General features: G+C 48.0%; 1 protein-coding gene across 1 annotated transcript; it reads left to right on the top strand.

The window, feature by feature from the left end:
* The first annotated feature begins 21,349 nt into the window (after nucleotides 1-21,349).
* TMPRSS2 (transmembrane serine protease 2) lies at nucleotides 21,350-67,909 on the top strand. The gene is made up of 14 exons (XM_027546695.1): nucleotides 21,350-21,542; nucleotides 31,673-31,743; nucleotides 35,852-36,074; nucleotides 42,473-42,559; nucleotides 43,244-43,357; nucleotides 45,864-45,990; nucleotides 47,090-47,200; nucleotides 55,333-55,376; nucleotides 56,696-56,867; nucleotides 58,426-58,601; nucleotides 59,286-59,381; nucleotides 63,219-63,361; nucleotides 63,555-63,707; nucleotides 65,464-67,909. Exons 2-14 carry the CDS (start codon nucleotides 31,729-31,731, stop codon nucleotides 65,473-65,475), a joined length of 1,473 nt encoding a protein of 490 aa, XP_027402496.1. The 5' UTR covers nucleotides 21,350-21,542; nucleotides 31,673-31,728; the 3' UTR covers nucleotides 65,476-67,909.
* The last annotated feature ends 3,522 nt before the right edge of the window (nucleotides 67,910-71,431 follow it).

The following is a 71,431-nucleotide window of genomic DNA, read 5'->3' as shown; positions in this document are numbered from 1 at the left end:
ACTGTCTGTTGACACATCCCACTGAAAGCGGGCCTTTTGGGAGGTTTCTGGATTGAATGACCAAGTAATTTGCCTGAGCTTCCTGGAATAGCAGCCATGCTAATGAAGGTGTTGGATAAAATCTTGTTAATGTAGACAGGCATGGGCATGGGGCATGGGGGGTTTCAGTGTTCATATTTTAAAGGACAGAGTCACTGAAGCAGCTACAGTTTCTAAAAATCGGTGAGAAAAAAGCATATCTTTGTATTTTCATCTTTACATATATATACACACAAATTGCATATACTGTATAGGTGTGTTTGCACATGTATGGATTTATGCACACATACATATGTGTACACATGACAAGGCTATGTGTGTACACAATGACAGGGCTTTGTGTGTGCTCTGCTGCTGCTAAGTCGCTTCAGTCGTGTCCGACTCTGTGCGACCCCATAGACGGCAGCCCACCAGGCTCCCCCGTCCCTGGGATTCTCCAGGCAAGAACACTGGAGTGGGTTGCCATTTCCTTCTCCAATGCATGAAAGCGAAAAGTGAAAGTGAAGTCACTCAGTCATGTCTGACTCTAGCGACCCCAAGGACTGCAGCCTACCAGGCTCCTCCTTCCATGGGATTTTCTAGGCAAAAGTACTGGAGTGGGGTGCCATTGCCTTTTCCGTGTGTGCTCAGTCACGTCCAACTCATTGTGACCCCATGGACTGTGGCCTGCCAGGCTTTTCTGTCCACAGGATTCTCCAGGCAAGAATACTGGAGTGGGTTCGTTCCTCCAGGGGCTCTTCCCCACCCAGGGATCCAACGCATGTCTCTTACATCTCCTGCATTGACAGTCGGGTTCTTTACCACTGAGCCACCTAGGGCAGCCCTGTGAGTACACACACATGCATAGATATTGAACTTGTGTTCAGCAGGGTCACACATCTCAACTGAACTGAACTAGAGGCATTTGAGTCCAGATGAATCATGTGGCATATTGATCGGTTACAGTTCATTTCTTGAGCAGAGGTAGCCACACCTGGAGCATCCCTGAGCCTGAAGAAGTGGGAGAAGGACCAGGCAGTCCTGAAGCTGCTGGCCACCCCCAGGTTGCTCTTGTTCTGCTTTGTAGCCTGTGGCCCCCAACCCAAGAGAGTAGCTGTCTCTCTCACATTCTCCATAGACTCATGACTGGACATTGTGTTTCTCTGGGGAGAAAGAGATTGAAGGGTTTTATGAACCTTTGAACCAGCCATTACCAGGAGAAAAAAAAAAAAATAGGTGCAGGTTGCTAAGCTGCCTTCCTGACTGAGGGCATCTGGGGCTCTTGGTAGAGGGAGGGAACTGGGGGAGGTAAATTCAGCCAGTGCCAAGGTGTGAGCATGGAAGCTTGGGGATCCCCAGTGTCTCCTCAAAGTCTGAAAGGGCATTTAAGTGTGAGTACCAAAAACAGGACTTGTAGCATCACTGGCCAGGCTTAATCTTTTCCCAAAAAGTTACTTGCCTGGATTTGAGCCAGAAGAGAGAAATCAGGTGTAACATGAAAAAAATCAAGCTTTTTAATCCATGTTTTTATTTTTCGGATGTGGACATTTTTAAAGTCTTAATTGGATTTGTTACAACATAGCTTCTGTTTTGTGTTTTGGTTTTTGGCCTTGAGATATGTGGGATCTCAGCTCCCCAGTCAAGGATCAAACCCAGACCCCCCTGTATTGAAAGGCAAAGTCCTAACCACTGGACCACCAGGGAAGTCACATCAAGCATATTTTAGAATGAGGAATATTTGTGAAAAACAAAACCTCTGATTTTTAGATCTTTAAGAACTTACTACGAATGGAATAACATTTCTAATTTTTCTCTTTTTCAAAGAAGAAAACTACCCAGATCAGTGATATCCCTCTTTGTAGTGTGGGGGTGTCAGCAGGGTGAAGACCCAGCGCTCACATAGAGTTTCAGTGGGGCTGGTTTCATCAGAAAATCTTCCTGCAAATACGTTGCATTTGGTAATGAAAACATTTTGATTTCCCTTGACCTAAGCTGCGTCCTGCAAAGATAATAAAAACTGTATTGCTCATTTAGAAACAAATTTTAATACAATGCTAAAAGTAAGAGGGATGGAATATTATTTGTTAAGCAAATGAAACTTATCAGGAGTCTCCAGGGTGTCTGATCTCACTGAGCACCCCTCCCCCACAAGCATCTTCCCCTTCCTGCCACTTACCTGGTGGGGCAGGGATGGGAGTAGGGGCAGAAACCAGGGGTGCAAATCCATCTCATCTCCCATCTTAAACTATTCAAGGATGCCCCTGCATTGAGGTCCAACTAAGTTCTTTGAACAGGTCTATGAGGTCTCTGAGGTTTGATCCAGCCCACTTTAAAAAAATTATACTATTTATTTGTTTATTTTTGTCTGTGCTGGGTCTTTGTGGCTGCACATGGTTTCTCTGATTGCGATGTGCGGGCTTCTCATTGCGGAGTCTTCTCTTGTTGCCAAGCACAGGCTCTAGGCTCAAGGGCTTCAGTAGTTGGCAGCACATGGGCTTTAGCTGTTCTGGGGCATGTGGGATCTTCCTGGACCAGGGATCGAACTCCTGTCTCCTGTGTTGGCACAGGCAGATTCTTATCCACTGTACCACCAGGGAAGTCTTATCCAGCCCACCTTTAAAGGTTTCTCAAGCAGCAGCACGTTTCTAGTGAAATTTTGCACATGCTGCAAGATGGACCCAGCAGACCTAGTGGATGAAAAGGAGAGTTCAGATCACCCGGATGGCCCCACCATGGGCTCCACACCCCATGGGACCTGGTCCTCCCCTAATGCAGTGGTCCCCGGCCTCCCTGCCTGGGGATGCAGTCTCTGTCGCCCACTGGAGCCACTCACTGTCCCCACCTCCCCCACCTTGCCGAGGCTGTCAGCTTTTGTCCTGGTCCCGGTTGGGAACTCCCAGTTGGCTGTCAGCCTCCAAGGGATAAGCTGGCCAGCAGGGGTGCTGGGCTCACTTTTCTGAAAGCATGCAGCTTGAAAGGAAAGCATCTGTGACCATGACCTCCCCGAAAAAGGTCCGGCCCTTTAATGCCTCAGCACCTTGCATTTATTCAGCGCTGAGGTTTTCAGAAAATCCAAGATGTGGGCTTGAAACTAACTCTGATGGCTAAGCTTTAGGGAAGTTTGTTTAACAATAAACTGTTATTCTGAGAGCAGGGGATCATCTACTAAAACGCTTTAACCTATGCGCGGGCATTTGTATTTCACCTGCGCTTCTGCTCCGGTTTCTTGTCTGAAAGTGTTGGCATTCAACAATGTGATGGAAATATTAGTCTTGACCTGATGAAAAAAATCTTCTAGTCCCTAAGGCAGTGTGAACACAGTCCACTGGGCTCCTGACAGAAGGTCCATAGAGGGGGGCTCTGATGATAACAGGATTTTCGGTGCTCCAAGTTGGAAATGTGGTTTGATGAGAGACAGAGTTTGAAACTCTCCAGACTGGGGTTGCTGGTTCCTCCATCAGGGGGTTAATTCCACAGTCCATTAATGAGAAATGGATGAGTTCACATAGGTAAGCAGTGAATATCCTTAATCTATGGTCCTTAGATGCATGGGCACATCTTGAGCATCTGGAACACATCGCCGTGAGCATGTGGGTTTGAGTCAGGGTGGGGGTTTTGCTGGAGCCACAGCAGGGCATGCGCTAGGAGGCAGTGGTGTGTCCTGAGTATTACGAGCAGGACTACCAGGCGTACGTGAATGCTTAGTTGCTCAGTTGTGTCTGACTCTGTAACCCGCCAGGCTCCTCTGTCCATGAGATTCTCCAGGTAAGAATGCTGGAGTGGGTTGCCATTTCCTCCTCCTTGGGATCTTCCTGACCTAGAGATGGAACCTGCGTCTCTTGTGTCTTCTGTCTGTGTCTTCTGGCAGGAGACTCTTTACCACGAGCATCACACGCAAAGCCAGTTAGCACCAGTAGTAGTAACTGCGTAATAGTGATGCTTTTTCTAAACCTTTTACATGCCATTACTCATTTAAACCCAACTTTCTCTCTATGGCTTTTCCACTGCGGCCCTAAGAGATTAGCTGACTTCTGTCCTGTGTCAGCTTCCCTGGAGACAGGAAGTTTCTTCAGAAGTGTTAAACATTTTGGGGGTGAAGGAAGCAGCTTTGGATGGAGGGAAGGGCTGAGCTGTGATGCCATCCCCCCAGAGGCCTGGGCCACCCCCAGGGAGTGGGGGCTACTGCCCACTGGTCACTGGTGCAGACGCTGTCCTGGGAGAGGAGGGTCCTGGGAGGCGATCTGGCACCCCAGGCTGGAGATGGGCATTTGGTCAGGAGCCACCTAGGACCCCATGGAAGAACTGGTGTGTTCTGAGGCACTGCAGTTAGAGGGTTACAGGGCTGTCTCTTCATGGCTGTGAGAGGAGACAGTCAGTGGTGAATAAACCTCTCAGCTCGGGAGTTCATCTTCTCCAGAGGAGAAAGAGCATCAAGTGAGAGAAAGTCACAGAATCATGGGAAGAGCCAGACTGGCTCAGGCACCAGGTCTGGTCGGCTCAGGGGAGGTCCTGGGAGGTGGTGGGACCCCTCCCCAGCACTCTTCCCTCTGTGCACCAGGACAGTGGACAGTCAGAGCCAAGGACCAGGCCTGAGTCTAGCCTGTCTGACCAGAACTGACTGATGGAAATTGAAGCCCAGCAAGCCGGCCATAGACCTGGAGTCTGCACCTCCAGTGATGCCCCATCCAGCGTGGAAAAACCGTGAAGCCCCCACCTGCACCGGCAAAAGGAAGTGGGTCCAGGGCAGAATTGGGACCACCAGCACCTCCCAGGACAGCAGGGCAGGGACGGCAGTAAGGGACAGCCAGGTGGGCGCCAAATAAAATGCTGCTGCTTCTCCTCCCCTTTCCGAGTGGCTTCCCCGCCTCCCCACCCCCACCCCGCCACTGTCCTGTTTTTGCTCCATTGTTATGAATCTGGTGCCTTTGGGGACAGAGTGGGAACTTAGCCCCCAGAGCCAAGGAGGCTTGCGGCCCTGAGTGAATGCACATCCTCCAGTGCCCCGGCTTAGGTCCCTGGAGAGGGTGATTCCTCATGGAGGCCGGAGGACCAGGGCCCAGGAGGAGGCTGACGGAGGGCTGCTCCTCCTTCACTGCAGCTGCTGTGGGCGTTCCCCTCTTCCCGACCCCTCCCCCTGCCCCACACACCCTTTGCCCCTGCAATTAATTGCCTCCCTCTGGGTTCTGGGGCAAAGGGAGCCCAGAGACCCGGAACAGATGGGAACACAGGACCCTCCCACATCCGGGTACCAGGAGCGCCTTACCCTTATCTGATGCCACTGCCCAAGAGACGGCGGAGGCCAGAAACCCAGTTCTGATCTTAGCCTCACCTATGCGCTGAAGCAAGGTCTGGTGCACCCCCTCAGAGCCTCAGAACCCTCAGTTGTAAAAAATGGGGAAATCAATGCCCCACTCTCACAATGAGGTAGTGTAAACCCCAGCGTGATGACTGGTGCAGAAAATGTTTAATGAAAGGTAGTTGTTTTTACAGGGCCAGAGACTCAGGACTTGCTGAGCCTTGGCGCAAAGCCTTACTACTGGCTTCAGTCACGAGAAACAACTACTGAAAACTTTGTCCTTGTGTGAACAAGTGGGATCTGGGCTCACCCAAAGAACTTGGTGAAAGCATGGAGACCGCACCAAGCAGCCGCTAGAGATGCTGTTTGCTCAGCAGTGGGGTTTGATGAGGGGCCTCATTAACTCTGGAAGGACGGGCCGGAAGTCCTGAGCTCACCGGGCATGGCATCGGCTTCTGCACAGTCCTCCTCCTCATTTTGGTTCAGAATAAATCCTGTGTGTCCTGCATCCTTGTTTTTCAAGGGACTTGATTCTTTCTTACTCCTTCTGACTCTGGGCACCCATGGGACTCTGGTGAGCATCAAAACCACAACACAGAATTATCCTCTCCATCTGAAGCACCATGGGGCCAAGATGGTCTTGTTAGCGCCGGATGGTGAGCAGCTCCATCATTCTCATCAAGGCATTCATGTTCAGGGACTTCCCAATGGTACAGCAGTTAAGCCTCTGTGCTCCCAATGCAGGGGGCTTGGGTTTGACCCCTTGTCAGGGAACTAGATCCCACATGCCGCAACTAAAGAACCAGCATGTCACAACTAAGATCCAGCACAGCTTAATAAATAGAAATAAATATTTTAAAAAGGCATTCATGTTCAGCTATACACATTCTAAAAACAAAACAGTTTAATGACACATACATCATTTGTAAAATTATGAAACACTCCATACGTACAATAACATATGTGTGCCTGCACGCTAAGTCGATTCAGTCATATCTGACTCTTTGCCATTTTATGGACTAGCCAACCAGGCTCCTCTGTCCATGGGATTTTCCAGGCAAGAATACTGGAGTGGGGTGCCTTGCCCTCCTCCAGGGGATCTTCCCCACCCAGGGATTGAACCCACATCTCTTATGTCTCCTGCATTGGCAGGCAGGTTCTTTACCACTGAGCCACCTGGGAAGTCCCAACAATAGCATACTGCTGTTCAGTAGCTCAATCGTGTCAGACTCTTTGAGACCCCTAGACTGCAGCATGCCAGGCTTCTCTGTCCTTCACTGTCTCCCAGAGTTAGCTTAAAATCATGTCCTTTGAGTCGGTGATGCTATTCAACCATCTTGTCCTCTGTTGTCCCCTTCTCCTGCCTGCAATCTTCCCCAGCATAAAGGTCTTTTCCAGTGAGCCAGCTCTTTGCATCAGGTGGCCAAAGTATTGGAGCTTCAACTTCAGCATCAGTCCTTCCAATAAATATTCAGTGTTGATTTCCTTTAGGATGGACTGGTTTGATCTCCTTGCTGTCCAAAAGATTCTAAAGAGTCTTCTCCAGCACCGTAGATCAAAGGCATCCATTCTTTAGCACTTAGCCTTTTTTAAAATATATATATAATACAGAATGCTGTAAAGAACATATAAAGGGAATACCTATGTCGTCACCAACCAGGCTTAGAAACATATTGTCATCAATACATTATGCGTTATGTCCAGTTTCCCTAGCTTGCATCTCTCCTCCTTATTGAACCTCATTCATTCCCACTGGGGAAAAACCCCAGTACAGAGTTTTTCCTTCTTTCTCTTTTACACTTCTTTCTCTTCTTTCTCTTTTACACAGTTCACCATATATGTAAATACCTCTAAAAACATTGTTTAACATTGAATGTTTAGAACTTTACATAAAGGGAGTCCTTTGTATGTTGTTCTCCTGCAGCTCACTTTTTTGCTCCACATGTTGTGAGATTCATTTGTAGTAAAGCACACCCTTATCATTTGCCCAGTTTCATTGCATCATGTGAATTAGACCAACACAAACTTATTTCTTTTCCCATGAGAAGAACTGACAGGACACTCCTATCAATATTTAGGTTGTTTCCAGGTTTTTGCAATAGCAATTGCGCCTCTGTAAACATTTCTGTAGAAACTTCACAGGAATACTTCAGGCCACATACTTGGGAGTGAGATTGCTGGGTGAAGGGTTTTCAACAACTTCAGTGTTACTGTAGAATTCTGAAAAGGTTTCCAGTTACACCCTCTCCCTTTACCCTCCCCTCCCCTCCAGCTGACTCAGTTTGGGCCACACGTGATATTGAGTAACTTTAATTTTTGCTGATCTGGTATCTTTGTTTTTGTGGTGAAATATACATTACATCGGAGAAGGCAATGGCACCCCACTCCAGTACTCTTGCCTGGAAACTCCCATGGACAGAGGAGCCTGGTAGGCTGCAGTCCATGGGGTCTCGAAGAGTCGGAAACGGGACACGACTGAGCGACTTCACTTTCACTTTTCACTTTCACGGATTGGAGAAGGAAATGGCAACCCACTCCAGTGTTCTTGCCTGGAGAATCCCATGGATGGGGGAGCCTGGTGGGCTGCCGTCTGTGGGGTCGCACAGAGTCAGACACAATTGAAGCGACTTAGCAGCAGCAGCAGCATATATTACATAAATATTCACATTTTAACCATTTTTAGGTGTGCAGTTCAATGGCTTTAAGGGCATTCACAGTGTGGTGCAACCAGCTTATAAAAATGCCTGACACCTGGTAGGCACTCACTAATATTACCTGTTATTATAGGTGCTACAACATGGCAGAAACTGCCCTGGACGGCGGTCGCTGCCAGAATGAAACTGTGAGTCCTTTCTTCCTTCTCGCCACAAGCTGGTCATCCTTGGGCCCTCCCCTGGTGGGCTCCAGAGAAGGGGTGTTCCCCATCCCAGCCCCATTCTCCAGAATGCCACTGACTTTCCAGAATGTTCCATCTCCCCAACTGAAACTCAGTCCCCCTGAACACTCACCCTGTTCCCAGCCCCTGTGAGCCGCCATCTACTCTCTGTCTAGGAATCTGACTCCTCTGGGGACCTCATAGAAGCAGAGGCCCACAGCATTTGTGTTTTTGTGTCTAGTTGTTTCATTCCGCAATTATGTCCTCAAGCTTCCCCCACATGGGACCCTCACTCCGTTTTAATTTGTGTTCCACGTTTTACAATGATGTGTCTCTGTGTTTTTAAAAGGGTTGGTGAGCGGATTTGACCTTGCACTTGAGGAAGCTGTCTAAGCAGTTTCTGCGTGGCCCTTGTGTTCTCATTTGGTGCCACACCTTGCATTTCATGGGGCAGTGAGTGCCGTCATATCAGTCTGCTCAGGTTGCCATAACAAAACATCACAGACATTTACTCCTTGCGGTTCTGGAGGCTGGAAGTCCAAATCAGGGTGCTAGCCTGTTTGGTTCCCGGTGAGGACACTCCTCCTGGCTCGTAGACAGCTGCCTTCTCGCTGTGTCTTCACATGGCCTTTCCTCAACGTGTGTACAAAGTGAGAGACATCTTTCCACAAGGAGCATCAATCTTACCAGTCACCAGTCTACCCATGACCTCACTAAACCTTGATTACCTGAAAGTTTTATCTCCGATCCAATCATGTTGGGATGGGGCTTTAGCATCTGCATTTGGGGTACATAATTCAGTCCACAACAGGTGTGAAATGGGGGAGTGCAAGAACAAGCTGGAGCCCACACGGTCGGTCGGATTGTTGGCCCTGACCTTGATGGGAGTGTCCTGCAGAAGCTGGGGTGGGGCTCATCATCACAGAGGTAAGCACTCACGGCCTGGAGTCTCAGAAGCGAGAGGGTCAGGGGAAAGGGCCTGGACATTGCCCTGTGCGACAAAGTGGGCCCGCTGGCCAGCAATGAATGTGGGAGCAAAACCTTAAATTCCTGCTTCACCTCTGCTCCCCAGATCTCCTGAGATCTCATGGCCCAGTGTAACGAGAGGCACATAGGAAAGGAAATTCTAGCAAGGCTGTCCCATACTAACCACTGCATCTTCTAAATACGCAAGCCCTTCATCCTCAGGTTCTCATATGGTCTTTAAATCATCCAAATTGATTTACGTATATGATGGGATGTAAGATTCTAACTCCATCTTTTCCCATGTGGCTAATGGATTATCCCATGAGATGTCTCCCATGGCCTGTATCCCTGTAACTTTTCATTTCTCCAGGTAGATATGGTTCTGTGTCTTGCTCCTTGTTCTTTTCCATTCATGGTTTCCTCCTCTCCTTATACCGATATCATCACACAGCTTTCTAGAATGAAATTAGGAGTCTTGATCTCCTACATCTAGCCTTGTGAATGGGACAATTGGTTTGGGAATAAGCTTGTCATGTCTTTGCTTTTCTATGGGTGTCTTAACTTTTTGGTCTTTTGTTCTTTCGTGCTCTCCCAAGTATATATTAGACCGAGTTCATCAGTGAACTCCAACAGATATGTTAGAATTTTGGTTGCAATTGTATTCAGTCTATTATGTCAACTTGAGGAGATAATTAGTATCCTTGAATGCTGTATCTTCCATACACAAATTATTTGTGTCTCCATCTATTTAGTCTTTAATACCTTCCAATCAGTTCAGTTCAGTTCAGTCGCTTAGTCAAGTCTGACTCTTTGTGACCCCATGAATCACAGCACGCCAGGCCTCCCTGTCCATCACCAACTCCCCGAGTTCACTCAAACTCTTGTGCATTGAGTCAGTGATGCCATCCAGCCATCTCATCCTCTGTCGTCCCCTTCTCCTCCTGCCCGCCAATCCCTCCCAGCATCAGGGTCTTTTCCAATGAGTCAAATCTTCACATGAAGTGGCCAAAGTATTGGAGTTTCACCTTCAGCATTAGTCCTTCCAATGAACACCCAGGACTGGTCTCCTTCAGAATGGACTGGTTGGATCTCCTTGCAGTCCAAGGGACTCTCAAGAGTCTTCTCCAGCACCACAGTTCAAAAGCATCAATTCTTCCGCACTCAGCTTTCTTCACAGTCCAACTCTCACATCCATACATGACCACTGGAAAAACCATAGCCTTGACACCTTCCAATAGGGGTTTATAATTTTCTCCATAAGAATGTTCACATATTTTAGTATATTTATATCAAGGTAACTAATTTGTGTTGACACTTAAGTGGTTTATCCTTGTGATTTTTTTCCTCAATTTTTTATGATGACACATTTCAAAGAGGCAGAAAATAGGAAAGGTTAGTAGAATAAATAGAGGTACACCCTCCTCCTAGATCCATTGATTTTTTAAAATTTCCTGTATGTGGCTTTTTTTTTCTCTTGATACGCTGTTTGAAATTAAGTTGTAAGCATCATGACACTTCACCTCTAAATATTTTCCCATGCCTCTTGAAAAAAATGGGTTTTCCTGGTGGCTCAGACAGTTAAGAATCCACCTGCAATGCAGGAGACCTGGGTTCAATCCCTGTGTTGGGAAGATCCCCTGGAGGAAGGCATGGGGATCCCACTCCAGTATTCTTGCCTGGAGAATCCCCATGGACAGAGGAGCCTGGTGGGCTACAGTTCATGGGGTCACAAAGAGTCAGAGCACTTGAAAGAGTGCTTGAAGAGTCACTAAGCACTTGAAAAAATGGTATGCTCCTAAAAATTCACACTACCAGTGTCAATAAAAGATACATTTAAAAATTACATTTCCATTCTATGTATGTACCACATCTTCTTTATCCAGTCATCTGTCAATAGACATTTAGTTTGCTTCCGTGTCCTGGCTATTGTAAATAGTGCTACAACGAACATGGGTTCGTGTGTCTTTTTGAATTACGGTTTTCTCAGGGTATATGCCCAGTAGCGGAATTGCTCAGTCATATAGTAGTCCTACTTTTAGTTAAGGAACTGCCATATTGTTCTCCATTATTCAGCCATAAAAAGGAATGAAATTGGGTCATTTATAGAGATGTGGATGGACCTAGTCTGTCATACAGAGTAAAGTAAATCAGAAAGAGAAAAAACAATTATTGTATACTAACACATATATGTGGAATCTAGAAAAATTGTACAGATGAAACTATTAGCAGGGCAGAAACAGATCCAGATGTAGAGGACAGACACGTGGGGGAAGGAGAAGGTGGATGAATTGAGAGATTACAGCTGACATATATACGCTACACGTGTAAGATAACTAGATGTAGAGAACAGACATGTGGGGGAAGGAGAAGGTGGATGAATTGAGAGATTACGGCTGACATATAAACGCTACACGTGAAAATAACCAGTGGGAGCTGCTGTGTAGCACAGAGAGCTCAGCTCAGCGCTCTGTGGTGACCTACAGGGGTGGAATGGGGGCGTGGGGAGGTCCAACAGGGAGGGGATATATGTTTACATATATCTACTACCCTGGCTAAAGCATTCAGTATGATGTTGAGCGGAAATGGTGCTAATCATAATTCTTTTACCATTGAGGATATTTTTTGACACTTATAAATATCCTTTTTTAAAAAATCTGAGCCACCAGGGGACTCGGATTCTGTCTGTAATGCAGGAGACCCAGGTTCGATCCCTGAGTTAGGAAGATCCCCTGGAGAAGGGAATGGCAACCTACTCCAATATTCTTGCCTGGAGAATCCCATGGACAGAGGAGCCTGGCAGGCCCCAGTCCATGAGGTCGCAAAGAGTTGGACATGAGTGAGTGACCAACACAGACACACAGACACACACACACACAGATATACTTTATCAGGTAAGAAAGCTTCCTTTTATTTCATCTTTGCAGAGGACTCTTATTATGAATGCATTTTAGTTTTACTGGGTACAATTTTTTTATCATTTAACACTTTAGACAATTTTTCTGTCTAATGTATTATTGTGCTAATTATATGAACAGCTTTTCTAATGTTAAATCAGTATTACATTTCTAGGATAAACCCAATTTAGTCATAGTCTTTTTTATACACTGTTGGATTCTGTTTCTTAATTTTTAAAAAGGATTTTCACATTTATATTCATGAATTAGATTGGTTTATAACTTTTCTTGAACTGTCTTTGCTGGTTTAGGCACTAATGAGTTGGAGACTATTTTCTATATCCCTATTCCTTGGAAAAAAGCATTTGAAAGACTGGAATATTGTATTTCTTAACTGTTTCAAAGAATTAACCTGGAAAAGCCTCTGGCCATTTATCTGGTGTAGGCATCTACAAGTGAGTGTTAGTCACTCAGTTGTGCCCAGCTCTTTGCAATGCCATGAATAGTAGCCCACCAGGCTCCCCTGTCCGTGGATCTATATATGTCCGTTAATAAAGCTTGCTCAAATCTTTATTCTTCAAATCTATATTTTTACTAAATTTTTGTCATTTGGCTGACCTGTCATTACTGAGAGAGATGATGGTGGATTTGAAAAGATCTTTTCCCTCTTCTATAAAGTTTTCTTTGTACATTTTTGGGGGACTGTGTTTTTAGGTACAAGGAAATGGCAACCCACTCCAGTGTTCTTGCCTGGAGAATTCCAGGGATGGGGGAGCCTGGTGGGCTGCCATCTATGGGGTCACACAGAGTCGGACACGAGTGAGCGACTTAGCAGCAGCAGCAGCAGCAGTGAGTTCACAACTGTTACATTTCTCAGGTGACTTGTTTCTTTTACCATGACAAAGTCAATAAAGCCTTTTCTTCAAAAGTCTATTTTACCCACTATTAATTTAGCCAAGCCAGCTTTCTTTTTCATATGTCCATTCTACATAGTTCTCACAAATTACGTGTTTCTATCTTTAAAAATTAGACTATCTGATAATTTATATCTTTCAAAAATCTATTCATATTATCAGGACAGATAGGAGTATTTATATGTACTATGATTACAGATGCATCTGTACATATTTTTAGGTTATATTTTGTGCTTCTATTTGTCTTCTTTCTGGGTCTGGTTTTGCTTCTCTTCCTTCCTTCTCTTTTTTTCCTTTATTTTGTTAAATTTCACTGAGTGTTTTTCCTCCTTAACTTATTGTTTCTTTGTTAGGTTTGGACTAGGTTAACATACACTCTATTTTTATTCTTTTCCAATTTTCCTTTTAACTCAATGAAGTCTCATGTTAATCCATGTCTTTATGCTCCTCCAGAAGATTGCAATGATTATAATGCTGTGATTCTGTTTCTTCTACCTAGAGCAACAGAATTAAAGCACTTTCCAATATCTTTGTTCTACTTTTTGTTGTTATCACTTTGCCTTCATATATTCACCATTATAAGTGGTGCCTTTTTTATGCTGTCAATATTTGTTGAGATTTATTTGCATTTTTACCATTTTATTGCTTCACCATTTCCTTTTGCATGTCAGACTTTCCTTCTGGGATTATTTTTCTTCTTCCTGGATTGCATAACTTTCAATCTCTTTTTGTGATCAACACTGTCTTAATTTGTCTATAAATGTCATTTCCCTCTTTCTTGAAGGATATTTTACAGGATATAAAATTTTAGGTTAACAGTCATTTTTTCTGTCCAAATACTTTGAATATTTTATTCCACCATATTCTGCCTTCCATTTGGGGGCTAGGTCTATTGCTTCAGGATGTTTTTTAGATCTTTTCTTTCTTTTAAGAGTTCCGAAGTTTCACTATATTACAATTTAACTCTGGATTCCTCATTTTTTTTCTGCTCAGAATTTGTTGTGCTTCAGTAATCTAAGGATTCATGACTTTTTTGGGGGGAATTTTTTTGGACAATTTTGGGGAAAAAATTAATCATTATTGCTTTTAACATTTTTTCTCCATTATCGCATTTTGGAGGTCTAATCAGATGTACATTAGATCTTCTGACCCTCCATACCACTTAGCTTCTTATAATTTTAAATTTTTTAAAATAATTTTATCCTTCTATGTGAATTTTGGATAATTTCTTCAGGAATGTATTCCAAGTCACTAATTCCCTCTTCAGCTATTGAAAATTTATATTGTGGTTTGTTTCTAGAAGTGAAGCACAAGCTGGAATCAAGATTGCCGGGAGAAATATCAATAACCTCAGATATGCAGATGACACCACCCTTATGGCAGAAAGTGAAGAGGAACTAAAAAGCCTCTTGATGAAAGCGAAAGTAGAGAGTGAAAAAGTTGGCTTAAAGCTCAACATTCAGAAAATGAAGATCATGGCATCCAGTCCCATCACTTCATGGGAAATAGATGGGGAAACAGTGGAAACAGTGTCAGACTTTATTTTTTGGGCTCCAAAATCACTGCAGATGGTGACTGCAGCCATGAAATTAAATACGCTTACTCCTTGGAAGGAAAGTTACCACCAACCTAGATAGCATATTCAAAAGCAGAGACATTACTTTGCCAACAAAGGTCTGTCTAGTCAAGGCTATGGTTTTTCCAGTGGTCATGTATGGATGTGAGAATTGGACTGTGAAGAAAGCTGAGCACCAAAGAATTGATGCTTTTGAACTGTGGTGTTGGAGAAGACTCTTGAGAGTCCCTTGGATTGCAAGGAGATCCAAGCAGTCCATTCTAAAGGAGATAGGGGATTTCTGGGATTTCTTTGGAAGGAATGATGCTAAAGCTGAAACTCCAGTACTTTGGCCACCTCATGCGAAGAGTTGACTCATTGGAAAAGACTCTGATGCTGGGAGGGATTGGGGGCAGGAGGAGAAGGGGACAACAGAGGATGAGATGGCTGGATGGCATCACTGACCCAATGGATGTGAGTCTGAGTGAACTCCGGGAGTTGGTGATGGACAGGGAGGCCTGGCATGCTGCGATTCATGGGGTCGCAAAGAGTCAGATACGACTGAGTGACTGGACTGAACTGAATACCACATAATTGCACTCATCTCACATGCTAGTAAAGTAATGCTCAAAATTCTCCAAGTCAGGCTTCAGCAATACGTGAACCCTGAACTTCCAGATGTTTAAGCTGGTATTAGAAAAGGCAGAGGAACCAGAGATCAAATTGCCAACATCTGCTGGATCATCGAAAAAGCAAGAGAGTTCCAAAAAAACATCGATTTCTGCTTTATTGACTATGCCAAAACCTTTGACTGTGTAGATCACAATAAACTGTGGAAAATTCTGAAAGAGATGGGAATATCAGACTACCCTGACCTGCCTCTTGAGAAACCTATATCCAGGTCAGGAAGCAACAGTTAGAACTGGACATAGAACGACAGACTCGTTCCAAATAGGAAAAGGAGTGCGTCAAGGCTGTATATTGTCACCCTGCTTATTTAACTTCTATGCAGAGTACATCATGAGAAACACTGGGCTGGAAGAAGCACAAGCTGGAATCAAGATTGCCGGGAGAAATATCAATAACCTCAGATATGCAGATGACACCACCCTTATGGCAGAAAGTGAAGAGGAACTCAAAAGCCTCTTGATGAAAGTGAAAGAAGAGAGTGAAAAAGCTGGCTTAAAGCTCAACATTCAGAAAACGAAGATCATGGCATCCAATCCCATCACTTCAGGGCAAATAGATGGAGAAACAGTGGAAACAGTGTCAGACTTTATTTTTTTGGGCTCCAAAATCACTGCAGATGGTGATTGCAGCCATGAAATTAAGACACTTACTCCTTGCACGGAAAGTTATGACCAACCTAGATAGCATATTGAAAAGCAGAGACATTACTTTGCCAACAAATGTCCATCTAGTCGAGGCTATGGTTTTTCCAGTGGTCATGTATGTATGTGAGAATTGGACTATGAAGAAAGCTGAGTGCCGAAGAATTGATGCTTTTGAACTGTGGTGCTGGAGAAGACTCTTGAGAGTCCCTTGGACTACAAGGAGATCCAACCAGTCCATTCTAAAGGAGATCAGCCCTGGGTGTTCTTTGGAACGACTGATACTAAAGCTGAAACTCCAATACTTTGGCCACCTCATGCGAAGAGTTAACTCATTGGAAAAGACTCTGATGCTGGGAGGGATTGGGGGCAGGAGGAAAAGGGGACAACAGAGGATGAGATGGCTGGATGGCATCATCGACTCAATGGACGTGAGTTTGAGTGAACTCCGGGAGTTGGTGATGGACAGGGAGGCCTGGCTTGCTGCGATTCATGGGGTCGCAAAGAGTCAGACACGACTGAGCGACTGAACTGAACTGAACTGAACTTAGTATTTTACCCCCAATTCTCTTAATTTTAAACAATCCTTGCTTCTTATTCATTTTTAGAGTCTCTGCTTTACTTTTTCATATAGCAGATATACTTATTTTGTCATTTGTGTCTAATAATGCCAGTATCTATGGTCTTATTCTGCTATTGTTATGCTTGTTGATTTTTTGCACGCTGTCTTATTTGAATTATTTTTAATTAAATTAAGCTCATTTTAATTGACTGGGAATTTTTCCTGGGTTGGAGAATTTATCAGTCATTAGAAAATATTAACTCTCCAGAACCAGTAAAAGATATATGTTATGTGTGTATTTGTATGCATATGTGAGTTTATTATTATAGAAATTAGCTCACCAGATTATGGAGGACAAGTCTTGGGACACGCTGTTTGCAACCTGGAAAACCAGTGGCATAGTTTAGTCTGTGCCCAAAGGTCTAAGAATCAGGAACATTGATGCTGGTAGGCAGAAGATGGATACCTCAGGTTGGGCAGAGAGAGCAAACTGGCCCTTCCTCTGTCTTTTTTATTTTAAGCCCTCAAAGAATTGGATGATGCTCACCAGCACTGGTGAGGACAGATCTTTACTTAATCTACAACGTAAATGCTAATCTTTTCCAAAAACACCTTCACCAAGGTGTTATTGCCCCAAGCAATAGTATTTTATCAGCTACCTGGGTATCCTTTAAGTCTAGTCAAGTTGACACATAAAATTATTCATTACAAGTGGCATTCCACTAGAGAGGCTTGCTTCTGCCGTTTGCCTGGGGCATTACCTATCTGGGACCACTTTTGATTAAATTCTTGACTTGATGTTTCTCTGACTGCAAACTTGGTGGGAGTTAGGCTTCAAAACTTGAATTCTTGTAAGAGGGCTTGCTGGTACTTGTAAATTCTCAGTATAGCATTAGTCCCCCTCCATTAAGCAACCCTGAATATTCATTGGAAGGACTGATGCTGAAGCTCAAGTTCCAATACTTTGGCCATGTGATGCGAAGAGCCAACTCATTGGAAAAGACTCTGATGCTGGGAAAGACTGAGAGCAAGAGGAGAAGGGGATGGCAGAGGATGAGATGATTGGATGGCATCACCGACTCAATGGACATGAATTTGAGCAAACTCCAGGAGATAATGAAGGACAGGAAGCCTTGTGTGCTGCAGTCCATGGGGTTGCAAAGAGTCAGACACGACCTAGGGACTAAGCATAGCACATTTTTATCATAGAACAATATTGTTTTGTTTTATTGTATATGGCTACTCCCCTTGGTTGGTAATTCTGATTTCTATTAGTACTCATGGAAGATGTGGTAAAGGAGGCTTAACTTCAGTGGTTGGATGCAGTGGTTCAATGATATCATTAAGAATTAGGGTTTCCTGTCATCTCTATACTGTGTTTTTGTTTTTGTTTTTAAACTGAAGTATAGTTAAAGACCCTGATGCTGGGAAAGATTGAAAGCAGGAGGAGGAAGGGGGATGTCAGTGGATGAGACGGCTGGATGGCATCACCGACTCGATAGACATGAGTTTTTGCAAGCTCTGGGTGTTGGTGATGGACAGGGAAGCCTGGTGTGCTGCAGTCCATGGGGTCACAAAGTTGGACATTACTGAGTGACTGAACTGAACTGATATTAATTTACAATGTTCTGTTAGTTTCAAGTGTACAGCAAAGTGACTCAGTTATATACATATTCTTTTTCAGACTCTTTTCCATTATAAGTTATCACAAGATACTGAGTATAGTTCTCTGTACTATATACATAGCAGGTCCTTGTTGTTTATCTATTTTATGTAATAGTCTGTATATGTTAATCCCAGACTCTTAATTTATCTCCCCTCCTCTATCCCCTTTTAGTAACCATAAGTTTCTTTTCTTGGTCTGTGAATCTATTTCTGTTTTGTAAATAAGTTCATTTGTATCTTTTTTTTTTTAGATTCCACATATAAGTGGTATCATATGATATTTTTCTTCCTCTCTCTGACTTATTTCACCTGATATGGTAATCCCTAGGTCCATCTATATTGCTGCAAATGACATTATATAATTCATTTTTATGCCTGAGTAATACCACAAAATTGCACTCATCTCACACGCTAGTAAAGTAATGCTCAAAATTCTCCAAGCCAGGTTTCAGCAATACGTGAACCCTGAACTTCCAGATGTTCAAGCTGGTTTTAGAAAAGGCAGAGGAACCAGAGATCAAATTGCCAACATCTGCTGGATCATCGAAAAAGCAAGAGAGTTCCAAAAAAACATCTATTTCTGCTTTATTGACTGTGCCAAAGCCTTTGACTGTGTGGATCACAATAAACTGTGGAAAATTCTGAAAGTGATGGGAATATCAGACCACCTGACCTGCCTCTTAAGAAACCTATATCCAGGTCAGGAAGCAACAGTTAGAACTGGACAAGGAACGACAGACTGGTTCCAAATAGGAAAAGGAGTGCGTCAAGGCTGTATATTGTCACCCTGCTTATTTAACTTCTATGCAGAGTACATCATGAGAAACACTGGGCTGGAAGAAGCACAAGCTGGAATCAAGATTGCCGGGAGAAATATCAATAACCTCAGATATGCAGATGACACCACCCTTATGGCAGAAAGTGAAGAGGAACTCAAAAGCCTCTTGATGAAAGTGAAAGAGGAGAGTGAAAAAGTTGGCTTAAAGCTCAACATTCAGAAAATGAAGATCATGGCATCTGGTCCTATCACTTCATGGGAAATGGATGGAGAAACAGTGGAAACAGTGTCAGACTATTTTTTTGGGCTCCAAAATCACTGCAGATGGTGACTGTAGTCATTAAATTAAAAGATGCTTACTCCTTGGAAGGAAAGTTACGACCAACCTAGATAGCATATTAAAAAGCAGAGACATTACTTTGCCAACAAATGTCTGTCTAGTCAAGGCTATGGTTTTTCCAGTGGTCATGTATGTATGTGAGAGTTGGACTATGAAGAAAGCTGAGTGCCAAAGAATTGATGCTTTTGAACTGTGGTGTTGGAGAAGACTCTTGAGAGTCCCTTGGACTACAAGGAGATCCAACCAGTCCATTCTAAAGGAGATCAGTCTTGAGTGTTCTTTGGAAGGACTGGTGCTAAAGCTGAAACTCCAATACTTTGGCCACCTCATTCGAAGAGTTGACTCATTGGAAAAGACTCTGATGCTGGGAGGGATTGGGGGCAGGAAGGGGACAACAGAGGATGAGATGGCTGGATGGCATCACCGACTCGATGGACATGCATTTGAGTAAACTCCAGGAGTTGGTGATGGACAGGGAGGCCTGGTGTGCTGTGATTCATGGGGTCGCAAAGAGTTGGACACGACTGAGCGACTGAACTGAACTGAATATTCCATTATATATGTGTACCACATCTTCTTTATTTCTATGTTGATGGACATTTAGGCTGATTCCATATCTTGGCCATTTTAAGTAGAGCTGGAGTGAACATTGGATGTACATTTATTTTCAGGTTAGAGTTTTCTCCACCACATGCCCAAGAGTGGGAATTCTGGATCACATAGTAGCTCTATCTTTAGCTTTTTAAGGAACCTCCATACTGTTCTCCACAGTGGCTGCACTAATTTACATTCCCACTAGTGGTGTAGGAGCGTTCCTTTTTCTCCACACCCTCTCCAGCATTTATTACTTGTACTTTGTAATGATGGCCATTCTGGCTGGTGTGAGGTGTATGCTATGGTTTTTGGTGGAGAAGCTATCTTTGTTGTGGTACTAGCTCCCTGGTGATGGAAAGATAGGTATCAACAATTCCTGTGACTACTTGCTTCTTCCTCCAAGCACAAGGGAGAGGGTCTCTGAAGGCCCCTGAAGCACAAATTCAGGCAAGGATGGGATTTAGCTGCTAAGCCAGACACTGGCCATGTGCTCACCTCCAAAACTGAGGTGGTTCCCCAAGCTCGTCCTTTGCTCCTGGGAACAAACGTTCCAGAAAGTTGACAAAAGAGGGGGAAATGGATAGTGAGAAAATAAGCACTAAAGGGATGCAGGTGGACGCACAGAGTGCCTGGTGTGCGGTGGACACTGAGGTCTGGTGAACAACGGTGCCGTTCCCAGCAGATGCACTGTTCAAAACAGCAATAGATGAGTCACCACCTAACCTGGCAGTGACCTGACACTCACCTTGAAGCAGTCCTCAAGGGTCTTCTACTTGGATGACCTGCACACGGTGAAGGATGAGAGATGGGATGGGCCAAAGGATGGGAGCCACAGGAGAGGCTGGGAAGAACTTCTAGGCAAGTCCAGTCCCAGGACACCTGCCCAGGAAGGAATGCTGTGCCAAGGCAGCACATGACTTGGAATGAATCGGGCTTTCTTCTGCCTCTACCTGATTCTAAAGCAATCCAGATTCATTTGTATTGCAAACGACATTGGGAAGAGCCTCTTAAAAGGAGGCAGAAAGCTAAGCTTTATTTCACCCTTTACCCTCACCCTCTGCCTTAGTTGGGGGCAGGAAGACCTCAAGCCACTCCTGGGGACGTTCTGAGGGAAGGGGAGGGACCTGGGACCTGAGAGCAGAAAAAGGCCCCCCAATAGGACTGGGGTCCTTGGACTCTAGCGCCCAGGCCAGCGGCCTCTGGAACCAGATTCCTGGGTCCTCGCCTAGGACACAGAGATCAGGTGGATCCCCTGCGCCAGGGATCGGCCGTTCACAGGAGACTCGGTCAGCGCTCCCCAGAATCCCCTTGCCGAATGCAAACTTGAGCGTTCGGGCACAAGGCGCCGGCGACCGGCTCGGTCCCGGGGAATGCGGGAGGGAGACGCACTCCTCCCCAGCCCTAGACTGCCCGCCGAGGATGGAAGCGTCCCCCGAGCTCCCTCTGGGTCCCTCCGGGAGCGCGTGCCGGGCTTTCCCTGGAGGAAACTCCTCCTCTCGCCGCCTTCACCCCGACCAGCCCCGCCCGGGACAGCCGTTCCGGTCCGTCCCCTCCCTCTGTCCGAGGTGACCCGGGACCGGCGCTTGGGGGTGTTGCCCTGGGCGCTCGGACACCGCCTCCCAGGATTAAAGCGAGAGCCAGGGAGGATCGAGGACTCCGAGCCGGGCCGAGGAAGCAGCGAACTCCAGAGGAGGCGGAGGAGAAGGAGGAGGAAGAAGGGGCGAGGGGAGGGGAGCTGCCCCGGAGGGCAGCAGGTAAGTGGCTCGCGCGACGGGTTCTCTGTGCTGGAGATCCCGGGAGCAAGGGAGGACCTGGGCGCCCGGGCTGGGTGAGAGTAGCGGGAGGTGAAGCCAGGTGTGAGCAGCTCCGGCCCGGTAGTTCCGTCCTCCCGCCGTCTGGACGCACTGGGCTGAGCCGAGCAAAGCGACCTGCGTGAGGTCAGGAGTGTTCCGAGCGCCTGGGACGCCTTGGCACGGGAGTCAGAGCCCCCCAGGCTGCTCTTTTGGCATCACTGGGTTGGTGCAGGCTACTCTGCCGGTCCTTAGCCAATTGGTAGCCGGAAAGGTGCCTCGGAGTGGGTCCCCTTGGCTGAAATCGGCTCATGCTCCCCTGGCCGCTTTAGCTCCGAGTTGGGAACAAGGGGTGCGCCTTTTCCCTTCGAGGACGAGGACGGAGGGAGGGTTGTCCATCCGCTTCTTTGTTTCGGGAAAATCTCTGCAGCCTCGTAGTGTTACCTGAACTGCTTCTTGGTTCCCTCCCAAAGTGGGGAGAAACTGGAAACTCTCGGAGATGCAGGGAGCGATAACGCCGGCGCGGCGGGGGCGGGCCTGGAGGGCCTCCGGGCGAGGTGCGAACCGCTCGGTGGCCCCAGGAAGGCAATTCCCACAACACGGGCCCCAGTGCGGCGACCCGGAGGCCACGATCAGGGCTGGGCCGCCTGGACAGCCGGCAACGCCCCCCGCCCCTGCTCCGGTCTCCTGCGCTTCCAGTGCGGGAAGGAGCGGTCCTGGTCTCTAGGCGCACACTCCATGCCAGGGACAAGGCCGGACACCTGGGCACTTCGGTCCACTGCATGCCATCTGGCAGGACCCCGAGCCATGGCACCGCGGCTGAACGCACCAGCTTGGCAGTGGGCACCGATAAGAATTGCCTTATGGCCCCAAATTCCGCACTTCCAGGCCCCAGAGGGGAAGCACGGGTTGCGGGCGGCTGCCTGCCCTGGCGTGCTCCCCGGCTTTTGGGAAGGGCCCACCCCGCTGGTGATCCCAAATCCGGAATTCAGTTTCGGACGCTGAGGTGGCTGCAGGCCGGTCAGGTGGAATCCCAGTGGATCGTTTGGGAGGGAAAAGAGAGTGACTCGAGACCTGCCTGTCGGGCAGGGGTCACCCGGGGCTCGCCTCTAGCCTGCGAATCCCACCCGATTCCCGCCGGATTCAGACCCGCGTGGTAGTACCGGGCACACAGCAGGCGTCCTGGGCTCCGGGCTGTAGAGAGCCAACCAAGTGATGGAAAATTACAAAGGCTGCTAAGGAGAACTTCAAGGTGTTTAGAAAACCTGAAGTGAGGGGAGGGTTGTTGACTTAGCCTGGGAGGTCTCGGAAGGTTCTCCAGGAAGTGGGGACTGAGCCAATCTCCCCTGGAGGAGGGTGGGGGCTGGGAGTGGGAGCCGGGCTTGCATGACACAGCTTCCTGGGGGCGCAGGCGCTGCTGCTGCTGAGTGAGGTGCAGGGGCTGAGGAACCCAGGGAGGCGGTGGAGGTTTGCTCCCCCCTTCCACAGCTTTTCCAGAGGTGGGCCTGCCTGCATCCCCCACCACGGCCAACCTTACTGGACCCTTGAGGTCAATGTGAGAGGCCAGGGCAGCACCAGCAAGCCCACACCACAGGAGTCAGGGAGCTGCGGGGCGGGATCCTCCTGGAGATTGACTATGGACACCTCCCTCTCTGCTTTTAAAACCGTGAGCTGGCTAGCAGCAGGAGTCCTTTGTTCTTGACTGGGAGGTTTGTTTGTTTGATCCCCAGCAATGCCTTTCTTATTGACACCTCCAAGGTCAGTCTTTTTCCTACAAGGTTGTGTAGTTGCCTGGAGCCTACAGGGCTCAGGATTGCTTGCTGATTGGCCTCTGCTCACCCTGGGCTGCTCCACCCTGGACTCCTGCGTTAATTGTAGGAGAACATTGGGTTGCACCCCTGTTATCATAGGAACAGCCCATGTGGATGTGGCCTTTACTTCCAACTGGGCATCCTTCCAGGCTCTTTATGATGCATGTAACTCAGTTGAGAGCAACTAAGGCAGTCGGGAAATAACTTGCCCCAGGTGATCCCATGACCTGTAGGGAGATCAGGGGATGCAGGCAGGCCAGATGGCTCCAGGGAAGCTTTGTGAGGCCTGGAATCCTCGTGGGAAAGGGGGTGGCTCTAGGGCCAGGCTGATTTCCTCAACATCCAAGAGCAGAGCCTCTTCCCTTCCCCCTCCCCCCCAACACCTGCCCCGCTGGCTCCGAGCTGCCCACTTCCAGGGTGACCTGGGCAGGACAGCTTGCCCCTTTATGGGGCAGTGCATAGGGTTGACCGTCTCTGGTGATGTGGCCGAGGGTACAAACGTCTTGTAGGCGGTGAAGCCTAGACACGCGAAGGACACTATAATGGTTGTTGCGGAGACTCGACCCAGCCTGGGACACGGGGTCTACCAGGATGTGTAAACCAGGGCTCCAGGCTGGTGCCTCTCACTCTTTTCCACCTAGGCCTGTGGCAGGAGTCCTGGGGGCCTCTGTGACCACTGGGGATCATTGCCCTGGTTTCAGTTGCTGCATCAGATTCTGATGGAATAGGAAATCTATTTTTCGAAGCCCTCCAGAATTATGCAGTCCTTAGGCATGGAAGTAGAAAAAAGAAAGGCGACTGGGTCAAAGTAGTGTCTGGTCAGCTTTGCTTAATTACGGAGGGGAAGCCGGCTCTGTTGGTTTGGGGGTGGGGGCACTCAGGGCTCGTCCACCTTCTGCTGCTCTCTCAGCTCTGGGTCTGCTGGGTGGTCTTGCTTCCCACAATTGCTCAGTCTTTGCTGCCCTTCCTGGCACCCCCAAGATGAGCTAAGGGGCCTCTGGGGAGGGAAGAGGTGTCACACACCTGGGTGCTGAGATGTGCATTGGGCCAGGCTTGGTGAGTCCCTTCCTAGCTTGAGGTTGGGGATCCCTATGTATAGGCCATTTTGGGGGATCTGGCTTGAAAGCCGCTCAGGACTGTGGGCCTGGATGTGCGGGAGGGAACTCCCAGTGCCCCTGCCCCCACCGTGCCGATGGCCAGCCTGGTCCCAAATGCAGTAGCAGAGGGCTCAGCTGATCACACAGACAGGTCTGAGGAACAACCCAGAGGCAGAACTCGAGATCAGGAGGAAGGGGAAGTGACCTCTGACTTGGTCTGCCCCAGCCACTGGACAGAGGTCCAGAGAAGAGGAACCAGGGGCATGAAAAATGTCATGGGCAGTCTTAGAGACGTCCAGGAAGAATGGCAGACCCTGATTTTCTGGTGGACATGTGGGCAGCTCCTTGAACTGTGAACAGTGTGAATCTTGAAGAGGGCAGGTGACTCAAAGCAGAGCTTTATGCTTGTTAGAGGTCAGTCAAGGAGAAGGAGGGAAGGACTTGCCATGAGTGGAAACTCCAGGCATTTATGTTGTGTGTAGGGGTGGGGTGCAGGAGGGACGAGGGTGCAGAAATGTTATAAGGAAGCAGGAAATGTTTGAAAGGCATGGAGAAGGAAATGGCAGAGGAGCCTGGTGGGCTACAGTTCATGGGGTTGCAAGGAGTTGGAGATGACTTAGCAAGTGCTGTGCTTAGTCGTTCAGTTGTGTCTGACTCTGTGCAACCCCGTGGACTACAGCCTGCCAGGCTTCTCTCTCTATCCATGGGGATTCTCCAGGCAAGAATACTGGAGTGGGTTGCCATGCACTCCTCCAGGGGATCTTCCCAACCCAGGGATTAAACCCAGGTCTCCCACACTGCAGTCAGATTTCTTACCATCTGAGCCACAATGGAAGCCCTGAAATTCACATTAATTCTTGCAGCTAGCTGCATGTAAATAGCAACAAAAGCTTAAGTTTGGATGCTACTGCAAAGGCAGAGTGGACAGAATCATTGGGAGTTCCGTTGGCCTTCTAGTGGATGTCAATTAGAGAAATATTTTCTAGGGAGCTCTGATCTGGAAGATGAGATGAAGCCTAGGCTTTTATGATGGCTTGTTTGGATGTCACCTCACATCAGCATCGCTTTAAGCTCCCTGATTTCGGAAGGGCCCTCCTGGCAGGGCAAGCACCTGGCCTCATCTGGGACTCGATCTGAACAGCAGGCATGTGGAGCCTGTGTTTTCTAGGGATAGATTTGTGTTTCTGACCACAAAAAATAAAAGATCATCATGTCTGGCCTCTCAGCAAAAGCCCAGTTTGGTTCTAGAATGTGCTGTAGACATAGCCTTCCAGCGTTGGATCAGACTTTTTTTTTTTTTTTTTTTGGTTTGAGGAACTGTTTCTCACAAGGGAACCCAGTGGATACTGACATTTCCTCATTGTTGGAACTTGGTTTCCCTGGATTGAGTTAAATCTGCCCTGCCCTCCTGATATTTCTGACCTTTTTGATCCTGAGTTCTTCCTTTGGATCTTCACACAAAAAAATTGAGTCCTTTTCCCATACATCAGTCCCTTAGCTATTGTCATTATGTTATTCTGGAGGGCTCATCCTGTGATGGGCGTGGTGTTAGGCCACAAACACATTTAATCTGGACAGAACCCCATTTATCTGCTATCCTTGGGTCAGGAAGATCCTCTGGAGAAGGAAATGGCAACCCACTCCAGTATTCTTGCCTGGGAAATCCCATGGACAGAGGAGCCTGGTGGGCTAGAGTTCATGGGGTCGCCAAGAGTTGGACATGACTGAAGTGACTCAGCACGCATAACCTGCATGCATGCCCATTTCACAGATCGACTCAGGCAAGTTCTTCGAACCTTAGACAGTGGCTTTTGTACTTTATCGCGGGACTGGCCACCTCTCCAGCCTGCCTGCTGGCATTTGGTCAGTTCTGTGCACCTGGACCTGTGAGGTCACTCACATCCTCAATTTGGCATCTGCTTTGTCCAGCTGCAGGCTTTCTGGCTCTCTCTGTCTTAAATTTCATCTTACTCATTTGGCCTTTGGTGGGATGCAAAAAAAAAAAAAAAAAAAAAATTGGAACACTTTCTGTGTATGGTACAAAACTAGACTGAAGAAAAAAGGACCAGATTCAATTCCTGCCCTAAAAAGTTTGCAATCTCGTTTGGACAATGAGGCATTCATAGAAAAAGAAACTTGGATGATGCAGGCAGTGCCTCTCCTGAGCGGCTCTCTCCCTCCCTCTGTCTTTCTCATTCCTGCATCAGTCACTGTGTCTGCCATTTCTCTGATAGTCTTATATCTGTTTACATTGAACTGTTAATTCAATCCACCACTGTCTCTGTTAACTCCCCTCTCCCAGTGCATTTTGTGAACCTCTCCACATGTAAGGTGATTGTATGCAGTGGCTGAGACACAAGGAGCTCCATTGGTCATGGATCCTCAGATAGGGAGTATCTGTTGGTGGTGTTTGCTTAGAAGTTTGAAGAAGGCACACCGAATCTGAGGTCAGGAAGGTGGGGTTTCTTCCACCCGTCACGCCTCATCATACAACTGGTGTCTGGAAGGCATTAGAAGGGGCCCAGTGCAGGCGCCCTGCATGAATGATGTGTGAGGGAAAGTCAGTGGAGCCTTCATAATAGGGAAAACCCCTGACTCCTGCTTGGGCATCGGTATCTACCTCTCTGACCTCATTTCCATTGGTTTGGTAGTTTTCAAAATAAATCTCCAGCAAATGTGTTCTGAGGTCCAGAGTAAAGATACTGTAAGGAGGGACCCTCCTTGTCTAGAAATAGCTTCATCACGTCATGGGAGACTCGTGGTATTGCACAAAACTGTCCTGTTGAGTGGTGGCCGGGCAGGTGACTCGAGGGTTGAGTCAGTCCCCTGAAAGGAGAGCCCAGGGTGGCCCAGGACAGTCATGCTCTGTTATGTGACTCAGTGGGCGACATTGAAGTGGAGGCGTGCCAGGAGCAGCAGGACAGAGCTTCGCCTCACGTGAGTCTTGGTCACTTTGGGGAAAAGCATTTCCCTGAGGCTGGCTTTCTGGAATCAAGAGCACTCATGGGTGTCCTCTGATGACCGGAGAGAACATTCGAGAGGCGGTATTGTCTCTGCCATCTGGATTGTCTTGTTCCTTTCAGAAACCAGCTAAAGAGAGTTGCTACCTCGTATGGGAGTGGAATTGCCTGTTTGGGAAATTAATCACACAGAACGTGATCCCCTGGTCTTTTTGGACAGCAGTGCGTCTCCATCAGATCCAGGTCCCAGGGGAGACCTTTCTTCCTTCCTTTGTCTCTGGCCACCGAGAGTTAGGCTTCCCTGGTAGTTCAGATGGTAAAGAATCTGCCTGCAGTGCAGGAGATTTGGGTTCAATCCCTGGGTCAGGAAGATCCCCTGGAGGAGGAAATAGCAACCTACTCCAGTATCCCCCCTGCAGAATTCCATAGAAGAGGAGCCTGGAAGGCTGCAGTCTATGCGGTTTCGAAGAGTTGGACATGACTGAGTTACTAACACACACACACACTGACAGTTAGGAGCACTCCGACTCATCTTCCCTTCCAGAGTCCGTGGCAGCCCATGTGGGCACATTTGGTGTCCTGGGTCCTCAGGATCTGCCGGCTGTGGGATCTCTGGGTGAGAGAGGATTGTGCTGCAGTTATTTCTGGGTGCTGGGCTTTTAGGGGACAACTCACGGCTGCCCGGTGCCCCTGAGCTCCTGGCTTCCTGGTCTCACTGTTTGGGATCTTGAATGACTAGGGAGCGTGGATTTCGGGCACTGATTCATCACTCCTTTCAGAGGGCTCTTAAACTGGGAGAGCCGCCAGTGAGATCAGATTTTCATTTCCTGAAACTCCAACCAAACCTATAACTGGTGAGATAGCTCAGAGGCCCGGGAGTGCCTACCACTGAGGGCAGAGAAACCAGCGGCGAGAACCTTGGCCGGGGCAGGACTCACCTGAAACTAATCCAAGGAAGGTGCCAGCTTTTACTGCTTAGACGAGAGGATTCTGTGCTGCTCTCAAGTCTCAGGAACGTCTCTCGTTACAGAGCAGAAGTGGGAAAGGTTATTAATATGTGATCATCACACCCACGTAAAGATGTAAACATTATGTATATTCTACATGCTGATCTCTTCCTCCTGTGTATGGGTCAGGTTTTTTCCCTCATACCTGGAACCATGTTGACTCTTTTTTTTTTTTTAATCTTAAAAAAAAATCTCAAAGCTGTCAGCATGAACTGGTTCTTTTATTTTATCTTTACATGAAAAGTAAATGAATGATCTGGTACATCTTTCTTGTGACTTGTTCAACAAGTTTTCCTGAGATTAAACACCCTTACTTATATTTTTATTTATCCAAGTTAATGTTTGAGGTTTTTTTAATGTGTAATGAGTCAAATAATAATTTTGCTTGGGACTCAGAGAGGCAGTTCCAGCAGGAGCTCCAGTACATTTTTCAGAGCTGGTGGATTTCTTGTTGGTATCTTGGGCATTCTTTCCAGATGCAGATCTGTGAATCTATAAATACTGCCAATAAGGCCCATCCTGCCTCTATGGGCTGTTCAACATTTATCAGCTTTATGATCAATTTTAAGAGCTTCCCATGTGGTGCTAGTGGTAAAGAATCCTCCTGTCAATGCAGGAGACTCAAGAAATATAGGTCCGACCCCTGGGTCAGGAAGATTGCCTGGAGTAGAAATGGCAACCCTCTCCAGTAGTCTTGCATGGAAAATGTCATGGACAGGGGACCCTGGTGGGCTACAGAGTCAGCTCTGTATGTACAGCCTTTTGATGTACTCCTTTCCCAATTTTGAACCAGTTTGTTGTTCCGTATCTGGTTCTAACTGTTGCTTTTTGACCTGTATACAGGTTTCACAGGAGGCAGGTAGAGTGGTCTGGTATCCCCATCTGTTTAAGAATTTTCCACAATTTGCCTCCTTAAGTAGGTTTATTCCTTAGGTATTTTATTCTTTTTGTTGCAATGGTAAATGGGATTGTTTCCTTAATTTCTCTTTCTGATCTTTCATTGTTAGTGTGTCGGACTGCAAGAGATTTCTGTGTATTAATTTTGTATCCTGCGACTTTGCTGAATTCATTGAGTAGTTCTAGTAGTTTTCTGGCGGCATCTTTAGGGTTTTCTATGTATAGTAAGAATCATGCCATTTTCAAACAGTGACAGTTTCACTTCTTCTTTGCCCATTTGGATTCCTTTTATTTCTTTTTCAACCCTGTATTGGGTGCCACTGTTATCCCCTCCCCCTCCTTTTTTTTTAAAACAGGTTTGTAAACACTATGTTACATTGCGAAAAAACCTCTTATACTAAGTAAATACCAAACTACATTCTTCTGAAGGCTTCTAGTCTGTCTTAGATAACTTCTGTATTATGTACAGTGAAACCACTTTTAAAAAGCAGTGATTTAGGCAAACCAACCCTAATGATTCGTTAAACCATTTCCCTGTTTTACAGACAAGGAAACTGAGGCCTGGAAGCATTATTAGACTTGCCCCCAGGTCATGGCTAGTGTGAGTGAGTTTGGTTTGGATCCAGAGTCTGGTCCCAGGAGTCATGGGCTCAACCACCCTGCCGTGCTGCCCTCATCGGCTGCGCACCAGGCACTTTATGGATGAAAGATGCTCTGACCAGATCTGCCAGCTTTGAAGCCCAGAGCTTTCTCACCCGGGACAGGTCCTGTGGATGGGTGGTTGTGAAGGCTGTTTCTTGGAGTTACTGTTTGATCAATTCAAGGCTTCCAGGAGTGGTGGACAAAAGCCATTATTTGCTTATGATGGGAAGAGTGACATCAGATGGGCTTTTACTATAAAGCTTTTTATGTTGATGGTCTTCCTAGACACCACTGTTCAGAAACGTCTGCAAAGTGACCAAGGGCTTTATTTTTCGTGACCAATTTCCTTATATATTGATAAGTATATTGTATAGGACTTCCCAAGTGGCTCAGTGCTAAAGAATCCGCCTGCCAACGTAGGAGACACAGAAGATGCTGGGTTCAATCTCTGGGCCGGGAAGACCCCCTGGAAGAGGAAATGGCAACCTACTCCAGTATTCTTGCTTGAAAAAGTCTCTTGGACTGATATCCTTAGAAACCACTCAAATGATTAGTCCTGAATTTCCTTCTTTTCTGGATTTGGGAATAGTAAGTGGAGTATCAAGTGGGTTTAAATGTGTTTTATAGAATTATTACACATTTGTGTTGGTTAAGGTTGCAGCGACTCCATGTGGCTTATTTGTATGTGTGTGTGTGTGTTTTCTGCTTTTTAAAATTTATTTATTTTTAATTGAAGGATAATTGCTTTACAATATTGTGTTGGTTTCTGCCAAGCATCAACATGAATCAGCCATACGTATACATATGTCTCCTCCCTCTTGAACTTCCCTCTCACTTCATATGGCTTGTTTTTTTTAAAAAAAACTACTTTATTTATTTATTTGGCTGCACTGAGTCTTGCTCGCAGCACACAGGATCTTTAGTTGCGGAATGTGGGATCTAGTACTCCTACCAGGGATCCAACCTGGGCCTCCTGCATTGGGAGTGCAGAGTCTTAGCCACCGCACCACCAGGAAAGCCCCTGATGGCTTATTTGAAAAGTCAGGTGTGGCCTCCATCTGGGTCTAAGCTCTAGACCACTTCGGGGAGGGGGGAGTGGACTGCTGCTCCCTTCTCCCTGAGGATGCTCTGTAGGGAAGAGCCACAATATCTCATCACATCTGCCACTGCTGGGGCATGTGAGGTATCTGCCTGCACTCTCAAGTTAAATCCTTATGCACACAAGCCAGTGTGGTGGCTGCATTCGCTTCTGCCCGACATCCAGAGAGGTCACTCGCCCAAGGGCACCACGAGACATGGCACTGTCAGGAGGTGACCCAGGGCTTTGCCCTGCATCGCTTCCGCCGAACCTGATGGCAGAAAATTCCCCATGCCTGTTTCATTTTCAATGGATTCTCATTTTGGTGGAGGCAATGTTGGGGAAGTCTGGGCCTCTCAGTGGGAGCAGGGTGAGTGAGGCAGGCCCTGAATGTAAGTTACAAGCGAGCAGGTCCCCAGCTCCTTCAGGATGGGCAGCTGTGGGTGCAGGTGATGAGGTGAAGGTGAAGGTGAGCAGGCAGAACCGCCGTGGTTGTGGTGAGAGCTGACTATCACCCAGGACCTCTTCTGGTTCTTTCCCGTCTCATCTCCCGTAAACTCACCGGCACAGAAGCAAAACAGTCCTGTTGTTCTTTCCTCTAGGTCAACTTGAACGTTCCAAATACCTCCCTTTACCCGATGCTGCTGATAACATCAGGATGGCTTTAAACTCAGTAAGTGGTTAATCATTACCTCCCTGGCCTTGCCCTGTCCTGGGTTCCTTCTGCTCTTTCCAGCAGCAGTGTGTGCTGGTCAGCACTGTCAGAGCTGCTTGCTGGATGCCTGAGCCCCCTGGGATGCTGTGAAGGCATCCAGGGTTCAAGGGTGAGCAGGAGTGGGGTGCAGGGAGCCGCGTGGCAGTTGTGCAGTTGCTGGGGGTGTGTGGGTGATGAGGTTCTTCCTGCTTTGATCAGGATGGAGCAGGGGGCAGGGGTGAGATGTGGGGACAGAGGCAGGATGGTGGTGAGAGGGAGTGTATGTGTGTGTGGGTATGTGTTAGTCGCCCAAGCATGTCCGATTCTTTGGACTGTGTGTGGCCCACCAGGTTCCTCTGTCCATTGGTTTCTCCAGGCAAGAATACTGGAGTGGGGTGCCATTTCCTTTTCTAGGGGATCTTTCTCACCCAGGTATTGAACACGGATCTCCCACATTGCAGGAAGATTCTTTCCCAGTTAAAAGAGAGTGCCTGTGACACCAGTGGCCAGCAGAACACAGTGTAGCCTCGCTTACTGGTAGCCTGGGAGAGGCCGTGGCTGAAGCAAAGGGCTGGCCACCCGCTCCTGAAACACCCCCCGCCCCCTCCCCACACTTTGGATACAAATGTACCTTACATTTGAGCCTCTTAATGAAAGTGAAAGAAGAGAGTGAAAAAGCTGGCTTAAAACTCAACATTCGAAAAACAAAGATCATGGCATCCGGTCCCATCACTTCATGGCAAATAGATGGGGAAACAATGGAAATAGTGACAGACTTTGTTTTCTTGGGCTCCAAAATCACTGCAAATGGTGAATGCAGCCATGAAATTAAAAGATGCTCGCTCCTTGGAAGAAAAGTTATGACCAACCTGCTGCTGCTGCTGCTAAGTCGCTTCAGTCCTGTCCGACTCTGTGCAACCCCATAGACGGCAGCCCACCAGGCTCCCCCGTCCATGGGATTCTCCAGGCAAGAACACTGGAGATAGCATATTAAAAAGCAGAGACATTACTTTGCCTTCGCATGTATAGATGTGAGACTTGGACTATAAAGAAAGCTGAACACTGAAGAATTGATGTTTTTGGACTGTGGTGTTGGAGAAGACTCTTGAGAGTCCCTTGGACTGCAAGGAGATCCAACCATGCAATCCTAAAGGAAATCAGTCCTGAATGTTCATTGGAAGGACTGTTGCTGAAGCTGAAACTCTAATACTTTGGCCACCTGATGCAAAAAACTGACTCATTGGAAGAGACCCTGAAGCTGGGAAAGATTGAAGGCGGGAGGAGAAGGGGACAACCCTTCTCACAACAGAGAGTGAGATGGTTGGATGGCATCCCTGACTCGATCCCTGACATGAGTTTGAGCAAGCTCCAGGAGTTGGTGATGAACAGGGAAGCCTGGTGTGCTGTAGTCCATGGGGTCACAAAGAGCTGGACATGACTGAGACTGAACTGACTGACTGGCTCTTCCTTCCCCATCGCATCTCACTTATCATCTTACATTTAGATTACTAAAAGTTGTGGTTGACAACAGAGATCTCTCTGTTTGGAAAGCAGACCTTCACTTGCCCCGTTCCTGTATTTGATAGTTTCCATTGGATCCTTTTAAAATTCCAAACCCATGTTACAGGAACTCACAGGGTTAGACTGCCGTGCCCACTGCCACCTTTCCTGGGAAGGTCACCATGTTCTCAGATGCTTCAGATGGAGACCAGATGCCTGTTCTGCTTTTTGGCCTCTGGCTTCCTCATTTAGATAAGAGATTACCTTCTGTTCTCCCTTTCTGTTACTGCTCTGGTCTTGGGTGCAATCTTCGGACTCTGGAAGGGGCACGCTGGTGAGTTATTAAACTCAAGATTGGCTCACTGTTTTCTAACCACGCTGCCCTGGAGGCCTCATTTAAAATTCTCAGCATTAAGTCGCCTATGCTCAGAATACTAGTCTTCTCTGAGCTCTCAGTCAACAAGGAACAAGGGGAGGAATTACAGAGTGGGGAGGAGTGTTGCAAGTGGACGCTTAGATAAGAGGGCAGGTGTGGCTCCCAGGGTGACCTAGCCAGTGGGTGGTCTGTGGGGGCAGGAGTGGGTCTGAAGCACAGCAAGTTCACAAACTCCTGGGGTCCCCAGTGGCCTTGCGGGGTCAGGATTTGGAAAGGACAGATTTTAAGTAGGCATAAGGGGAGAAGAGAAGTGAAAAAAAGAAAAGAAAAACAAGTAAAACCAAAATTAAAAGGCAAATGACAAGCTAGAAAATACATTTTAAAGAAAAGATTTATCACTTTCTACATAGAGTGTTCACAAAAATTAATTGGTAGAACACTAAGATTTCAATGGGCTTCCCTGGTGGCCCAGGGGTAGAGAATCCACCTGCAATGCAGGAGCCACAGGTTCAATCCCTGGGTTGGGAGGATCCCCTGGATGAGGGCACACAAACCCACTCCAGCATTCTTGCCTGGAGAATCCCATGGACAGAGGATAGGGTACAGTCACACAGAGTTGGACATGACTGATGCAGCTTAGCACACACACAATGTTCCAACGGATACTTTGGCAAAAAGCATAAACCAATACTTCTTGTTAAAGAAAATATTATTTTTTTTTATAATCATAACTCTGTGATTGTAAACACTGGAAGACCCTGGACCTTTATCAATGTTGCCAACCTCAGCATTGCTGAAATCTTGGAAAGAACTTATGGCATAGTAGATACACCTTCCCCCCAGATCGTTACCATTTCATGAAAAAATGTTCCTGTTTGTTATCAGAAACTTTAATTTTAAGCAAGTAGATAAGAAAACAAGGCTAGGTACAAAGAGAATAGTTTTAAAAAGAAAGTCAGATAGGAACCAGCCAAAGGATGGAGCTGAGACTGCGATGCAGAGACTGGGCATCCCTTCTATGTCTGTGTGAGTGTGTACACTGCACCCCAGAAATACCACTCAGAGGTGGAGCTGCCAGAGTCCACGTGCTGTCCACACAGACACTCGTGCCATGGAAAGATGCCTGGGGCAGCAGAGCTGCTAGCTGCCTCCAGCTGTAAATCCTTCCGATAGATTTCGTAACCTCTGTCACTCACGTTCCTGTCTGAGTATACCCATCACACCTGTACCGTCTTAGGAGGTTGCTGCTGCTGCTGCTAAGTCACTTCAGTCGTGTCCGACTCTGTGCAACCCCATAGATGGCAGCCCACCAGGCTCCCCCGTCCCTGGGATTCTCCAGGCAAGAACACTGGAGTGGGTTGCCATTGCCTTCTCTGTCTTAGGAGGTTATGGTCAGGCTTTAAGGAGGCTTGAATACAGATACCCAAGTTGGTAAGTTTTCTAATGTTAGCTTTTATTATTCTCATTGTAATTCATTGGTATTGCTAGTTCATAACTTGGTACCCCAGCCTCGGGGCTGGGATACCGGCTCATTCCCAGACTTCTACACATGTTTTTTCTTTAGTTTGTTATGCAATCTCAATGTCAGCCATTTATTTTTCCTTTATTTCAAAAAATGAATAGCAAACAAACAAAACCAAACGCTATTGCCAATTAATTGGACATCCTGGTGAGTTTTCATTCTAGGTGAGGGTTTGACATGATTCAAGATGCCCTGGTATCTTTGGTAAAGAATCTGCCTGCAAAGCGGGAGACTCTGATTCAATCCCTGGGTCAGGAAGATCCCCTGGAGAAGGGATTGGCTACCCACTCCAGTATTCTTACCTGGAAAACTCCATGAATATCAATCCATGGGCTACAGTCCATGGGGTTTCGAAGAGTCAGACATGACTGAGTCACTAGGAGTTTCACTTTCACGTAGGAATCTGCAGTGCTGAACCCATGAATTGACTGAGTGCCGAGTTGGACACGACTGAGTGACTTCACTTTCACTCTTCACTTTCATGCATTGGGGAAGGAAATGGCAACCGACTCCAGTATTCTTGCCTGGAGAATCCCAGGGACGGGGGAACCTGTTGGGCTGCCGTCTATGGGGTTGCACAGAGTCGGACACGACTGAAGCGACTTAGCAGCAGCACCAGCATGGAATGTTCATTTAAGCTTTGGAATAATTACAGCTTTGTATCATTCATCTTCTTTTTAATCGTTTAGGGATCATCACCAGGTGTCGGGCCTTACTATGAGAACCATGGATACCAGCCGGAAAGCTTGTACCCTCAGCAGCCGCCCACGGCTCCCCCTGCTTTCGAGGTGTACCCCGCTCAGTACTACCCGCCCGTGGTGCCCCAGTACACCCCAAGGGTTCAGACGCACGCCTCGACACCTGTCATCTACAGGCAGCCCAAACCTCCATCCAGGACAGCGTGCACCTCAAGTAGGGCCCTTTTTGCTTGTATTTTCTCTAGTGGAGCCGAGTTTGGGGTCTGCCTTCTCCAGGGTGCCCTCTGCCCCCACCAGCTCGGTGCCGGCTCTCCTCTGTCTGCAGGGCTGGTGCGCATGCCTCTCCCTTCTCCGTCTCTGGGTCAAAGTCGTGGACCCTGGTTCTCACCTCCTGGAGGCCTTTGCTAGCCTGTTAGCTAGGTGGCGCTAGTGTTAAAGAATCTGCCTGCCAGTGCAGGATATGGCAGAGTGGTGAATTCGATCCCTGGGTCGGGAAGATCCCCTGGTGGAGGAAATGGCTACCCACTCCGGTATTCTTGCCTGGAGAATCCCGTGGACAGAGGAGCCTGGCGGGCTACAGCCCATGGGGTCACAAAGAGTCGAACATGACTGAGCACACAGCACACATTCACAGCTGCTAAGACCTTCATCTCCCACTAACGTGTACCAGCTTGGCCTGTACCACCCAGGGTGGTCTTGCCAGCCCAGCCTCTCTGAACTGCTTCTTGTCTGCATGGTTTACCACTGTATCATCTTGAGCAGATGGCAAGCCCCCGGTACAGGAAGAAACAACCTTTCTCTACGTACCCATTTCCTGGATGCTACAAGTCACGGTCAAGGTGCTGGATGAGTATTGTGTATTCAGTGAAGAAAGTGGCTGGTGGGGTTGTCACCCAGAAGCATCTGCAACATTTTCTCATGGCTTGAAGGGTCTTGTAGGCAGACCTGAGCAGGTCATGGAGAGGATGAGGGACCGCAGGTGGTGTGTCTTCTGCCCACCACCTTAACTCCATGTCTTTCACATCCTCTCATTTGTCTGCTTTCTTTTTTAGTAGTTCAAACTTTTAATTAATTAGTTAATCATTTTGGCCCCATTATGCTGCCTGCAGGATCTTAGTTCTGCGACCAGCGATTGAACCCGTGCCCCTGGCATTGGCAGCACGGAGTCTTAACCTCTGGACCACCAGGGAAGTCCTTGTCTGCTCTCCTTACATTTCATCTTCTTTCCCTCCAGATCCCTTCCCTTTGTGCCCCCTCCCCTAACTTGTAACACAGGCAAGTTGATGTCGTAAGCATTGCCCAGGCAGGACGAGTACAGCCAGTTACTTATATGAGCACAGAGCTAGTACAGGGGCTGGCCCAAGGAACATTTTCATTGATAACATTTTTATTTTATTTTGTGAGATACACATACCCTCACACACAACTCACACAGTTAAAGATCTATGACAGGGTGAATTTCTATGTGCCAACAACACACCATAAACAGTGGCATCAGGTAATATCTGTACCCTTTGAAGATTCCTCTCCTCAGACCTCCCTGCTGCTGCTGCTGCTGCTAAGTCACTTCGGTCGTGTCCAACTCTGTGCGACACCATAGACGGCAGCCCACCAGGCTCCCCCGTCCCTGGGATTCTCCAGGCAAGAACAATGGAGTGGGTTGCTATTTCCTTCTCCAATGCATGAAAGTGAAAAGTGAAAGTGAAGTCGCTCAGTCGTATCCGACTCTAGCGACCCCATGGACTGCAGCCCACCAGGCTCCTCCGTCCATGGGATTTTCTAGGCGAAAGTACTGGAGTGGGGCGCCATTGCCTTCTCCGCAGACCTCCCTAGACCTCCCTAGACCTCCCTAGCTCTTCACAACTGCCGTCCTTCTTGTATTTCTCTCTCTGCCCTTTCCTTTGTCTCCCTCATGCTTCACAGATGGCTCTTCCATCCTTCCTTCTCCCCACCGCTACTCTCTTCCATTCCTGTGTTTTCTACCCCTTTGTGATCCCTTCTCCTTAATTACTCCTACTCCTTTCCTGTGTGGTTTTCTTTCTCTCCATCAGTTCGTCTTGGTTCAATAAATTACTTGTCTCTGCACTGATGTCTTTCTGGTGGTGGCTGTTAGATTGAGACTGGTGGCTCCTAACGGAGTGATTTTGACCCTCAGGGGCATTTGGCGATGTCTGGAGACAGTTTCAGCTGCTATAACTGGGGTGGGGTTGCTACCAGCATCTGCTTGGGAGGCGCCAGTGATGATGCTGAACATCCTCCAGTGCACAGAATGACCACCACCGAGGATGGCCCAGCCAAGATGTCCATGGCACCCAGGCTGAGGACCGCTGGTCTTAGCCCCTCATGGTCTTAGCTCATCCTTCCCTAACTCTTGGCAACCACTGATTTGTCTCCGTAATTTTGTCTCTTTTAGAGTGTAGAGTTGGAGTCATGCAGCAGTACATAGCCTGTCAGAGTCTGACAGTATTTTGCAAGTGACTTAAAAAGCACAAAGTCAAGAGATCCTCAGTGAGAGTACAAGGGACTTTTTATCTTCCTGGCTCTGTTTGTTTTATCTTCCTGGCTCTCCAGATCTTTCACATTGAACCTTAATACATGTGTTAGCATTTGGGTTTTGGAGGCTTGAAGGTCAACAATCTTGTGAGGCAAATAGTTGACACTGGTCACAGAAGGGCTACATCAACAATTGATAACAATGAAGGTAAGAGGAGAGTGAAAAAGCCGGCTTGAAGCTCAACATTAAAAAAACTAAGACGTGGCATCTGGTCCCATTACTTCATGGTGGATAAAAGGGAAAAAAAGTGGAAGGAGTGACAAGATTTTATTTTCTTGTGTTCCAAAATCACCTTGGATGGTGACTGCAGCCATGAATTAGAAGATGCTTGCTCCTTGGAAGGAAAGCTATGACAAGCCTAGACAGTGTATTAAAAAGCAGAGACATCACTTTGCTGACAGAGGTCCAAACTGTCAGAAGCTTCCCTGATGGCTCAGATGCTAAAAAATCTGCCTGTAATGTGGGAAACCCAGGTTCAATCTCTGGGTTGGGAAGATCCCTTGGAGAAGGAAATGGCAACCCACTCCAGTACTCTTGCCTGGAGAATCCCCTGGACAGTGGAGCCTGGAGGGTTACAGTCCATGGGGTCACAAAGAGCTGGATACGGCTGAGCAACTAACACACACACATGGTTTTTCCAGTACTTATGTACAGATATGAGAGCTGGGCCATAAAGAAGGCTGAGCCCCAAAGAATTGATTCTTTCAAATTGTGCCGGAGAAGACTCTTGAGAGTCCCTTGTACTGCAAGGAGATCAAACCAGTCAATCCGAAAGGAATTCAACCCTGAATATTCACTGGGAGGACTGATGCTGAAGCTGAAGCTCCCATACTTTGGCCACCTGATGCAAAGTGCTGACTCATTGGAAAAGCCCCTGATGCTGGGAAAGATTGAAGGCGGGAGAAGAGGGTGGCAGAGGATGAGATGGTTAGATAGCATCACCAACTCAATGAACATGAGTCTGAGCAAACTCCAGAAGATAGTGAGGGACTGAGAAAGCTGGCATGCTGCAGTCCATGGAATTGCAAAGAATCGGACATGACTTAGGGACTGAACAACAATAACAACAGCAAATGATTAGTCAGTTGTACCTACACCCAAAGAGGTACAATTGCAAACCAGCACCCAGTCCAGCCTGATGGACCAGACACTGATCCTGAAATAGTTGTCCAGCAGCAGTGAGATCTGGGACCCCCTAGCAAAAGCCGGGCGGGTTGCCACCCTGTCCAGGAGAGGTTCAGGATGCCTAGTTCAGGACACCCTCCCAACGAAAGGTTCAGGACACCTGGTTTAACATCCTTCTACTCACCAGGCATGGTATCTTATCTTGGATTCTATGACACACAGGGAAGTCACCCAAAGGAAGAAATCACCCTTTACTGATGGATCAAATTGACCATTTGGAATTTCCCCTGAGCCTCCTTGGCGACCCCACCTTGCCTGCTGCCAGAAGCATTCACCATGAACCAAGCCCTGATAACACATGGCTGGTGTCACATGGCACTCTTCAGACCAGCAGGTGACCTCACCTAGGAGCCTGTAGGTCTGAGACTCACCTCCTCTCCCCTAGCTGAGTCAGAATCTCTGGGTGACAGGCTCGCCAGGTGATTCCTAAGCCAGTTTGAGCATAAACTGTGGAATTTACAGAATGTGGTAACAAAATGAGGGGTGAGGGTTCATGCCCAGATCCAGTGGTTCAGTTGACTCCAGAAACTGGACTTCTTGGTCTGGTGGACTTCTGGAAGGAAAAATGGGCACAGGTGGGGTGCAGGGCCTCCCCATGAGCTCCACCTCTGGCGCCCAGTGTCCTCCTGTAGGAGCTAAGGAGTAGTAGGATGTATAAGAGCCTTCGCCCTGGCTCTCCTCTCCTCTGCCTGTCCGCCCATCTCCCAAGGGAAGCACCTGCTTGGGGTGCTCTCTGAACAGGAACTGCTGGGGCTGGCGGTGGTGGACATCTTACTCTGAAGCTCAGCACAACTTGTGGCTTATGCTCTGACCAACAGCCACGTGTCAGTTTGTTTCAAAATGGCACCCCACTCCAGTACTCTTGCCTGGAAACTCCCATGGATGGAGGAGGCTGGTGGGCTACAGTCCATGGGGTCGCTAAGAGTCGGACACGACTGAGCGACTTCACTTTCACTTTTCACTTTCCTGCATTGGAGAAGGAAATGGCAACCCACTCCAGTGTTCTTGCCTGGAGAATCCCAGGGACGGGGGAGCCTGGTGGGCTGTAGTCTATGGGGTCGCACAGAGTCGGACACAACTGAAGTGACTTAGCAGCAGCAGCAGCAGCAGAGAACACTGGTGACCTTGTCCTACAGCTTGTCTTCTTAGCTGAAATGTGAGCCCAAAGCTCTTATCCTCAGACCTGAGGGGCGACCCTAGTGCTGTAGATACTCCCACAGTGGTAGATCATCCTTCCTTTTCACTGTCCAGCGCAGCAGCCACTGGCCATGTGGGACTATCGAGCAGTTGAATTTACAGAATGATTTAATATTATTTAAAGGGTCAGGGAAGCCTGGTGGGCTGCCGTCTATGGGGTCGCACAGAGTCAGACACAACTGAAGCGACTTAGCAGCAGCAGCAGTAACATGAGAATTAATTAAAGTGAAAATAGCCACATGAGGCCAGTGACTGTGAGTCAGTGAGTCAGTGTGACTCTGGCCCATCCATTCCCTAAACTGCCTTGAGGAAGAGGCTTTTTTCTCTCTGCTTCAAGTACCACTGACACGGAGATGAGAGAATGGCTGTGCTTTGTGGCTTGCAGAACCTTAGCTCCCCAACCAGGGGTCAAACCTGGGCCCCCTGCATTGGAAGCTTGGAGTCTTAACCATTGGACAGCCAGGGACGTCCCTGGAGATGACAGTTTGGGGAGTGTTATTATTATTTTGCTTATGCTTGTAATTACTGGAGCAAGGAATATTTCCTTTATTCAACCAACTTTTTACATTCATCATTTTTTGGACTATCTTAAGACCAAAAGACTATCTTACTTTTTTAAGAGCTTAACTTCAATGTATGTTTGCTTTATATCACGGCTGCCTGCTTTGGTTCTCCAAAAAGTTAACTTTAGTTCAACTCTATGGAAGAAATAAGGCCTCACAGGATATGTTCCTAAAGAGAAAAGTCACTTTTAAAAAATGGAAATATAATTGCTTTACAATGTTGTGTTGGTTTCCGCTGTACGACAATGAGAATCAGCCACAAGTAGACATATGTCCCCTCCCTCGTGGCCCTCCCTCTCACCGAGCCCCCATCCCACCCCTCTAGGTCATCGCAGGGCGCCGAGCTGAGCTCCCTGTGCTCGGCAGCAGCTCCCCACCAGCTGTTTTCACTCATGCTGGTGCGTATATGTCCACGCTGCGCTCTCTGTTCGTCCCACCCTCCCTTCCCCCACTGTCTCCACAGGTCTGTTCTCTATGTCTGCATCTCTATTCCTGCCTTGCAGATAGTTTCATCAGCACCATTTTTCTAGATTACATATATATGTTTTAAAATATGATATTTGTTTTCCTCTTTCTGACTTACTTCACACACTCTGTATGATAGGCTCTAGGTTCATCTGCCTCACTACAGCTGGCCCAATTTCATTCCTTTTATGGCTGAATAATATTTAAGTGTATAAGTAAGTGAAAGTCTCTCAGTCGTGTCCGATTCTTTGCAACCCCATGGGCTATACAGTCCATGGAATTCTTTATGCCAGAATACTGCGGTGGGTAGCCTTTCCCTTCTCCAGGGGATCTTCCCATCCCAGGGATCAAACCTAGGTCTCCCACATTGCAGGCAGATTCTTTACCAGCTGAGCCACGAGGGAAACCCAAGAATACTGGAGGGGATAGCCTATCCCTTCTCCAGGGTCTTCTTCCCGACCCAGGAATCAAACCGGTCTCTCCTGGATTGCAGGCGGATTCTTTACCAACTGAGCTATCAGGGAAGCCTCATTTAAGTGTATACAAAATTATTCTTCCTTGATAAGATATACCATAAAAGTAGTGCATGAAATTTGAGAGTCTAAGAAACCAGGTGACTAAGTTGTGTACTCACTTCCTTTCCTGCAGAGACTAAGAAAGCCCTGTGCATCACCTTCACCCTGGTGGTCCTGCTGGCAGGAGCAATCCTTGCCGCCGTCCTCCTCTGGAAGTACAGTAAGTGCTGGCCAGAGCTGAGTTGCATTGTGCTGGCCCTTCAGCAGCCCTGGTGCCTGGACCGGGGGCCCACCCCCAGCCCATCATGAAGTTTCCCATCTCTTTCCTCCTGTTTGACTACTAGATGCTTGAATAACCTTTCTTGGAAGCTGCCAGTCTTGTTGGCATACTTCCTCCTCATCTGTGGGTTGTCAAGATCCCATGTCCTTTGCGTGGTATTGACACATGCGGGAGAAGCACGTTGAGTTCACCCTGTGCTTTAGGACCCTCAGTGGGGCCTGGCACTTGTGAGCACCCGCACCTAGGGGGCACACCTGTCTCCTGCATTTCAGTGTACATGGTGGTGGCTGGAGGCCTTCCCTCCCCGGGGACTCCTGTACCCACAGCCAGGCCTCCTCCACCAGCCTGGGGCGGGGATCATGGGTCACAGGACTCACCTGTGTGGCGGGGGTGTGGGGAACTGCTGACGTCCCAGGTTAGGGACCCACTTCTGACCGGAAGTAATAAACCTGGGGGATTCACCATTGCTCTGGCCAGCCCTGCTTCCTTTGATATATGCTGTTGGCAAGTACCCATCTCCTCCTTTTAAAATAGAGGGGGATGGCTTGCTGTCTCTTGTCCCGAGGGCTGAGGGTGTCCTTGGTTTCTCAGCCTGATGAGCATCTCCCTCTGTTTCCCTGAAAGTGGAGGACGAGTGTTCAGGGATGGAGTGCAGCTCCTCCGGGACCTGTGTTAGCCCCTCTCTCTGGTGCGATGGCATCCTGCACTGCCCCAGTGGCGAGGACGAGAACCGCTGCGGTAAGTGGCAGGGCTGCTTGTGAGAGGGGGCCACTTGGCTTGGGCACCGGGTGGCCCCCACAGAGGCCACAGCAAGGCAGGCACACGGTGCCAGGCTTGTATCCCGCACATCAATCACTCCATCACCGACTCCATTGCTGGAGGCTGAACCTTGCATGCAAGCCCAGTTTTCAGGTGAGGAGACAGGCTCAGAGGGGGCGAGCTCCCACCAGGAGTCACACAGCCAGGGAATGGGAGACCACAGCCTAGGGCCAGACCACATTCATGCCCCAGCTGCCACGGGACATGACTAAAACAGCAAACTGTTTAAAATATCAAGTTGGGAGTGGGCTCTGTGTTTTCTAAGCAAGCTGCCTTTCGGGTGGCCTGTGTCCATGTCACAGGGTGGACACTGCTGCTGCTTTTATTTTCAATGAATTTTTCAGTAGCTGTCGGCTTTCCAGGTGGTGCTAGTGGTAAGGAATTCACCTCCCAGTGCAGGAGATGCAAGAGGCATGCGTTCGGTCCGTGGTTCGGGAAGATCCCCTGGAGAAGGGAAAGGCAACCCACTCCAGTATTCTTGCCTGGAGAATCCCATGGACAGAGGAGCCTAGTGGATTATAGTCCATGGGGTTGCACAGAGTCAGACATGACTGAGCAACTGAACACAAAGTAGGTACAGCAGGGAAATGATGCCTGAGGATGAAGGTTGCGCTGATATCTGCTGAAGGCCCTACCCAAAGCCTGAAGCCTGCTGCATGCTCTGGGAGCTGTTAACTTTGAGTGCAAGTGATGCAGACAGAGGCTGTGCTCCACCCCAGAGCTGTCCATCCTTCTGTGGCCGTCCTGGGGAGATGGTTCTCTTTTATACCCCAAGTCCAGGTCAGGGCACCTGTGTGAGACACTGCTGTCCTGCCTGTGGATTCCCCTGCACTGGGAGTTCCTGGAGTTCTCGCTTACAGGAGAGGATTTGCACTTGGCAGACTCACTCACTCTGCCAAGTGTCCACATAGTGCTTTGCCATTATGGGTGATAGTATATTTGTCACCATTTTCTTAAGTAAAGTTGAGAGTTTCTCAGGTTGAGCAGACGTGGTTACTCTATCGGATGGAATGGTGTTTGATGTTTTAATACCTGTGTCCACTCACGTGTCAATAACTCTAGCAAGACCAACTCATGATGTTGCCTGGAGAGACTTTCTCTTCTTAATGTTGAAGTTGTATTTACTTAAATACTGTTAAGAGTTAATGTCTTCAAATAGATCAAAATTCAGGAAGTAGCTAAGGGTATGCAGTGAAAAATCTCACCTACCACTTCACTTACACTCTCACGTGATGCACTCACACACAGTCTCATGCTCACAGATACTAATACATACACTCATACACTGTGAGATTAGATAGAGGACAGGTGCTGGTCTCTGACCCCAGTTCCCAGCACAGGGTTCCTGAGACCATGGTGAATTTCAAGTGGTGAGACCACCTGGTGCATCTTTTGTTCTGATATCTGGTCCTTGACCCCAGCTCCTGACACCAAGCTCCTAAGGCCCTTGTCATTTCCTGGGTGATAGAAGGGTCTTTTGTTCTATGAGGCGATTCTGGGTGGCTCCTGAATGGCTCCTGGGGGCGCTGGTCACCACAAAGACTGAGCCACAGGTAGAAGCTTGGACCTGTCAGCCCCTCACCCCCCTGTCTTGAAACCACTTTTTCGTCAGAAAACCACTGATCCTTTTACTGTCTCCATGGTTTTGCCTTTTCCCAAGTGTCGTGAGTTGGAATCCTACAGGATGTATGCAGGCTTTTCAGACTGGCTTCTTTCATCACTGACTGACGTGCACTTAAGCTTCCTCCATGTCTCTTCACAGCCTGGTGGCTCATGTCTCTTTAGGGCTGAATCATATTCCACTGTCTGGATGCGCTTACAGTTGGTTTATCCACTCACACGGTGGATGGAATCACTCACCACGGAAGCATCAGGAAACGAGATGGTCGCTCCACGGCGGCCTGAGCCTGAGTGTCAGGCCCTAAGCAACAACTAACCTGCTTTCCGTCTCCATAGATTTCTTCCTCCAGATGTCTCATAGAAATGGGGTCCTACAGTGTGTGGACTGTTGCCTGGCCTCTTTCAGTCAGGAGCATATCAATCACGTGTGAACGTTCACGCCTGTTGAGTCGAGTCAGTGTTTGATCCCCTTTCATGGACGAATAGCGTTCCATTGTGCGCAAGGACTGCCTTCTGTGCTCCTCCATTAATGAATGTTTGGATGTTACCCCCTTCCAGCTCCTGTGAATAATGCTCTCATGAACATGTGTGCACAATGTTCATTTTTGTCTGAATACATGTTTTCAGCTCTGTCGGGTGAAGGGCACATTTTGGGAGGAAAGGCTAGATTCCGGGCATCTCCTTTGTGTAGCTGGGGGGAGGGAGCCAAGCCCTCTGGAGCCTCTGTGTCCGGGGAGGGTGGGGCCCGCGTGAGGACAGGATGAAGGTCACGGTCTGGGACTCACCGGAGCCTCCCTTCCCACAGTTCGCCTCTATGGACCAAACTTCATCCTTCAGGTGTACTCAGCACAGAGGAAGTCCTGGCACCCTGTGTGCCAGGATGACTGGAGTGAGAGCTACGGGAGGGCGGCCTGCCAGGACATGGGCTACCGGTGAGTTCCGAGCCCCTCATCCTCCCTTGTGATGGTAACAGGCACAGAAGCATAGAATCAGTGCTTCTCTCTGCCCCTCCCCAGAAGTGCCAGCCCACGGACACCACACACCTCTGTCTTCTTCCCAAAGCTGCCCCAGGGAACCAGCAGGGGAGCGTGTGCCCCACACCCCCAGCCCCACCTCCTCCTAGGCCTCCATCTGCTCCTGGTTCCTCTGGGCTGTCCAGCGCCGAAGTCGCCAGGGTCCCGGGTGCTGGCTGAGGGCCTTAAGAGACTCATTTCCAGAGGAGACTCCAGTGCAAGGTGGAAGCCTTGACTCAGCTCGCCTCCTGGGTGGGGGGCCAGTGGGGAGGACTGCGGGGGAGGTCGGAGGGAACAGATATGTGAGAGCTTCACTGCAGGAGTGCAGGAGGCACTGGGGGCTTTTGAACACAGACAGCTGATCATTGGATTTATCGGTAAGAGAATACATCCCTCATGTAGCCACCAGAGAAGGTTCCAGCCAGGGGCTCATCGGAGCGCGCCTGCCAGCCCGGCCTTCCAGGGAGAGGCTGGGCCATTTTACTGCCACTGTCTCTTCCTTGGGCGTGTCCCCATGTGACTTCTCTGCAATTCCAGCCTGTTGACCCTATGCCAGTTTTCAAAATGAATTATCACTTGATAAAAAAGTTGCCATCTCAGCTAGGGAACTACTTCCAAATGCCACTCTCCCCTAGTCGCAGTGTGTGTCACTATGAATGACGTAGGGATGTCTCATCACGGTTCAGGGGCTACATTTTATCACTGGGAGCATTTGGACGTGTGGTTACATGTTTGGTTACTTTATACGTCCTCACACATCTATATTCTTACTGCTTTTTTATCCTGATCCAGATTAGATTCGAAACATGACTGTTGGAGGACTTTCCCCTGACACTTCAGGGTTATTGGATGGTTATAATGTGGTGTCACTTAATTAGAAGTTGTGTTTTTGTTTTCCAAAATGCTCCTAACCTGCATGTAGTATAAGATAAGTACTATGATATAGCTATAGCATAGGATTTGCAAATGCTCGCAGAAAAACTATTATTTTAAGTAAGACTTTCTGTCTTTTTTTTAGGAACAGTTTTTATTCTAGCCAAGGAATAGCAGATGACAGCGGAGCCACAAGCTTTATGAAGCTGAACATAAGTGCCAATGATATCGATCTCTATAAAAAACTCTACCACAGGTATTTAATTTGCTGATTTTTTTTCTTAAAAATTTTATTGAAGTATGGGTGATTTACAATGTTGTGTTCATTTCCACCAAACAGCAAAGTGATTCAGTTATACAAATATATGCATTCTTTTCCACATTCTTTTCCATATGGTTTATCATAAGATATTGAACATAGTTCCCCGTGGTATTCAGTAGGACTTTGTTGTTTATAACCATCCTATATATAAAGGTTGCATCCGCTAATCCTAAAATTCCAGTCTACCTGCTTTTCCCTCCCCTTGGCAACCACAAGTCTGTTTCTACGTCTGTGAGTCTGTATGTTCCATAAGTAAATTCATTTGTTTCTTATTTTAGATTCCACATATAAGTGATATCATGTGGCATTTGTCTTTCTCTGTCTGGCTTACTTCCCCTAGGATGATCATTTCTAGGTCCATCCATGCTCCTGCAAAAGGAATTATTTCATTTTTTCTTGCGGTTGAGTAGTATTCCATTGTATGTATGTACCTCATCTTCTTTATACACTCATCGATCAGTGGGTATTTAGGCTGCTTTCATGTCTTGACACTGTAAATAGTGCTGCAGTGAACACTGGGGGGCATGTATCTTTTTGAGTTATAGTTTTGTCTGGGTATATGCCCAGGAGTGGGATTGCAGGATAACATGGCACTTTCATTTTTAGTCTTTTGAGAAATCTCAAAATTAATCAAACTAATCACACGGACCACAGCCTTTTCTAACTCAACAAAACTATGAGGCATGCCATGTAGGGCAACCCAAGATGCATGGGTCATGGTGGAGAGTTCTGACAAAATGTGGTCCACTGGAGAAGGGAATGGCAAACCACTTCAGTATTCTTGCCTTGAGAACCCCATGAACAGTATGAAAGGGCAAAAAGATAGGACATTGAAAGATGAACTCCCCAGGTCAGTAGGTGCCCAGTATGCTACTGGAGGAGAGTGGAGAAATAACTCCAGAAAGAATGAAGAGACAGAGTCAAAGCAAAAAACAATACCCAGTTGAGGATGTGACTGGTGATGGAAGTAAAGTCTGATGCAGTAAAGAACACTATTGCATAGGAACCTGGAATGTAAGGTACATGAATCACGGTAAATTGGAAGTGGTCAAACAGGAGATGGCAAGAGTGAACATCGACATTTTAGGAATCAGTGAACTAAAATGGACTGGAATGGGTGAATTTAACTCAGATGACCATTGTATCAACTACTGTGGGCAAGAATCCCTTAGAAGAAATGGAATAGCCCTCATAGTCAACAAAAGAGTCCAAAATGCAGTACCTGGATGCAATCTCAAAAAGGACAGAATGGTCTCTGTTCATTTCTAAGGCAAACCATTCAATATCATAGTAATCCAAGTCTATGCCTCAACAGTAAAACTGAAGTTGAATGGTTTTATGAAGACCTACAAGTCCTTCTAGAACTAACACCCAAAAGAGATGTCCGTTTCATTATAGGGGACTGGAATGCAAAAGTAGGAAGTCAAGAGATACCTGGAGTAACTGGCACATTTGGCCTTGGAGTACAAAGGCTAACAGAGTTTTGCCAAGAGAACACACTGGCCATAGCAAACACCCTCTTCCAACAAAACAAGAGAAGACTCTACACATGGACATCACCAAATGGTCGATACCAAAATCAGATTGATCATATTCTTTGCAGTCAAAGATGGAGAAACTCTACACAGTCAGCAAAAACAAGACTGGGAGCTGACTGTAGGTCAGATCATGAACTCCTTATTGCCAAATTCAGACTTAGATTGAAGAAAGTAGGGAAAACCACTAGACCATTCAGTTAGGACCTAAATCAAATCCTTTATGATTATAAAGTGGAAGTGACAAACAGATTCAAGGGATTAGACTTGAAAGACAGACTGCCTGAAGAACTATGGACAGAGGTTCGTGACACTGTACAGGAGACAGGGATCAAGACCATCCCAAAGAAAAAGAAAAGCAAAAAGGAAAAATGGTTGTCTGGAGAGGCCTCACAAATAGCTCAAAAAAGAAGAGAAGCTAAAGGCAAAGGAGAAAAGGAAAGATATACCCATTTGAATGCAGAGTCCCAAAGAATAGCAAGGAGAGATAAGAAAGCCTTCCTCAGTGATCAATGAAAAGAAATAAAGGAAAACAATAGAATGGGAAAGACTAGAGATCTCGTTAAGAAATTAGAGATACCAAGGGAACAACATTTCATACGAAGATGGGCACAATAAAGGACAGAAATGGTATGGACCTAACAGAAGCAGTGGACTTCCCCAGTGGCTCAGTTGGTAAAGCGTCTGTCTACAATGCAGTAGACCTGGGTTCGATCCCTGGGTCGGGAAGATTCCCTGGAGAAGGAAATGGCAACCCACTCCAGTACTCTTGCCTAGAAAATCCCATGGACGGAGGAGCCTGGTGTCCATAGGGTCGCAAAGAGTCAGACATGACTGAGTGACTTCATTTCATTTCACTTCAACAGAAGCAGAGGATATTAAGAAGAGATGGCAAGAGTACACAGAAAAACTATACAGAAAAGATCTTCATGACCCAGATGATCACAATGGTGTGATCACCCAGGCAGACATCCTGGAATGTGAAGTCAAGTGGGCCTTAGGAAGCATCACTACAAACAAAGCTAGTAAAGGTGATGGAATTCCAGGTGATCTATTTCAAATCCTGAAAGATGATGCTGTGAAAGTGCTGCACTCAGTATGCCAGCAAGTTTGGAAAACTCAGCAGTGGCCACAGGACTGGAAAAGGTCAGTTTTCATTCCAATCCCAAGGAAAGGCAATGCCAAAGAATGTTCAAACTATCACACAATTACACTCATCTCACAGGCTAGCAACTGCTGCTGCTGCTAAGTCACTTCAGTCGTGTCCAACTCTGTGTGACCTCGTAGACGGCAGCCCACCAGGCTCCCCCATCCCTGGAGTAATGCTCAAAATTCTCCAAGCCAGGCTTTAACAATACATGAACATGATGTTCAAGCTGAAAAGGCAGAGGAACCAGAAATCAAATTGCCAACATCTGTTGGATCATTAAAAAAGCAAGAGAGGTTCCAGAAAACCATCTACTTCTGCTTTATTGACTATGCCAAAACCTTTGACTGTGTGGATCACAGCAAACTGTGGAAGATTCTTAAAGAGATGGGAATACCAGACCACTTTACCTGCCTCCTGAGAAATCTGTATGCAGGTCAAGAAGCAACAGTTAGAACTGGACATGGGACAATAGACTAGTTCCAAATAGGGAAAGGAGTGCGTCAAGGCTGTATATTGTCACTCTGCTTATTTAACTTATATGCAGACTCCATCATGCAAAATGTCAGGCTGGATGAAACACAAGCTGGAATCAGGATTGCTGGGAGAAATATCAATAACCTCAGATATGCAGATAACACCACCCTAATGGCAGAAAGTGAAGAAAACATCACAGCCTCTTGATGAAAGTGAAAGAGGAGAGTGAAAATTTGGATTAAAACTCAATATTCAGAAAACTAAGATCATGGCATCTGTTCTTATAATTTCATGGCAAATAGATGGGGAAACAGTGAGAGGCTTTATTTCTTTGGGCTCCAAAATCACTGCAGATGGTGACTGCAGCCATGAAATTAAAAGATGCTTGCTCCTTGGAAGAAAATCTATGACCAACCTAGACAGCATATTAAAAAGCAGAGACATTACTTTGCCAACAAAGGTCCGTCTAGTAAAAGCTATGGTTTTTCCAGTAGTCACGTATGAACGTGTGAGTTGGATTACAAAGAAAGCTGAGAACTGAAGAATTGATGCTTTTGAACTGTGGTATTGGAGAAGACTCTTGAGAGTCCCTTGGACTGCAAGGAGATCCAACCAGTCCATTCTAAAAGAAATCAGTTCTGAATATTCATTGGAAGGACTGATGCTGAAGCTGAAACTCCAATCCTTTGGCCACCTGATGGAAAGAACTGACTCACTGGAAGAGACCCTGATGCTGGGAAAGATTGAGGGCAGGAGGAGAAGGGGACAACAGAGAATGAAATGATTGGATGGCATCACTGACTCGATGGACATTAATTTGACCTAGCTCCAGGAGTTGGTGATGGACAGGGAAGCCTGGCATGCTGCAGGCCATGGAGTCACAAAGAGTCAAACACGACTAAGTGACTGAACTAAATTGAACTGAGGAATCTCCTCACTCTTCTCCATAGTGGCTGCACCAACTTACATTCCCCCTCACAGTGTAGGAAGGTTCTCTTTTGTTATTTGGAGGCTTTTTAATGATGGCCCTTCTGACCAGTGTGAGGGGATACCTCATTGTTGTTTTAATTTGCGTTTCTCTAATAATTAGTGATGGTGAGCATCTTTTCACGGGTGTGTTGGGCATGGTTGTTTCTTTTTTCCTTTCAAAAACTGCAAATGAGTAGGGGATGTCTGGGAGAATCACCGTTAGAGTCTGATTTCTCTCTTGCTGGTGAGAATTTGTCTGAGTTCCTCACAGGGAGGAGATTGGACTCTAAGTAGGACCCGTCTCTCTGAGCAGCTCTGGGTTCATTCTAGGGAGGCATTTGTGCTAGGTCACTTCAGTCATGTTTGACTCTTTGGAGCCCACAAGGCTCCTCTGTCTATGGGATTCTCTAGGCAAGAATACTGGAGTGGGTTGCCGTTTCCTCCTCAATGGAATCTTCTAGACCCAGGGATCAAACCCACATCTCCTGCATTGCTGGTAGGTTCTTTACCATCAGCGCCACCTTGGGAAGCAGCTGTGGTCTGCTGGCCACCCGTGTGTGCCCTCTGCCCTCCGGGGTATTGGGTAACATCACAAAATGAAGATTCCTCTTTCCCGATTTTCTTCTCTCTGCAGACACAAGAGATGCATCTTAGCGTGTGTCAGGGTGTGTGTCTAGGGGTCCAGAAGAATGTCTCGTGGTCCCCACTGGGGTGACCAACTCATCCTGGTTTTCACAGGACCCTGATGGTTTCACACTGGAAACTCTGCTTCCCAGAGGTCCTCTCAGCCCAGGCAGTGGGGAAGGTTGGTCCCCCAGCCCCAGCCGTAGAGTCAGAGGATGCTGTGTGAGGGGTGGGCCTGGGAGCTAGCGGCTATTCCAGTACTCCAGTGTTTCCTATACCTGGAGGCCAACTTGCAGTGCTGGGAAGGTCGCAGTGTGTCCAGTGGGTGGACGTGAACCTGAGTTGGTCCCACGGTTGATGGTTTGACTAGTTAGGAGGTCGGGGGAGAGGGCTAGGCTTAGGCTACTCAGTCTGTGTTGCGTATGTTTAAAATGTTTGCAGTCTTCCTAGAATCATTCATGCTGGTGTTATTTAGTCACTAAGTCGTGTCTGACTCTTTGGCGACCCCATGGACTGTAGCCCTCCAGCCTCCTCTGTCCATGGGATTTTTCCAGGCAAGAATACTGGAGAGGGTTGCCATGCCCTCCGCCAGGGGGATCTTCTCGGCCCAAGGACCAAACCGGGGTCTCCTGCATTGCAGGCAGATTCTTTACCACTGAGCCACCAGGGAGTATAGAATACTGTTATCCAAATGGAATGTTCTTTCATGTAAAAGACACACAACATACAGCTTCCTCAGTTTCCAGTTCCCCATCACTCATCCAAACCATGCCGTCCCCTCCCTGCTGGCCAGGTGCCAGGTGCTGTGTTTAGGGAAAGAAGGACAAGTCAAGCTTCCCCCTCCTTTTCTGTGAGTGGGAGACTGAAGCAGGTTTGTGTTCCTGGTGGCCTGGGGGGCTGACTTCTGCCCGGGGCACCTAAGCCTATGCCAGGCTGAGCCTAGGAGGAAGGGTGCCCATAGCCAGGTGTGGCCATCAAAACAGCGGGCCGTGGTTTGTCCCCCTGAGAAGCTAAACACAGCTGCCTGGGCTCTTTGTAAATACTGTCTCTTTGTCTTGCTGGTTACTTGGAACCAGGACTGAGCAAGGGAGGGAAGGCTGCCACCTTGTGGTAACTCGTAAGATGGCTTCAGACTTTGGAGGAAAAAAGAGGCCATTGCTTGGCACATGGTATCCCCTATGCTCATCAGGGGGTGGGAGGACTTCTTTCCTGTTTGCTTTCAGATGTAGCACTTTGATACTTGAACCTCGGGCTCCTGGTAGGGCTCGTCTGAGTGACTGCTTCGTGCCCTGATGCTGTGTTGTTCTTCAGTCACTTGGTCGTGTCTGACTCTTTGTGACCCCATGGACTGCAGCACGCCAGGCTTCCCTGTCTTTCACCATCTCTCAGAGTTTGCTCAAACTCATGTCCACTGAGATGGTGATGCCATCCAACCATCTCCTTCTCTGTTGCCCCCTTGTCCTCCTGCCTTCAATCCTTCCCAGCATCAGGGTCTGATGGCTGCTCAGTGTGCCATCAGAATAGGGGAATGACCTGATGATCTTTAGAAAACATCCACTCTTAATGGGAGCATGTCTTCTCTTGGCATCTAGTGCCACCCAGCCAGAGACCACCAGGGCACACCTTGTCTTGGAACCATGGGTGTCTCAGTGGGAGGGTGTTAGAAGGGACTTATAATGGGATGTGGGCTTGTATTGAGTCATTTGGGGAAGATTCCAGGAAGCTAGGCTTGGCCATGGACTGGATGCTGTCCAGAAATGAGGGTGATTCTATAGTTGGTACCTCAATGCTTTTTTGTCAGAAGGTGGGCTAGCATGAAGCCAGGCTACTGCTGGGATTGGCAAAGAAGTGCAGTCACTTGTGCCAGCCAGCAGAGGGGGCTGTTGGTCACTGTGAGGTTTGGACCAGGTTCACGGGATGAATTACAAGCTGGAATCAAGAATGCAGGGAGAAATATCAACAACCTCAGATATGCAGGTGATATGACTCTAATGGCAGAAAATGAAGAGGAACTAAAGGGCCTCTTGATGAGGGTGAAAGAGGAGAGTGAAAAAGCTGGCTTAAAAGTCAACATTTAAAAAACGAAGATCATGGCGTCTGGTCCCATCACTTTATGGCAAATAGATGGGGAAAAACTAGAAACAATGATAGATTTTATTTTCTTAGGCTCCAAAATCACTATGGATGGTGACTGCAGCCTATTATACAGAGTGAAGTAAGCCAGAAAGAAAAACACCAATACAGTATACTAACGCATATATATGGAATTTAGAAAGATGGTAACAATAACCCTGTATACGAGACAGCAAAAGAGACACTGATGTATAGAACAGTCTTATGGACTCTGTGGGAGAGGGAGAGGGTGGGAAGATTTGGGAGAATGACATTGAAACATGTATAATATCATGTATGAAACAAGTCACCAGTCCAGGTTCGATGCACGATACTGGATGCTTGGGGCTGGTGCACTGGGACGACCCAGAGGGATGGTATGGGGAGGGAGGAGGGAGGAGGGTCCAGGATGGGGAACACATGTATACCTGTGGTGGATTCATTTTGATATTTGGCAAAACCAATACAATATTGTAAAGTTTAAAAATAAAATAAAATAAAAAAAGAAAGAAAAAAAAAAAGGAACACTGCCAGCTTCAAATACCTGGGCATCAATGCTGCTTCTCTTTTCAACATGTTGGAGAAAATTCAGTGTACAATGGAATGCATTGGTTAGTTCTTTTTCATCTGTAACCTGGAATGTTTGCCTCCCAAGGAGTAACTCTTCTTCTGTTCCCAGGCAAATGGTTGTATAGTTTTCTGTGCAGTTCATATAAAGCAGTTACAAGAAGCTGGAAGTTTACAAAAGTCTTCCTTACAAAATTAAAGGATGATTTTAAACTACAAGAAAAAAAATAACAGCTGATATGATAAGTGCTTTGACTTGACACTATTGAATGACTAACATACACACACATACACACACATACACACAATGTGTGATTATCTTCACAACCACCTTTGGTACTGTCATTAGCCCATTCTGTTGATGGGGAAATCAAGGCACAGAGAGGTTAAGTGCCTTGCCCAAGGTCACACAGCTTGGATTTTAACCCTCCAGTTTGACTTGGTGTCCACTCTTTACTACTGGCCCCTATGTATGTCGGTTTACTTTCTCTATTCATGTCTTCAATTGCAAACTCTTCTATATCTGAAGAGGCAGGGAGTGAGAACATTGGAAGAAAATGTTTATTTCTAATTATTTCGAGAATCAAGTGTCTTTACTGTTACAGTGAGCAGAATTTTCCCCTCTTCTTTTGCAGCGATGCTTGTTCTTCAAAAACAGTGGTTTCTTTACGCTGTATAGGTAAGTGATTCTTGGTTTTCTGTTTCTAAAATGGGATGCATTTTGGTATCCCATTTGATACCAAAATCAAATGGTATCAAATTTGATACCTTATTGAAATGTATCCCAGTGTGTCTTTGGGGGACTTGGAGATAGAAGGTGGAGTAACGCGTCAGGACACACCCAGCACCCTGCCCAAGGGTTCCCGTTCTTGAATCTGGATACACTTTAGATACCTATTGCTTTGGTCCAAGAAACAGCTGTCCCAAGGACAGACAAACTGCAGAGACAGACAATGTGGCCCTCTCTGTGGTGTCCACATTGTGGGGCTGGAGACCCATGGGTGTCCCCATTCCAGCGTTTGGACTACTTGTAGTTTCCAACCTTTTGGGCTTCCCTGGTGGCTCAGACAGTAAAGAATCTGCCTGCACTGCAGAAGACCTGAGTTCAATCCCTCTGTCAGGAAGATCCCTTGGAGAAGGAAATGGCAACCCACTCCAGTATTCTTGCCTGGAAAATTCCATGGACAGAGGAACCTGATGGGCTACAATCCACGGAGTCGCAAAGAGTTAGACATGACTGAGCAACTAACACTTTCACATTTTCCAAACGTTTTATGGGTATGGAGGATACTGTCCCTGAGCTCCCTTCTCTGGTATGGCCCCATCCTCTTCCCGTATGGGTCTCGGCCCTGAAGCTTGGATTCCCAGTTTGAACAGGTGAAGCTAGCAGTCGCTCCGGGGTGACCACCATTCCCCAGTGGTCCTGGCAGTAACTTCCCACACATGTTGGTTCAAGATACCAGGAGATACCAGGAGAGCATGGTGCCTGCCCTGTCCTCCTGCCCACGCTGTCCACCTTGTGATGGTTTGAGAGCAGTGCATAGGAGAAAAGCCCTCCTTAGCTTTGTTCAGGAATCTTAGGGTCTCTGAGCATTCAAGGGGGTTCCAGGGCCTTTGTTATCTGCCCTGCTACATGGGTATTTGGGAGATGCTGATGGAATCACACAAGTGCCAAGCAACTGGTGGCATCCAGGCTATCAGAAGCGGTGCTTCCCGGGGGTGGCTGCGGGGGTGGGGTGGTTGCTGGAGGAGTGTCCTCTGGCCCCCCACCCCAGCCTAAAGAGACCAGGCGGCGTTTTCCAAAGTCAGAGCCCAAAGAAACAGGAACAAGAGGAGATCACGGTCACCCTGCAGCCAGGCCGGAACCTTGGGATGGGAACACAGTATGGCAGGTGTCCGGGAGAAGCGGGAAGGAGGGTGGCAAAGGGCGTAGTGGGATTGGGTGGGGGCGGCCATGCTTTGCTCATTCGCCGGCTGCACTGTGCTTGTCTCTCTCAGAATGCGGGGTCTCCGTGAAGACGAGCCGCCAGAGCCGGATTGTGGGGGGATCGAATGCTTACTCGGGCGAATGGCCCTGGCAGGTTAGCCTGCACGTGCAGGGCATCCACGTCTGTGGGGGCTCCATCATCACCCCGGAGTGGATCGTGACAGCCGCACACTGCGTAGAGGAGTAAGTCTCGAGGAGGTGGGGCCTGAGGAAGGGGGCGTGGCCTGAGGAAAGGGGCGGAACCAGAGGAGTAGGGGGCGGAGCCTGGGGTTCTGAGGCGGCTTTGCCAGAGGCCTTGAGCAAAGTCCTTGACTGCTGCAGGCTCCGGTTTCCTTGGGGACAACTGGGGCTTCTAAGGGCGCCTCGCTGGCGTCACAGGGAGGGTCAGATGACTTGTGAAGCACGTGAAACTGTGGCCAATACATCCCATAGCGTGTGTCCATCGCTTTGAGTCAGCATAGGGATGCAGTGTAAGGCTGGGGTGATGCTATGATCAGAACGAATTCCAGTCCACAGTCTTCTCAGCTCGGTCCTATCCTTCCTGAGGCCGCTGCCCTCTCGACAAGTTTGGGCTCCCTGGATGCTCGTCCCCAGAGAGACACTCAGAGAAACTTGGGGACACTCAAACCTCAGGCTGTCCTGCCAGAAGGTTCTCTGTGATCCATTAAGCAGCCTGGGCCCCAGAGTTGCCCATACAGATGGGTGGGGAGGGGTGAGGGTGGCCATCATTTATAGCGTTAGCTTTTGTAGACGATACTGTTCTTCCTTCTTTTTTCTTAAACAAGGAATTTTTTTTGGTCACATGGATATTTTGAAAAACCCTCACTCATGGGAGCTGTTTGTCATGTTTAGAGTGAGGCTGGGCCTAATTTGGCTGTTCCCTGGCTGATTAGCCTCACACAGTTTACCCCAGGTGTCTGACAGTAGTGTCTGCACCTGTAAGTCAGGTGTGCTGTTTTGAGGGTTGTTGCGAAGGTTGAAGGAAGGAGTGTGTATAACTCAGGAGTGTCCCTTCCTTCCATCCACCAGATTCCATGGGCTCTAAGACTTGGGGTTTTCTTAGAAGGGAAGCACCCAAAAGAAGGTAGTGCCTGGTGGTTATTAGACTCAGAGTCTACTCCCTGGTACACATTTATTAAGCACCTACTGTGTGCCAGGAGATGTTCTAGTATATAAAGATAAGTAAGACCCAGTCATGCTGGAAATAAGGTTTCAAACCTCAGGGAGATGTGTAGATTCAAGAATAAGTTGGGCTTCCCAGGTGGCGCTAGTGGTAAAGAACCTGCCTGCTAATGCAGGAAACTTAAGAGACATGGGTTTGATCCCTGGGTCAGGAAGATCCCCTGGAGGAGGGCAGGGCAACCCACTCCAGTATGCTTGCCTGGACAATTCCATGGACAGAAGAGCATTGCAGGCTATAGTCTATAGGGTCACAAAGAGTCAGACATGACTGAAGCGACTTAGCACACATGCATAAGTGTTCTTGGAATTGCAAGTGTTTGCAGGCTGGTGCAGAAATACGGGAGGAAAATGATTCACTGATGAAGTAAAGGAGATGGGTGTAGGAGGGTGAGGCTGTGTAAGATGGGGAAAGAGAAGAGCCTGAGACCACCTGGCCATTCTGGTGTGGCTTCTGACAAGTCATGTCGCCTCGGGGGCTGATGACTTTTGAGAACTGTGGAATGCGTGTTTTGTATTTGCCATTCTTACATGCTGAGCGGTGTTCCTCTCTGTCTTCCAGACCTCTTAACAATCCCAAGATCTGGGTGGCCTTTGCAGGAATCTTGAAACAATCTTACATGTTCTATGGAAGTGGATACCGAGTAGCAAAAGTGATTTCCCACCCAAATTATGATTCCAAGACCAAGAACAATGACATCGCGCTAATGAAGCTGCAGACGCCTCTGACTTTCAACGGTGCGTACCTGTGTTCCGGCAGCCCAGGGTGTGTGAACAGTTTTGACCAAATCTTAAGAGGCTGACTGGAAATAAAACGTGCTGTGAAGACTGGATGGAGGAAATGTGCATTGAGCTACAGTGTGCAGGGCTGGGGGAGGGGATGACTGCTAGAAGAGGGTTTCCAGAGACTGAGCCACCCCAAAATGTGCTTGTGGCCACTGAGCGATGTGGTCACCACCATGTTTTTCCTCCACCACACGGTGACAACTTAGCACACATGCACATCTACAAAAGTCATTTCATAATCAGGGTCTGATCAGTGACAGTTGACACTGTGCCTTTAATTATAATACACTGATCAGTTACCTTCATCGTGATCAGTTTAGTCTGTAGTTGATACAGCCCTGCCGTGCCTATTTGCATCACAGGACTGTTGACTGTTGACTTTCAGCTGTTAACTGTTGACCTTCAGTTTTCCCAAACCCTAACTTCCAGAGGTGAACTTCTTGTCTCTTAGAAAAAGGGTCGTGGCAGGGAGAGGAAGAGGATGCTAGGACACATTGGAATCTAGAAGGCTCCTTGGGCCACAGGGTGGTGGTCCCAGGCCCAGTGCATGCACATGGAAAGGTCCAGGTGGAGACCATCACCCGAGGCCTTCAGTTAGACCAGAGCCGCTCATGGTGTTTTCTTTTCATGAAACAGACAAAGTGAAGCCAGTGTGTCTACCCAATCCAGGCATGATGCTGGAGCCAACTCAGTCCTGCTGGATTTCCGGGTGGGGGGCCACCTACGAGAAAGGTGAGTCTCCCCGCCCAGGGTCTGCAGGTCCCATGAATCAGAGCATGGGTTCAGAAGTGGGAGATCGAGGTTTTGATCTTGGTTCTACCACTGAATGATTGGATGATTTTTGGGTGATTCACCCAGGCTGTTTGCCTCAGGTTCTCTACATGTTAGATGGGAAAATCCTACCTGCCCTACCTACCACAGTGCCCTGATTAAGGTCAAATGCAAAGACTTCCCTAGTGGTCCAATGGTTAAAACTTCATTTTCCAGGGCAAGGAGTGTGGGTTCAATCCCTCATCAGGTAGCTAAGATCCCACATGCCTCGTGGTCAAAAAACCAAATATAAGCAGAAACAATACTGTAACAAATTCAATAAAGGCTTTTAAAAAACTGGTCCACATCAAAAAATTAATTAAAAAAACAAATCAAGTGGAACAGTGAGTGGAAACTGCGTTTTGGAGTGTAGAGGGCACCTAAACGTGAGAGGCACATGGCCCACCATGTTCAAGTCACAGAGTCATTAACGGGCTGCCTGGAAGTCTGCTGGCCTTTGATGCGAGGATAATGGTCTCAGTGAGGATGGGCCTGTGTGACTGGCAGCAACTGGCTGCAAGTCATCAAAGCCTAGTCCTCCTGCCCTGACCACACAGAGGGGAAGAGGCTCTAGACTCTCCTGACGCAGGCTGGCCCTGCTGCCTTCAGTTATAATTTGGTTTCATGTCTGATAACCTTTTTCAAATGAAGAGATCCAGGCTGTTTCCTTTATACAGAGCATTGGATGTGCTTCAGTTCAGTTCAGTCACTCAGTCCTGTCTGACTCTTTGCAACCCCATGGACTGCAGCACACCAGGCTTCCCTGTCCATCACCAATTGCCAGGGCTTGCTCAAACTCACGTCCCTTGAGTTGGTGATGTCATCCAACATCTCATCCTCTGTCGTCCCCTTCTCCTCCTGCCCTCAATCTTTCCCAGCATCAGGGTCTTTTCTAAGGAGTCAGTTCTTCACATCAGGTGGCCAAAGTATTGGAGCTTCAGCTTCAGCATCAGTCCTTCCAATGAATATTCAGGACTGATTTCCTTTAGGATGGACTGGTTTGATTGACACTCAAGAGTCTTCTCCAATACCACTGTTCAAAAGCATCAGTTCTTCCATGCTCAGCTTTCTTTATAGTCCAATTATCACATCCATACATAACTACTGGAAAAACCATATCTTTAACTAGATGTACCTTTGTTGGCAAAATAATGTCTCTGCTTTTTAATATGCTATCTAGGGTGGTCATAGCATTTCTCCCAAAGAGCAAGCGTCTTTTAATTTCATGGCTGCATTCACCATCTGCAGTGATTTTGGAGCCCCCCAAAATAGTCTCTCACTGTTTCCATTGTTTGTCCATCTATTTGCCTTGAAGTGATGGGACTGGATGCCATGATCTTAGTTTTCTGAATGTTGAGTTTTAAGCCAACCTTTTCACTCTCCTTTTTCACTTTCATCAAGAGGCTCTTTAGTTCTTCTTCACTTTCTGCCATAAGGGTGGTGTTATCTGCATATCTGAGGTTTTTGATATTTCTCCCAGCAATCTTGATTCCAGCTTGTGCTTCTTCCAGCCCAGCATTTCTCATGATGTACTCTGCATATAACTTAAATAAGCAGGGTGACAGTATACAGCCTTGACGTACTCCTTTTCCTATTTGGAACGAGTCTGTTGTTCCATGTCCAGTTCTAACTATTTCTTCTTGACTTGCATACAGATTTCTCAGGAGGCAGATAAGGTGGTTTGGTATTCCCATCTCTTTAAGAATTTTCCACAGTTTATTGTGATCCACACAGTCAAAGTCTTTGGAGTAGTCAATAAAGCAGAATTAGATGTTTTTCTGGAATTCTGTTGCTTTTTCAGTGATCCAAAGAAGGTTGGCAATTTGATCTCAGGTTCCTTTGCCTTTTCTAAATCCAACTTGAACATCTGCAAGTTCATGGTTCATGCACTGTTTAAGCTTGGCTTGGAGAATTTTGAGCATTACTTTGCTAGTAATGAGTGCAATGAGTGCAATTGTGTGATAGTTTGAACATTCTTTGGCATTGCCTTTCTTTGGAATTGGAATGAAAACTGACCTTTTCCAGTCCTGTGGCCACTGCTGAGTATGTGGATGTGCTTAGTGGTACGTTTATATTAATATATTGTTTACATCCTTCCAGAAGTATTTAGGGCACACCTACAAGGAATTCTTTAAAGCAGGGGTCTCAAACCCCAGGCCATGGATTGGTGCTAGTCAGTGATCTGTTAAGAACCAGGCCACACAGGAGGAGGTGAGCAGCGGGTGAGCAAGCAAAGCTTCATCGTATTTATAGCTGCTCCCCATTGCTTTCATTACCACATTATCACAATGTTCTAATAATAGAAACAAAGGGCACAATAAATGTAATGCACTTGAATCATCCTGAAACCATCCCCCCACCTCCCTGGTCCATGGAAAAACTGCCTTCTACGAAACTGGCCCCCAGCTCCAGGAAGGTTGGGGACCACTGGTTTAAAGCGAGGTGAATAGTACATGGGAGGAGCGACTTAGAGAAAGAAGGGAGAGCTGGCAACTGGGCTGAGTATCTTGGCATCTGGACGAGAGAAGCTCCTGGGTTGATCCTTCCAGTTGTGAGCAAGTTTCCTTAGTAGCCAAGACCAAAGGAAAAGTCAGCCATGATCTGTGGGGCACCTTCCAAGGGCTGGGAGAGTAACAGTGAGCAAACTAAAACAAAACCTCTGCCTGCAGGAGCTTCGCATTCTCCTGTGGGCGCTGGGGGCAGATTGTGCTCAGATAGGGAATGAGAAACTAGGTGCTTTCAAACAGTGGAGGCTTGTCACGGTGAGAGGTGGTCAGGGAGGGCTTCCTGGAAGAGGGGACATTTGAGCTGAAATCAGCATGACAAGAATGTCTTAGGAACAGAAGGGCCAGTGTGGCCTGGGCATGATGAACCAGGAGCAAGGGGGCAGTCTGGAGTCAGGTTGCATAGGGTATTGTAGGCTATGATGATAGCACTGGCTTCTAATCCAAGTGGGCCATGGAGCTGCTAGGGAGTGACATGGTTGGACGGCTAAGTAGGGACTCACAGAAAAGGTGACAGCATGGAGAGGAGACCACTGCCACATCCTGCGAGACAAGAAGGTGGCCAGACCAGGGAGGTGGGTGTGGGGGTAGGGGCAGAGCCACCAAATCCGTTGATCGATGGAGTGTCACGGGAAAGTGAGCAGTCTCAGGGGGCCTGATTCGTGCTCGTGATCTGAGCCCCATGGTGGGGCATGGGGCCACTTCCCAAGTTGAGGAGGCTCAAGTGGCATGGCTTAGGGCGGATAAGCACTCCAGGAGAGGCTCTGCTTCAGCCCCCAAGGCCACAGAGCCTAGAAAACCTCTGTGTAGCAGGTGGGTGATGGAGACAGCACAGACCTGCAAGTGATTGGTCGCTCCCACATGCAGGGAGCGAGGGCAGGCAGTCAGGAGTGGAGCAGCGCGTGGGCTTGAGAAAGCTTAGGGTGCTTGAGGTGGAAACACAGGAGTTTCTGGTGTCAGCCTGGGAACTGTCCAGAGGGGAGAGAGCGATGGAGGAGGAGAAGTGATCCCAGGGAACCACGTGGCTGGGCCATGAGCGGGTGACTCTAGGACACAGTTGGAGCTTGGTCCTCAGCCCAGAGGCAGGTAGTCCTCTCCAAACACAATCCAGAGCCACTTTAAACGCACGCCCCAGCAGTTGAAAGGTACCTGGGTTCCCCAGGAGCAGGCTTGGTAGGAGTGGCATGGCCGTATGTCCACGTGTCCAGGAGGGAGACCAGGCTTCCTGTGAAAGCTATGCTGTCTTTTGTTGCAGGGAAGACCTCAGATGACCTGAACGCGGCCAAGGTGCACCTCATTGAGCCCCGGAAGTGCAACAGCAAGTACATGTATGACAACCTCATCACGCCCGCCATGATCTGTGCAGGCTACCTGCGGGGCACCGTCGACTCCTGCCAGGTGATGACCAGCTGGGCTTTGCCCGGCTCCCACTGGGCCCATGAAGTGTGTCCCTCCCCTACCTGGGACCCGGGGTTGGAGGAGACCTGGAGACTCTCCCATCACCCCACTGAGCCCTCATCCCACCTTCTTGCCCTCTGGCTTGTGTGGCTTGTGGATTGACTTCTGTTCTGTAACCTGCTGTGTCCCCCAGGGTGACAGTGGAGGTCCTCTGGTCACACTGAAGAGCAGTGTCTGGTGGCTGATTGGAGACACGAGCTGGGGGTCAGGCTGTGCCAAGGCGTACCGACCGGGAGTGTACGGGAACGTGACAGTGTTCACAGACTGGATCTATCAACAAATGAGGGTAACCTTTCCATCCTCCTGATCGGCTCCCCACTTCACTGTGTCAGAGCCTGGGGGTCTAGGAGGTGTGGTCCTGTGACAGGTCGCACCCCTCCCCATATGCGTTTGGATGAAAACTTCTGGGTCCCAGCTTTGCAGGGTCCAGGGTTACCTGTGATGGGCTTGCTTCTGGCTCTAATAGCTCCATTCACCTACTCAGATGTCATTGCATCAAACTTCTGGGGATGGGCAGAAAGCAGAGCGAGGCTGCCAGGCATGATTCAGGCCTATCCTTCTCTGGGCTGTCACAGACCCCCAGGGGAGCAGCTGGGGTCTCTGGTACAAGGAGAGGGCATGAGAAGGGAAAGATCCCAGGGGTTCCTGGTGCCCCTGCTGCCTCTGGCTTCTGGCCTGGTGCATGATACTCAGAGGGGCCCAGTCTTGGGTCCTGTCTGGATCCTGGGTGAGGACTGGATGTCTGTCCATCGCAGGGGCCTTGGGACTGGGCAGTGCTCACAGATTTTGGCTCCTTCCAAGGCCAGGTTCCAGGTGAAAGTCCTGTCTCCCTCAAGTCTCCAAAGGTGCCCAGGTGCCAGGAGATGGGGCAGAAGCCGAGGGCAGTGCCTGGTGAGGCATGGCCTGTGTCTCTCCTGAGCCAAAACCTAAGACCTAACACCTTCAAGTGACTCGGGGCCCAGCCAGTCCCCGCCCCACAAAGGGCCGAGTTCTGGAAATTCATGACCCCCACTGTCCCACTGAGGACCTGCATGATGCAGGCAAGCTGGGAGGGGGTCCTGGGGAGACTGGCGGGGGAGGTGAGGCAGGCCATGGGGTAACTGTCCCTCCAGGATGAGAGAGCGAACAGGCACCATGTGTCTAGGCAATGCTGGTGGCTCAGCAGCAGGAAGTGGTGGCGGGGGTGGGGGGTGGTCGGCTGGATGACAACAGAGGAGGTGGAGTAGAAAGCAGGACTACGTAGACCATGGATGACTTTCAGTGGCTAAGGTCATGCTTGGTTGGCCCAGAGATGCCTGTGTCCCAGCGGTGCTGAGTGATGGGACCCACCCCCAACATCCCGGCCCCTCCTGTCCCTGGGCCTTTGCACATACTGTTCTCCTCTATTGTCAGTCTAACCCAACCTTCATGCTGTAGAAAAAAATATCCCTTTGTCTTATTTTTTAAATAATTTATTTATTTAATTCTTGGCTATGCTGGGTCTTTATTGCTGCACAGATGTTCTCTCATTGTGGTGAGCAGGGTTTACTCTCTCATGGTGTGAGCAGGCTTCTCATTGCAGTGGCTTCTCTTATGGGGCGTTTCCCAGGTGACGCTAGTGGTAACGAACCTGCCTGCCAGTGCAGGGAGATGTAAGAGACTTGAGTTCGATCCCTGGGTTGGGAAGATCCCCTGGAGGAGGGCACAGCAACCCACTCCAGTATTCTTGCCTATAGAATCCCATGGATAGAGGAGCCTGACGGGCTTCGGTCCATGAGGTCACAAAGAATCCAGCATGAGTGAAGCAATGTAGCATGCACTCTTGCTGTGGAGCACAGGCTCTAGATCCCAGGCTCAGTGGTTGTGGTACATGGGCTTAATTGCTCCGAAGCATGTGGTATCTTCCTGGATCAGGGATAGAACCCATGTCTCTTGTGTTAGCAGGTGGACTCTTTACCACTGAGCCACCAGGGAAGCCCTCCCTGTCAATGTAGGGGAAAAATAATTTTCTGCCTTTGTTTGTCTTAAGAAAATAATATCGTTTCTTTTTCCTTTTTGAACAGGCAAACAGCTAATCTGTACGGCCTGGGTCCTTGACAACATTGCACAAGAAAAAGAAGGGGCTGATTGTTAATCCCCACGCATTGTGTATTGTTTGAAGTGATTCCAGGTCCTTTTGTTTTTATGCGATCATGATCCTGTATGTCTTGGCCCTTTCCACAGTTCTGTGCAGACCCCGTGGCTCCCCTACCCCCGGGCCCACCCTTCCAGACCCCTCATCTGACCGGTGAGGCTGGCTGGCCATGGACAGCAGAGCCAGCGCAGAGCAAGGGGATGGGGTCTGCCCCACGGGGTCTCCCCTCTGAGCCCCACTGCAGGGACCCTTCTTGGATGCACAGGGGGCTGGCGACTTCTTAGCTGCTGGACGGCTTGAGAAAGGAAGGCGAAAAGCCTGGCAGAGCCTGCAGGGGCCAGCCTCTGGGGCCACTGCTGGTGAGGCCACTTAGGGTAGCCCCAGGGCCTGTCTCTCCTCGAGGGAATTTGATGAACATTCTTGAGTGCCTTCTTAGCAGCCCAGAGTGCTGGCTGGAAATAAAGGGGCCAGCTCTTCATGGGTGATGACTTGATAGACACTTGAAAGGGGACCCAAACCTTTTTCTTTCGGGGGGTGTGTAGACAGAGCCCTGGGAACATATGTGATCACCCCCAGCATTGCTGGGGGCCCCCACCCAGGGAGACCCGCCTTATTCTCCAGTCTCTCTCTGGCCTCCCTTGAAGATGGTGCAATGCCCTGGGCCCCCACTGAGGTCTTCACCCCGAGTAGGGTGCCTGCTGACCCTCTTAACGCCTGCTAATCATTCACCTGGAAATCGAGCTCACCCAGGGAAATCAGGGATACTAATTAAAGAAACACTGTTTCCTGTAAAGCGTCTACCTGTTACTACCTCAGTGCCCATGAAACCGGGCCGTAGTCCTACTCTTACTTTTTGAAATTACTGCTGCCTTTGCTTGTGTGAGCAGTAGCCGACTTGAGCTACTTTCACAAAGTGACTGCTCCCAATTTAATGTTCTGTAAATGTTGTCCTGAAGCACAGCATCTGGGCTTGTGAGAAAGGAGAGAGGGGTGTGCACAGGCCTCCCCCGGGCCCCTTCCAACCACTCCTCAAGCTCCCCTGCAGGGGAGAGTCAGGCTTCAGTGACCAAGTGTGAAGCGTAAACACGGGTGCTGTGAGGTCCTGCCTCCTCTCCGACACGCTGGTTTCGCAGAACTACTTGAGTGATTCTGCACAAGGACTTGACCTTGGAGTGGAAGTCAGGACGATGCGCTAGCAGGATGCTCGGCGGCAGCATCCCAGGGGCCATCCTGACCTGCCTGCTCCCGAGTCAGATTTTAAAAAGCGTCGTCATGGTGAGCAAGCATTCCTTCTTTAGTGCTTCTTTTAATTTATGTGACCACTGTTTGTTCTCTGTTTTGTATCTTTTTTAAACTGTAAAATTCAATTGTGAAAAACTGAACAAATAAATTATGCATTTTTTTTTCCAAACATGTGGCAAGCAGAACCGGTCTGCATTTCCGCATTGGGCCTTGATGTCAGGGCAGCCCCTGAATGGTGGGTTGGCAGGGGGTGAGGTCATGTGGGGTGGGGCAGATGTGGTCTCCTGGCTGCCCTGCTGGCCCCCACAGCTTGTCCTGTAGGATAGCAAAGTGAAAGTGTGAAAGTGTTAATTGCTCAGTCATGTCCAACTCTTTGTGACCCCATGGACTGTAGCCTGCCAAGCTCCTCTGTCCATGGGATTCTCCAGGGAAGAATATTGGGGTGGGTAGCCATTCCCTTCTCCAGGGGATCTTCCCGACCCAGGGATTGAATCCAGGTCTCCTGCATTCCTGGCAGATTCTTTACCGTCTGAGCCACCAGGGAAGGCATCAGTCCCCAACTTTTTGGCACCAAGGACCAGTTTCATAGAAGACAATTTTCTCATGAACTGGGATGGTTCAGGTGGAGTGATGGGAAGCGGCCGATGAAGTTTCCCATCGCCACTCACCTCCTGCTGTGCAGCCTGGACCAGTACTGATCCTAGGGGCTGGGGACCCCTGCTATAGGAGGTAACCAAGCTCCTTAAGGAGCATAACCTGTACCTCCCATTTCTACCAGATATGGACCCTGAGACCCAACTCCCTTCTAGAACTCTCTGCCCAGTGACCCCAGAGTCCTCAGATTCTGCCTTCTCAAACTTGTATAGCATCTCCTCCCCTAAAATTCCTGTGAGCTCATGGCAGCAGAGCTGCTTCCTTAACATGTGTCTCAGCCCCTGGAGTTGTGACTACAGGTAAGAGAGAGAGAGAGGGTAAATGTTTTCCTCCCTGGAAGAGATATCCACTCATGTTCTTCAAATAGCCCAAATCTGGCAGGTCCCAATGTGTAACAGGTGATTGGAGAGAATTGTCTGCGTTGTGTCAGTTTGTGTTAAAATTATGGTAAAAGTTGTAATAAAAAAGTAAAGAAAACATGTGTTTTGTTAGATAATATTTTTTTTTAAGTTTTTTTTTTTTTTGATGTGGGCCATCTTTAGAATCTTTTATGCTATGGCTCCAATACTTTCACTACCTGATGCTAAGAGCTGACTCATTGGGAAAGACCCTGATGCTGGGAAAGATTGAAGGTGGGAGGAGAAGGGGAGGGCAGGAGGAGAAGGGGATGACACGAGATGAGATGGTTGGATGGCATCACCAACTCCATGGACGTGAGTCAGATCACTCCGGGAGATGGTGAAGGACAGGGAAGCCTGGCGTGCCGCAGTCCACGGGGTCGCAAAGAGTCGGACATGACTTAGCGACTGAACAACAAAAGAATGAAAGGGGACAAGTTGGGGCAGGTGCCTGCCATCCACCAGTCTTTGTCACCTGATCGCCATAGAATTTTGTTTTCTGTATGTTTGCTTAAAGACACCTTACTGGTAGATACTGTCAATTCATTAACACTGAACTCATGGCCAGCAACCCCATAAGTCACTCCTGAAGGACACTTCCCTAGCACACATGTTTTGTCTGGAGGGCACAGCCAGCCTTCCTGCACTTAGATTAGACAGCACTTCCCATTCTGCTTGGGGCCATTTCAACATTGACATCACCATCTGAAAATACAAAAATGCTAAACAACAGGCGCTAAATAAACTGAAAAGGATACTTATTTACAGTCTGAGCTGAAGCAGGAAGGCAGGGTAGCCATTTTCACACTCAAATAGCCGTTCAGTTTTTGCTCCTCTGCCGGTGTCCATGAAAGCGCTGCTAGTGTTCATTTGGGGTAACAGATCAACTTTAATGAGTAGGTGGATCTACCGGTATGGAATCTGTGAATAATGAAGATGGACTGTGTCCTAAAAGTGTCCACGTGGCAGGGCAGCTGACATCTTTTTCAGTCGTATTTCTCATTTTGCAGTCCTCCTCCCATGAGTGGTTTTAATTTTGAATGAAGCTGATTTCACTTAAAAGATCCAGCCAGGGAGGGGACTTTCCTGGTGGTCCAGTAGCTAAGACTCTACATTCCCAATGCAGGAGGACTGGGTTTAATCCCAGGGTGGAATAGATCCCACGTGCCACAAAGAAGATCGAAGATCCTGCATGCGGCAACTAAAACCTAGCGTAGCCAAATGAATAAATATAAACAACAAAGATCCAGCCTGAATGCTGAAACTAGGGAAATAGATATTTCTGTATTTAAACCTTTACAAGAGACAAACATTAATTTGCTTAATATAAATTAACCCAAAATACTAAAGTGGACACATGAGTATTAAAGGTGTGGAATCTGTGTTGATCACTTTGTGGCTTCTTGCAGCTGGGGAAGTAGGTGAGTTTCCAGGGTAGAGAATGAATTAACTTTGATTCGATTCTCACTGAGCTGTTATGGGGGAGGGCACAGTCCTGCCTTAAACTCAGGCACCTGGTCTGTTCTCAGCACCTCCCTGGTTCTCTTGGGGTTGCCCTGATTTGGCTCGAAATTCAGAGACTTTATTCTTTTGACCAAGGCTTCACCCTGGACCCGAGTTTGTGAAGAGCCACACATACATATACTCCCGGTTGGAGTCCTATCCCACAGCCGCAGTCCTTTTCTGCTCTGGATGTAGAGAGGGTGATGTATGATATGGTACAGGCCAGAGCTCTTCTCCCAGTGTGCCCAGTGTTTTAAGAAAAATGTGCAATTTATGCTACTTCCAAAGTAGTTCAGTTCAGTTTGGTAGCTCAGTCATGTCCGACTCTTTGCAACCCCATGGACTGCAGCACGCCAGGCTTCCCCGTCCATCACCAACTCCTGGAGCTTGCTTAAACCCATGTCCGTTGAGTCTGTGATGCCATCCAACCATCTCATCCTCTGTCGTCCCCTTCTCCTCCTGCCTTCAATCTTTCCCAGCATCAGGGTCTTTTTCAATGAGTCAGTTCTTCACATCAGATGGCCAGAGTATTGGAGCTTCAGTCCTTCCAATGAATATTCAGGACTGATTTCCTTTAGGACTGACTGGTTTGATCTCCTTGCTTTCCACGGGACTTTGAAGAATCTTCTCCAATACCACAGTTCAAAAGCATCAATTCTCTGTTTTAAAAAGTCACTAATGTACCAGCTGTGCCTGCTTTCTGTCTCTGCAACCCCATGGACTGCAACCCACCAGGCTCCTCTGTCCATGGGATTCTCCAGGCAAGAATACTGGAGTGGGCTGTCATTCCTTCTCTGGGGGATCTTCCCCACCCAGATATTGAACCCACATCTACTCCATTGCAGGCAGATTCTTTACCACTAGGCCACCTGCGAAAGCCCATAATGTACCAGCTATTTCATTTTAAATGAATTAACCCCATAAATATTGGTGTTTGAGCCATCGTTTTGCTTTGATTAAAGAACCTGAACTCATAATCCCCTGAAAATCCACTAATCACTTGGAAAGCCAACGTCAGTGCCTCATTAGCTGCTTTTAGGGCTTCCTGGTTTACCAGTTGGATTGGATTCCTTTCCTCCCACACAGTAACTGACGGTGGGGACTTTCCTGGCTGGCTGCTTTTGTCTTTGCTCTAAGAAGGAAACTAATAAAGGTAGCTGCTCCGTAGCATCTTAGAAGATAGTCAAGCAAGCAGCAAGTCACTTGGACATGTGCCTGGCATCTCCTACGCCCACTCCCTCCCACAGCGTTTACTAAGCACCAGCAGACCCTGTATTCTGGAAAACCGAGGCTTCCTAGTTCTGTCACTTCAATGTTATCTAGTTCCTCTCCTAGCTCTGCTCCAAACTCAACCCCACACTCTGGGGTCAACCGAGCCCCAGACTTGCCTGAAGAGAGGGTCCCTGAGTACGCATGATTGCTCCTCTAGTTTAGTCTGCCCAGGTTCATGGACCTTGAAGCCGGCGCTGTGGAGCCGGCAGCAGAATCTCGAGAGGCAGGCTCTGCTCCTGGTGTTGCCCTTCACAGAGGAGATGGGGGACTGGGGTGGGGCGGTGGGGGTTGGAGGATGGGGGGCAGTTCAGCCGCTTGCCTGAGCCCCACTGCCCTCTGAGTGATGGACTCACACAGAGCGGACTCCAGGCCAGCCTCTGCTTGACTCCTCAACAGATAGGAGGGGAGCCAGTGTTCTTCTGCCCTGTCGATGGCCAGTCAGGACAGATCTGAGGGATTCCTGGACACCTGCTCTTTCTGATGAAAGTGAGTACCTTGTGAGTCCCCAGCACCTTGTGAGCTCCTTGTGAGTCCCCAGTGGGCTTGTCCCCCAAGTTGATTCCTGTTCTCTGAAATATTATCAGCTTTCTCCCCCCATCTATCTAGGAATCTCTAGGAAAACTATAACAACAGCAAAGAAGAATCCTTGGCAACAGTGACACCTCTTTCTGGTCGAGGTAGATTCTATGGGACGCCTGATACTGGAGCAGTTACTCAGCCAGCCACGAGGGGGCAGCAGCCCCAAGTCTCAGAGCATCCCTTCTCGTACATTGGTTGTTCAGTCGCTCAGTCCATTTCTTTGTGACCCCATGGACTGCAGCACGCCAG

The sequence above is a fragment of the Bos indicus x Bos taurus genome, chromosome 1 (assembly GCF_003369695.1).
Source record: "Bos indicus x Bos taurus breed Angus x Brahman F1 hybrid chromosome 1, Bos_hybrid_MaternalHap_v2.0, whole genome shotgun sequence".
Taxonomy (NCBI): domain Eukaryota; kingdom Metazoa; phylum Chordata; class Mammalia; order Artiodactyla; family Bovidae; genus Bos; species Bos indicus x Bos taurus.
Note: the sequence above shows the minus strand (reverse complement) of the source record. Positions and strands in the feature narration are given on the sequence as shown.

Bases quoted from the DNA above. Each gene is read 5' to 3' on its own strand.
- TMPRSS2 (XM_027546695.1), top strand. The intron at 42,560-43,243 runs GTAAGTGCTGGC...TTTCCCTGAAAG, and splicing joins CGTCCTCCTCTGGAAGTACA to TGGAGGACGAGTGTTCAGGG. The intron at 58,602-59,285 runs GTGCGTACCTGT...TTCATGAAACAG, and splicing joins GACGCCTCTGACTTTCAACG to ACAAAGTGAAGCCAGTGTGT.